The sequence below is a fragment of the Leuciscus leuciscus genome (assembly GCF_965113295.1).
Source record: "Leuciscus leuciscus genome assembly, chromosome: 8".
Lineage (NCBI taxonomy): Eukaryota > Metazoa > Chordata > Actinopteri > Cypriniformes > Leuciscidae > Leuciscus > Leuciscus leuciscus.
In genome coordinates this window covers 13,450,473-13,522,561 of record NC_138732.1, presented here as the reverse complement: position 1 = coordinate 13,522,561, position 72,089 = coordinate 13,450,473, and the positions used below count along the sequence as shown (strand labels likewise).

Genomic DNA, 72,089 nt, shown 5'->3' with positions numbered 1-72,089 from the left:
CACTGTTCTCGCTGCTGATAGTCTACCATAATTATACTTGCATTGATTAAAACTAATTGGACAGCAATTAGCATTTTCAGTTTTATTTATGCACTCAAAACGCCCAAACTAACAAATAGCACTTCACAACATGTTAGAAAGGGAATTACATTACAGACATTAGAGGTCACTCCTTGGGTTCCTTTAGTGGATAAGAACAATCTTGTTTACAGCAAATAAATGACAACCACATAAGTAAAAGTGGAGAGGAAATGACACTGTGTAATGCAGACACTGATCTGTGGCAGCAGAACTAATTTCAAATATGTCAAGCTTGAAATTACTACACAGACTCTGCCAAAAATATGGATGTTTGTTTACAATCCATATCAGTGGGGGATATCTAGGTTTAGTGAGTAAATACAGGGGTTGGGATGAGGCATGTTAATTAGTACTTGAGACTTGTGTGCCTTTGCAAATGACTCACAAGGCTTGATAAATAAGCTCTGGATAACAGCTGCAATGTGGAGAATTTCTAATGTGTCCAACCGCAAATCTGCAGGAATTGCTATCACAAGTTGTTCCCAACCCCACCTATCTACAGACTCATAACAGACTCCAAAATTGTTGATATTGTGATAAAATGCATGTGTTTTAAGAATAATCAAATGATGGTTTGCTGCTGCCAGGCTTCAACACATCCAACTCCTTCAACAGTAGTTCATCAGCTTCAGAACCAACCGTATCTCTGACACACTGTGATATATAGAGCGAGTACTTAACCTTTGACCCAGAAGTCAAAATTATGTAAACTTTTAGCTAGAATCAAGTTGCAATAGCAAGTTTATAGAGCAAAGAGGTTTTAAATTCCAACATACTTTGCATATAATTTGAGAAGATCTCTTGTTAAATGTCAATGCATGCAGACACTCCAGAGGTGACCCCTCATGGTCAAGTAGATATTTTCAAACTCCTTTGATGCAAAGTTTCTCTAGCTGATAAATACTTGGCAAATGTAACAAATATAGAGATAAATAACAAAATCCAAATATAACAGACTATTGGAAATGTACATAAAATAGATCAATGAATTATCATATACTATATGGTGTGTAAAATGTTCACTGATTAAACCTGCATTCTAAACTATTCTACATATAAGCAAACAATGTATATGGTGTTTGTTTCAAGAACGGTCAAAATGAGCTAATTTATACCATTCTCTGAGAACGAAAGAACACACACACACTAACAAAACAAAACCAACGAAACACTCATGACTTTGTGAAGTCCTGGGACTAATTGGATCATTGACCTACAGACATCCTCCTGGTTTATTCCTCTCCATACTTCTCACATGGTTATTTACAAAGCTTTTTCTTTATTTTATCAGTTGGTATTTTGCTCTTGTATCCTTCAAAGCGAGCTTGCCGTCAGAAATGAAAGTTGAGAATGAGTCCTGTTAGCCAAAGATTGCGTCTTGTTTACTTGGAGGTGTTGACCCCCGTTGGCCGACAGACCGTGCGTTGAGATCCGATGGTGTGTGTTCGCGGATGCGCAGCGTGTGCGTGGGTGCAGGATTGAAAGGCCAGGGCGGTTGGAGGTGTGGGTAGTCTTGTCTCAGCACTTTCCAGGTAAACTTCTGACTCCAACACCCTACAGCCGAGAGAAAGAACGCCCGGAAAGAACATCAACCCCCCCTCCTCCCTCCTCCCCCTCCCCCTCCCAGCTGCATTATCTTTGAAAAGCACCTCCAAAACACTGGGAAACAAAGAGAAAATGTGTGCAAAAGAGAAAAGTTTTGTACTCTGAGAGCACTGTTTCCTTTCTATTTTTCTTCCTTCCTCTTGTTTCTTTTTTTGTCACTTCGTGCTTTTTTTGGTGCCAAGGACTGAAGGATTGGTGGCAGGAACGCTGCAGGTGCAAGGGGCCCCCGGGGACTCTTCCCTAATCGCCAGCCAGACAAACAGGGGGACATGTTCCCCCGCACAGCGCCTCGACGGGATTGGAGCATTTGCGCTGCGTTCAATCACAGCTCATTCCGGAGCGATTTTACCGTTTTTCAACGCATCCCTGAAGTAATGGGAACAAAACCCTGGAGACTCTGTCAGCATGGACCCAGAAGACTCGCAGTCTTTTAAAATGCAGACACCAGCACAGCAATAAGAGAATTGCACAATTAAAGTCTGCACACCTTCCCAATGCTATTGCCAACTTTTTTGATAGAGCGAGCCAGTGAACATTATGCTAAACAACTCTCAGATGTATGGAATTCTGAAACGTGGTGATATACGCCGCATTAAGCCATTTTATACAGAGTGGACACGTTTTAGCATAATTCTGTTATTCACTTGTAGCCGCAAGCTCACAGCGGCACTCGATCCAAGAGGAAAAGCTTGGGTATTGCACTTGAGAGAATAATTCATCCAGAATATTTATTCATACTGAAATGGCTGCGATGATTACTTGTGTTTTATACTCTAATGATTAGTGTGTTTATATGGAGGAACCCCCACCTCTCTTCCTTTGAGCTCACACTGTTCCTCCTTCCTCTTTTTGTCTTCTGAGCTGCATTCCAGGGGTGTGAGTTTACCCCTGTAAATTATAGTGAGTCTGGTGCAGTGATCTAAAGGCTGACGTTCACAAATTCACATTAAACCATTGCCAAGAGCAGATTAAGTATTGCATATCTGTCCTAATGTTCCAACTGACACACAATGCCCCCAAGATCACGACCCTTCCACTCAGGCTCAGGGCATGCATAGGGGATAGGAGGCTTCAGCGTTATAGCCTCTTTTTGCACTACTGAATGCTAAGTTAGAATTACAGTTTTTCTCAGTCGCTTTGGTACATTTCTCACATCACTATTTACATTTGCACAACAGTTAGTTCAACCTCCACAACATTTAGTCATTTGTGAACATCATAGTAGAAGTTTATCATTCCTTCCAACAAATTGCAAATGCTTTTGGACATGCATCAATTGCTTTCATACAACTCTCTGCTGTTTTATAACATTATCATTTGCTTATGTCATGTCAGTCAAAATTAACTATACTTGTGAATGCTGAATAGTCATTCCATATAAAACTAATAGTCCTCATTTCATTGCTTGAGTCATTACATACAAAAATGTTGAACTTGTCAAAATCTGTCAAGCAAATTTGACCAATTTTTGTAAATCTTTTTTTTCCTGAAAATGTCTCCTAAACTGAACAATTTCTTTCAGGTGAATCTCAGCTTTCACTGATGAGAAGGGGTGTGTGAAGCATTAGTTGCAACCAATGTTCAGTTCCAATATGTACTGCAATGTTGTTTCCAGTTGTGCACAGCTCTACCCAAAGGGAGTTTATGTTTGTTGTAAATAAGGGTGTATTTTTTCTTTTGCACAATGCTGTGAACAAATTAGAATTGCAATGCAGTAAAAATGTGAAACATACATATTCAGTGTCTTGTACTCAGTTACCTCACTAAATACAGTAATGTGTAACTTTACTGTATTTTTCAAATGGCTGTGCAAATAGTATATAGTGCTGTCTTGAGCATGTTCAGGTAGTGTCACCAAGATCTGACTTTTTTGCATTGGAAAACATTTACAGAGTAAACTGTCATAATGAAAACATGACAAAGCCATTTGACTATCTTGTTCATAAACAATGGTGTCAGGACTTTTCATCTTGATGACACTGACACTTTCATTGACATGAATACTTGCTTTTGAGGAATGAGCTCTCCATTTTGAGCAACTGACACGCTTTTGCAGGTTATCAACTAGGTTTTGCAGTTTGTACTAATTGTTTTGAGAACTGCATTAACTGTTGTGCAAATGTAAATAGTGATGTGAGAAATGCACCAAAGTGACTGAGAAAAACTGTAAATACCATAAAGACAATATTTTCCTTCAGGCTCACTTTTCAATCACACTGATGTGTGTAAATATAATGGTTTAATATTACTAAGTAATCCGTTTCTAGACTGTTTGACCCGAAATGTGTAAACCGTGGAGAGCAATCAAAACAAAAACATAGATAGATAGATAGATAGATAGATAGATAGATAGATAGATAGATAGATAGATAGATAGATAGATAGATAGATAGATAGATAGATAGATGAAAATATTAATTGAACTAACTGGAAGTCTGTTTTCAAGCATATATATATAGCATATGATAGCATTTATAGCATTTTAAAATGACTCTAGCAAATCTTTTCACACTTGTCCCTGCATATAGTGTCTCTTTCAGGGCCAGTGATATTAGAATAGCCAGAATAGTTTTTTTGGGAGTCCTAATTCACAGATTTGAGTTTCATTCCAAAAGCAGGAATCTGATCTAGTGCATATTGTGACAGGCAAGGTCCCATTCTGTCTTTCCCTGTTAGGGGCTCCCCCTCCCTGGCACACCATTTTGGCACGAGTACCACCTCTGCCAGCTGGGCAGCAACTCTGTGAAGCCAACCTTTAGCTAAGGGACAGGTGGCCAGTCAGAGCCCCTGGGCTGTCTTCATAACCCAGAATCCTGTCAAACTCACTGCAGACTCGAGATTGGCTATAGGAACGTTTTTTTTTTAAATGCATACAGACTCAAATCCCATTCACTCTCGAAGTACCTATTGTCTTAAAGTATTTATGTATCATAAGCAGTTCAGCTGAGAACTAGGTGTATGTGTGTGTGTGTGTGTGTGTGTGTGTGTGTGTGTGTGTGTGTGTGTGTGTGTGTGTGTGTGTGTGTGTGTGTGTGTGTGTGTGTGTGTGTGTGTGTGTGTGTGTGTGTGTGTGTGTGTGTGTGTGTGTGTGTGTGTGTGTGTGTGTGTGTGTGTTCTCTGTTCTGTATCACCTGTTCTGTGTCTCATCTCTGTCCAAGCTGGCACAGATTCAGGTGCCTGGCATGGGTCCATGTGCCAGTGTGTGCACTCAGCCCTCTGACCTAGCTTCAGAACATCTACTACATCAGAGAGAGACGGAGAGCGGAGGTGAGGGGAGATGACAGAAAGAGAGGAAGAGACAAATGTACAGACTCTGAGAAGGTTGTCTCTACCTAACTTGTAACTTTGAACATGCAGTTAAATGCTTTTTGCTCTCAAAACAGTGGGAAACTTCAAGGCTGCAAGTCTTTATCACAGAGATGAACATTATACTAGAGTTTTCTACCCCTACATTTAATAAGACTTAGGGCCCTATAGATCCAGCATAATGCGACGCAAGGCGTGACGCAAGTGTTTTTCACTAATTTCAGCCTGACGCAGTTATCATTTTCACGTCCTGCGCCACGTTGTTTAAATAGCAAATGCATTTGCGCCCATTTGTGCACCCATGGGCATGCTGGTCTGAAAACGAGGTGTGTTCTGGCGCATTGTTGGCGCATTGCTACTTTGAAGCAACAGAAATAGACTGCGCCATTGACCAACTGAAACCTGGTCTGAAGTCAATGGTGCAATATTTTTTTGTTATTTAAAGAGTGCGTTAGTAATACTGTAAGTAATAGGCGGGTCCACAACGCACGTACACCTTGCCTATTACACACACAGGGATGCACAGCAGCACACAAACATGCCAAATATAAAAAAATAAAAGGATTACAATGTAAAAGATTATTATAGTGTACATAAAGATATGATGGAATCCGGCTTGTCCCGTAGATGGTCTGCTCACGCACTTTAACCTTGCGTACGAGCAGATCCGTTTCCCCTCTGGAGACGCGTTCAGTCTTTCCGCATGCAAATTCCAGCATGTAAATAGCGAATCCGCCATGGCGTGAGCGCAACTGGCTTTTAAAGGGAATGGGAGATGAGACTCTGATTGGTTTATTGCACGTTACGCCCAAAACACACCCATTACTCATTATGAGAATAGGGACAACCCTTTTAGACCATGCACCGGGCACGCAGATCATTTTTCCCGTCTTTGAACTAGCATAAGTGGATTCGGACACGCCCTGAGTGCGCTTGCGCCGTGTGCTTTAGATAATGCGCTTAGATCGTTAAAATTGGGCCCTTAAGGTCCTTGCACACTGAGTCAGAAATTTTTTTATGCATTTTTTCGTATTCATCATCCTAAAAATTTGTCACGCACAGCAACATTGCACACTGAGTCCAATGCGTATTAATTAATCAGTTGCGAAAAAACGTGCAAAACAATATAAATCCTGAGATTGCGTGGAGAGGAAGGAGAGTTTCACCTCCTTATCAAGGAGCTGCGGGATTATCCAGAGCGATTCAAAGTTTACTTCAGGATGTCAGTGGCTCAGTTTGATGAATTGCTAGCGATACTGGAGCCACTTATTAAAAAGAAGACCACAAATTTCCATGAACCAACTGATCCTGAACAGAGACTGGCAGTATGTCTAAGCTATGAAGACACACACACACACACAACACACCAAACTGTGGCATCGTAAAGGTGCCCACCAGGCATTCTGGATTTTTGCGTTCTCTTGTACGGTGGATTCGAATTGTCAAAAACACCTTTAAAAATGCTTGTTACGAATGCGAAAATCCGAATCCGATCCGAATTTTTTTTGACGGACGAAAGTTTCGGAGGCAGTGTGTAAATGTGATTGACACAACGTGATGCCTCCCTGTTCTCTCTGTCTGTCTCGCTCTCTTGAACGTTCAGTGATTTCACACTTCAGCAACACTACCGTGACCACAATTACTTGAGCGCCAGCCCCTGCACAACCTAGTGATATGGCTCTCTGACACGTGAAGAGCGCCTGCCCTCGAGGCCCGTTTTTTTGGCTTCTGCAATTCCGGCATGGCACGTGACACGTTCATTACCCAGTGTCCTCTGAGAACTGGTTTTGCAGGCTAAACTTTATGGCTAATTCAGGCTCAGGAGCAAAGACATGATTTGCACAAGAAAAAAAAAGAAAAACATGGACAATGACTTAGACATTTTTACAGTAATTTTGCATTAAAGTGCATGGGGGTCAATTATAGATTAACTTTATTAAGTCATTAACTTCAGTGCTATCCACACTGAAAATTGATTGGACTTATCCATCCAAAATATGTAAATAAGAATGAGTCAGCATAAAATTTGAGTAAAATTATAAGGGATTTAAAACATTAATTAAGGCTTGTATCCCTCCAATTAAGATTAGGATTATTTATAATACAATCTATAATTAAGATTATTTCTTATTGTTTTGAAAATTGTTTGATAAAAAATAAAGTAAACAGTATTATGTAACATTATTACAATTTTTAAAAGTGGTTTTCTATTTTAATATACTTTAAAATGTTAAAATGTCTATTCCTGTGATAGGAAAGCTTAAACTCAATTATTATCAATCATTTTTGGTGCTCAGTTATTAATAATGATTCTTATTATTATCAATGTTGAAAAAAAATTGGTGGAAACTGTGATATATGTCAACATTTGATGAATTTAATGCATCCTTGCTGAATAAAAGTATGATTCTCTTTTTTTTTTTTTTTTTTGCTTTCAACAGTATAATAAACAAACAAATAAATAAATGTTTCCTGAGCACCAAATCAGCATATTATAATGATTTTTGAAGGATCATGTGACACTGAAGACTGAAGTAATAGCTGCTGAGAATTCAGATTTGTCATCACAGTAACTTTTTCAAATTTATTAAAATAGAAAACAGGTTTCTTATATCATAAAAAATATACATCATTAAGATATAGTTGATAGTTATTTCAGGTTTGTAAAGGCACCAAAGTATAAATTTAGTTTGGGCAAGACACATTTCATCAGAAAAAATTCAATTGTCCAAAATGGACAAATAGTTAAGATTTCTTTCCTTAGATTCTGTTTTTCTGCAATAAACAATTCAGCAGTTATTCAGTACACACAAGAGCATAACAACAAGTCATCCATCATCTACTCATGTCATTCCAAACCTGTATGATTTTCTTTCTTCTGTGGAACTCAAAAGGAGATGTCTAGGAAAAGTTTGCTTGTTTATACAACAAAAGTGGATTTCTGTGGAGACTGTTAAGCTCTGTAAAAAAAAAAAAAGAAAAAGCCACCATAAAAGTGATCTATATAGATCGTTCACAACATATTATATCTTCTGTCGTGTGAACCATCGATTTAATCCAGCGCCAATGAATACCATAAAGGACCACAGTGGGCTGATGAAGGGGACGATGAAGGCACTGACCTCAGCTTACTGTCCCTCTTCATTAAATAGAATAGAGCAACAGAAAGGAAATTAATTTTGCTATGTTTTGTTGGTGTTTTTGTTGGTGTTCAACAGAAGAGTCATACAAGTTTATAATGAAATGAGGTTGAGTAAATGGCCATTTTCATTTTTGGCAGAAAATTATGCATTAAGAACCATAGCAATAATTAAGAAGACAATAATTGCATATGCCAGCACTCTACAGCATGTTATAGTAGATGCTTCTTAGAGAATAAACGATTATAACGGAAATGTTATCTGCTCATGGAGGCTGTTCTGTTTTGTTTTGTTTTGTTTTTTTTCTCAAAGCAAAGGCTTCAAAGGTGACCTGCTGCTGAACAAAGAAATGGATAAAAATGGAGGCAGGGGAAGGGGAGTGAGCGGCGCTGTTTTTTATGTGGCCATGGGCCAGCTTTGCCTCGCCTCCTTAGAGTTCTGTCCTGACCCATGATCACCTTGAGTGGGACGGGGTCATACAAGGGGGCTTGGTGAAGTGCTGCTTAGCGCTTCTCTGTTTTTCCCTCTCCCTTTCTACCTATTTTTTTTTTCCCAGCCCTTTTATTCTCTTTTCTAAAGTGTCTTTTTCTCCTTGAAGGATCTTTCATGGCTACACTTACCTTTGGTTATGGACAGTTGTGTTGGTGTGAGAACACACACAAACTTTCTCCTCAGACACACTATCACACATATTTAGCACATATACACCTTAATCCCGCTTATGATAATAAGATCATTATGCATCACAAAAAATCAGCTAAAATTCACTTAAAAATATACAAGGGGATTCACCAATGACTAATGCAATACACATTACTTTATTTCATTGATGTATGCATGCGATTTCTGAGACATTAGTGGCACCTAGAGTAATTACAAAAACAAAGCATATTTTTAAACAACCTTGCAAACGGGCCTAATATTCATCAAACCCTTTTGTGCATCGCGCCACCCCTAACTCAAACATCACAAACACAGCTCTTACGGGTGCTTGTGAAGAAATGTCTCGGAAGTTAAAAGTAGGTTACTTCCAATAAAAAGTCCAGCATATTAGGAATACTTTTAGCTGTGTTGCTATGTATCATCTCGCTTATAATAAACCCATTCAATGCTACAATGGCTGCATTTTTTGACATGATGCACAACTGTTTGTGGTTGTCTACACTGAACATCTCAAAGTAAATATTATGGTACATTTGTCTTTCTGAACTGGTGCATGATGATGCTGTATGGTAGTGAAGCCAGGGATGTGCAATATATCGTCTACGATAGTATTGTAATTCTTGTTTTAATGATGTGCAATCTGACATTATCGAGTAGCTACGTACCTCACTTTGCAAAGACCAAACAAAAATATGCATAGGGAGTGCATAAATTTGCCTTTTTTGCTAGATTTTGCCAATGGAAATTGTTCCAAAAGAAAATCACAGCAGAACTGTTTTGTGTCTCTGAGCAACACAAAGTAATGCTTCGTTACTGAATGAATCAGTCTATTTGAACGAATCGGTTGAATTAATGACTCAAAGATTCACTCATTAACAGTGACTTGCCGCCACCTACTGGCGGTTTTAGCTTCATATTTAAAGTATCTTTTCAATTTTTAAACTATTTAATATCATCAATGTTTTATTTTTAAAACATCAAAACATAATTAATTTGTAACTGCAGGATAAATGCATTTATGTCCCCTCTGAGTTGCATTAAACAGTCTGTGTAAATACATCTAAATGCCACTTCAGATGCAGCTTCTGTATTTCCTCTGCATTGCAAAGAAGGATTTTGTTGATACTGATTTAATTTGATTGGTAACAGCTCTATAGTGTATTATTATTCTAATAGAATTTGATTACACATAATAATTTGACATAATAAATTATGCATAGGCTAAGGCTACATTAAATTAGGTAAGAAAAAATTGCCCTTTAAGGCATATTAAAGGTAAAAATCTTTCTGCCACTGCTGTGAACAAACCCCCGCACAAAATATGACGAATAACAAAAACTTTAGGAGTCAACTGTCCACAGCAGTCCTAAACCTGCAAGGTACCAGCACAATAACACACTCAGCAAAATATCATTTGATCATCATTATCGACAAAATCCCAGAAAATACTGAGATATAATTTTTTGTCAATATCGCACACCCCTAATTGAAGCGCCCATTGTAGTTTGTAGCATTGCAATGCTTTGACGTATTCATGATCTGTTTAATCTTTCAAAGTCTAAAAGCTGAATGCCATGCAATGTGTCAGTCATGGTCCCACACCTGTTAAACACCCTCTGCTACAGTCCCCATGCCAAAAACTCACACAGGAAAGAGATCAATGGTTCTGAGTGGACCACTCTCAATGTTTTGATACTTCCTGGGAAACTCAATGTTTACATTTTGGGGGAGATAAATCCATTTCTCCGTTTCACATTTTTATAGATGGGCCTATATGTCATATAGTGTGGCTACATTAAATTCTTTAAATTTAACAGTGAATAAGCAAATAGGCCTAAAATATGCATGTACAGAATTTATAATCAGACTGCTTTACAGACTGGAAATGTTTAGATTCGAGAGTTTAGATTGCAGCTACTTTTTATATCTGTTTATCTGAAAATGCTAATAGCCACTCTCTGAGACTTCCCCAAAAACAAGTCCAAAGTGGATGACCCGTTAACTCGAATTGCTGTTAATCACAGGCACTCAAACGAGAACACAAACAATTCACAAACTCAACATTACTCGGCAGGCGGTAACACCTCTTCGCTCGCGCCTCATTGGTTTTTTCAGCGGTACAATCGCACGTCAACCTTACACAACTGCTCCATTATACAACTATCTTGTCAGACTAAGCTTTGTTCTTGGTATATTGATTCAGAATGTGTAACCGGTTGAAATAATGATTCCCAAAATTCCCATCACTCTTCAATTGAAAGGTTGAGTAAGATGTGAAGTTAAATATGCCCTTTCATGTAGGATGGAAGGAGCTTAAACAACAAAGATGCCGCTCAGCGAGAGACTTATTAATGCATGAAGCACACTTTCGACGGTTGCAGACTCGCAGCGCACATTTCAATATTAACAACTGAAGAAATTAAGCCGTATTGAGGGACAGAGATGCCGTAGACGGATTAAAAATAATTGTAGGTTTTGCACAAAGACTGGAAGACGACCTTGACCTCTTTTTGTGATCCAACGATTATGCGTTTGTGAAAATTGTGTGCGGTGAAAACAAGCACTGCCAGCGTGTTCATTGCATGTATTGTTATTAAGATTTACTCACTTTCAAAGAAATGTCAAATGAAATGTCTAAAAAACAAATTCACAAGAATGAAGGGTGAGGACACAAATCACCATAAAAGCATAATAAAATTAGGCTATAGAATACTGTCTGCTAATATTCCAGCTAATAGTCATATGATAGCTTTATGTGAAGAACAATTGACAGAACACATTTTCTTTAGTACCCACTTCCAGATACTGGAATGATTGATTGATTGATTGATTGATTGATTGATTGATTGATTGATTGATTGATTGATTGATTGATTGATTGATTGATTGATTGATTGATTGATTGATTGATTGATTGATTGATTGATTTTTCCTCCTCAGTATCGACTTCCAGATAAAAGACATTTGGACATTTAAATGTATTCATAGAATCAGCTAAACCTTTTAATATGGTTGACATTTTCTGTCTGGTGGTCCTTTTACTTTCCTTTGGAAAGATCCCTCAAACGTCATGTGTTTATGGCATGTATAGGTACACACATAGACACACACACAAAACATATATATATAATTATATATATATATACTGTAAAAAAATTCTAACCCTCCCAAATCAAAAATTTCAAGTGACCGATAACATCAAAATTTTTCAATTGGCCCAAGTGAAATTCTTGTTGCAATAGTCTGTTAACATTGGAAATAATACGTCATACTAATTGAAAAACTAATTGAGAAATTTTTGACTTGGGGATGTATTTTTTTTTTACAGTATATATATATGTTAACAGACTATTGCAACAAGAATTTCACTTGGGCCAATTGAAAAATGTTGATGTTATCGGTCACTTGAAATTTTTGATTTGGGAGGGTTAGAAATTTTTTACAGTGTATATATATATATATATATGAAGAGTTCAGATGCAAAAGCCTCTAAGTGCCATCTGAAATTTTCTTCTAGAATGATCATTTTTATAAAGCTTGTATATTTAGGTTAAGTGATTTCACTTAAATGACAATTAATAGGTAATTTGCATTGCCATTTAAGTGAAATTATTGAACTTAAATATACGAGCCTGATAAAAAATCATTCTAGAAGAAAATTTCAGATGGCACTTAGAGGCTTTTGCATCTGAACTCTTCATATATATATATATGTATATGTATGTATGTATATGTATATGCATATGTATATATATGTATATGTATATGTATATATATATATATATATATATATATATATATATATATATATATATATATATATATATATATATATATATATATAACAATACACATTTCCCCCCCAACAATGTTCCTTACCCATCATGCATTATCTCAGTACCATCATCGGCACCCTGAGTTCAAAATCATTTTCAGCTGATAGGGCTGATAAGCTCATATTGGCTTTCTCTGTGGCATTTTCTTTTTCAGCACAGCGGGAGCAGCAGGAAAAAAGAAGAGAATGGCAGAGTCCCTATATTCAGCTCAGGGAGACATTTCAAATTTAGAGAATAACCTGCGGCCTGGAGCTGATATGAGCATAGCCCTGGGAAAAATAGAATGAACTTGAGACCTTAACCAACATCTCTTAATGGACATTAGATAGAGGGTCTGCTCTCTGGACAGTGCACATGTCTGTGTGTCTGTGTCTGTCTGTGTGTGTCTGTGTCTCTGTGGGTGTGTGTGTGTGTGTGTGTGTGTGTGTGTGTGTGTGTGTGTGTGTGTGTGTGTGTGTGTGTGTGTGTGTGTGTGTGTGTGTGTGTGTGTGTGTGTGTGTGTGTGTGTGTGTGTGTGTGTGTGTGTCATGCCTCTCAGGCCCATCATGTTTCCACGTGTCCGCGTTTTGATCCACACATGTACGCATTTGTACGCACTTGTGTCTTTGCATTTGCAGCTCATTGAGCTTTCGACTCTATTAAAGCAGCAGTATGTTCGACTCTCATCGCCTCCGACTGCTAGAGTCTTTCCTGCCATCTCCCATCAGCCGCTGGTGTGAGGAGCTTTCACGCACCCGGCTGCACATTTGCCACGCTCTGCTCTAGAAACATGACATTTGACTGCGCTTTGCTACAATAGAACAAATAGCACCGCCGAGTCAACACCACGCTTCCACCCCCTGAAGCGCTGAGTAGTTGATTAAATTTGTTCTTGACTTATCACAGCCTTTACTTGCTTCTATAGAGACAGAGAAAGAAAGAGAGAGACAGATAGAGTGTGAGAGAGAACATATTTATTTAGATTTATTCTGCCTTTTACACCTCAAAGCACAGCTAATACTGCATGTGCTAAAGGGAGGAAAGGTTATAGACATAATGTGATAAGTGTGCATATGTTTTGTTGGCTTGACTCAAAAAAAGCCAGTTGCACTTTTTTTGTATCCTTAACGAATGTTGCTTGCCAGATGATATCTTGGGTAAACGCCAAGACAGGCTGCATATCATTCGCCTTTATGTCAGACTGTACGATATACACCTCAGCTAAGACTTTGGTCATGACTGACAGTGTTGACTGGCCGTTAACCATCATCACATGATTTTCACATCTTTTTTGACATATGTATGAAACTGAAATGGTGCCACACAAACCCAAGCAAGCACTAGCATTAGCAATGTTTGGCCTGGAAAGCAGGAGAAACAAATTTGTGGAAGTTGTGAACATTATGTGACAGGAATGTTATTAACAAAATCTTTATTTTGCAAATAGACAAGCTAGTATCAACATTTCAACGTTTCAAATGAATATGTAAGCTGCATGAAACACGCATTTTCAACCACCTCTGAATGTTGTCTCAAGTCTCAACATGGTCAATTGCATGATATTGTCACAAATATAGTGGGATTATATCAACCCAATTAAAAGAGTTAGCAATACAATTAAAAGATCATTATTCAACATGAAAAATAGACTAGTAAGTGACTTAGTTAGAAGTTATGTCACCTTTTAAAAGCAACCTACTTATTACCTCCCTTTCTTTAAAAACTAAGTAACGTCTCGGTTACGTATGTAACCCTTGTTCCCTGAGTAGAGAACGGAGACGTTACGTCGGATGACGATGAATGGGGTTTCGCTTAGAAAGCCTATCACCTTCGAGTATATAAAACGAGCCAATGGCAATGAAAACTGAGGCCTATCACCTTCGAGTATATAAAACGAGCCAATGGCAATGAAAACTGAGGTTCGACCACGGGGTGAAGGTCTGACGGCAGGCCGGAGTCACTGGAACTCGGAGCATGCCGTGATGCCATGCCCACCTCGGGACTCGATCGCGAAGCCAAAGCTGAAGCGGTCTCATATGAAGCAATCCGAGCGGCGTTACTGCGGCTGCGGATGCCATATGCCCCAGGTAGTTTCAGTGGAACCGCACTCTTGCCCTCGAACTGGCGAAGACAAGTCAGCAGTGACTGCGCGCGCTCGCTCGTAAGCTGCGCGCACATGGCGAACGAGTCGATCTCCATACCGAGAAAAGAGATCCTCTGCACGGGGCAGAGTTTGCTCTTCTCCCAGTTGACCCGAAGGCCCAGACGAGCTAGGTGCCGGAGCACTAGGTCCCTGTGTTCGCAAACCTGGTCTCGAGAGTGAGCTAGGGCTAAAGGGTGGTGGATAGCCTATGTATACTGCTGAATGCTCCAACTATATGAAATGCACAACGTCACATCAAAAGTCGCTCAAGCACACACACGCAAACTCTACACACACGAGACGCGCGGAACTCTCCGCGCACATACTCATCTGAGACGCGAGCACACACACACACAAACTCTCCGCGCACATACTCATCTGAGACGCGAGCACACACACACACACAAAAACACAAACTCGCGCACTCATCTGAGACGCGAGCACGCACACACAAACTCTCCGCGCACAGACGGCGCCTCATAAATAGATCGATTTCTGCAACGTATTGAAGCGCGCGTCCGAGTGAAGAAAGTGCGGTGTGCGCGAGCCACAAGAGAAAACACTGGGATACAGTGTTTTCTCTTGTGTGTCTGTGTGTGTGCGTGAGCGACTTTAGATGTGACGTTGTGCATTTCATATAGCGCCACTGATCGCAGCGGCAACGAGCACTTTGATCACTTGATTTAAAAAAAAAACAGTTCAGCGCAAGATCGTCTCTTATTTAACAAACGAAATGAATGCTCTGCTGGTTAACTGGATATGTTTTGTTATTGGATCATTCGTGCCGCGAGATGTTTTATAGGGGGCGGTGAAAAAAGTCAGGCACCGAAAGTTGCGTTCTTATTCGGTCTCAATACTACCGTTTACGTCGGAACCGGTTCCCTATTGGAACCGGGTTTCGGTACCCAACCCTACTAGATTTTTACAATTAAGTTTAGACATTAAGTAGGCCTACACTTAACTAAAAAGTGTTAGTTAGAACAACTGTTGGATTTTACAGTGTACTTGTGAAATTTACCAACCATTTCTGAGTGAAAATTGTTTCAAAGTAAATCATACACTTCAGTGTAAACTTCATACGCAATGATCTGATCAACCAAAAATGAATTTTAATACCAGGAACAAACACATTAAGTAGTTAAAACCTGCTGAATTTGCCCTACAACCAAGAAATGCTTTACAATTCCCCAAAAATATTTTCTTTAGTCACATCTCCCTCAAGTGAAAGGTCATGCTTGATGGAGATGGAAGCTACTTAACTTTAATCAAACCTCTCTGAGTGTGCGTTTGCCTGATAATGTTATCTACATGTGGTAAAGAGACAGATTCATCAATAGCATTTGGGAGTAGGGCTTGATAAAACACATGCTATACCACTGTGAAAAAATACTTGTTTTGATAGAATTGCCAGCAAAATGGGATGATTAAATGAAGTAGCTTTAATCAGGGAGTTATGAGAGCTCAGCATGGAGTCTCAGTGCCACGGTAGGAATTAATTGGCACAACTGAGCTGTACCTCATATTACAGTTGCTCTTTCTCTCTCGCACACACAAAGTTGTGTTTTAAGACTACAAACCTTTACTGATTCTGGACAGGACATCAAACAAATCTGTATGTATGTGAACATATTTCAAAGACTGAACACAGTAAATGCGTAAAATTTGTCTGCCCCATGAGCTCGTGTGTGTTCCCAGCACAGTTTGCCGTCATTTGTGTGTGAGCTTTCCTGAGCATTTGGTAACGAACAATCTGAACAGAAAACAGTTGGATCCTCTAAATGAGTTTATGTGCCACGAATTGTTTGGATATGCCAGATGTCAGTGTTTCTCACATAAGCCATACTCTAAGATATGCTTGTGTGGTAATGAATCTAGCAACGGCTCCCTCACTGTGTGTGCTGGAATAGACAGAATAGGAAGTCAAAAGTGGCACAGCATGTGTGTGTAAAATAACAACACATCTTTCTACCTACTGGTATACTTAACATCTGTCACTTAATATTTCATTAAGTTACATTCTGTGATCCTTAAACTTGAATAAACTGTGCATGTTTGGCAAGAATTCATAAGTATGATTATAAATAACAACACAATTGGCACTTTCCAGGAATGCAGTAAAATGTGGTGTCCCATTACTTTATTTTCATGCATAAATAAGTACATGCATAAATAAACAGTCCCCAGTTACTGTATGATTTACCCCAACATTCCTTACAAATGTCAAATAATTTGGACCCTTTCTAGCATCATGACAGGACAAGTAAATAGTCTCATCATTTTTAAACAATAAAATGATCACGTAAAAAAAATCTCAATAAATGACCTTTAAGTTATTGTAAAAAAAGAAAGATATTTTGCTTTCTTTTCTATAAAAAAAGAAAGAAAGAAATTGTGAATATATATATATATATACGTATGTATATATATATATATATATATATATATATATATATATATATATATATATATATATATATATATATATATATATATATATATATATATATATATATATATATATACTACGCCTGACTACGCCTTAGGCCTTGATTTATACCCTATTCATGAAATGGGCCACACACACTCTGAAAAGCATGTTTCCTTGACTTACTGTGGCACAATAGCGTCATTCATTCTAGCATCACTGGAAGTTTTGTGCTTCAAGTTCATACTGACAACAATAACAAGCCTCAAGCATTGCAGGTCACTTAGAGCCTCTTCTGTTTCAATTAGCGCAGCTCCTTTCAAACTCACTCAATCTCTCTGCTCTTCATCTCACTCAAGGCTAACAAATCTATCCATTTTAACCTTATAGCATCTGTGACTTGCAACCTTATAGCTGTAAAATTCTTCCCAAAATACACATTTCTTAATTCTAGCAGGGGAAAGGAATCTGTCAAAGCATTCTGTAAAATAATGCGTTTCACATGCCCAAAGATATTCTGCTGCTTAGAAAGGTGAGGATTTTAATTTCTTCACTGAAGTAGGCCAGCAGTCTATCATTAGCATAATGGTATATCATACCAGTGATTACTCTGAATGTAGCCTCTGATGAAAAGCCTTTTCTGTCCAGATAATGGCCCAGGACATTTAAGAAGAAACATGAAATATGAACCTAAAAACCACAGCTGTGAGCAAGTGTGCAAACTTTTGAGAAACAACGACTTGGCTAAGACTTCATCTTAGTAGCTGTTTGACCTGTTTTATAAGCTGTGAAAGAGTCTCTCTTCTGAAAGAAATGAATCTAATGGAGTTTTATCTGACTCTAAAAAGGACAGAAAATGAATGGCATGCTGTTATAGCGAAGTCCTGACATTAAAGACATATTAAACTACCAGTATCCAGTACAGTTTTCAAATTGGAAAGTGATTTATGCTCATTTTTTTACAAATTTGAGTACTTTTAAAGTAATCATATTACTCTGTATTAATTCATAACCTGGCCAACAATTCCTCAAATGTACGGTCAGCCCTTGAACCGTCAAATTATAAATGCTTTTAAACTTATGACTTTCCAATCACTTTTTCCAACTGGAATGCTTAATTTTCACACAGATGGCTACTTCAAAAAAACATTCCTATGCAGATTAGGTTTTTCCTAATTACCATACATTAAATATGCCAGCCATTATGTCAGTAAGCAAGGTGTGTTTATCAGACTTTTACGATTCTTCAATGTCAAGGTTTATTATAATTATAATTATTTATTTTTTTGATGGCTAATCTCTCTCTATTGCTCTCTCCCATTTTCTCCTTCCCTGTCGTTTTGCGTGAGGGTCAGTACTGTCACTGTAATCAGATCATCTTCATTTATCCAGCTCTAATTGTGAGACTCACACCCTGTGGCTAAATTAAATTATTTCTCCCTTTCTAAACCTGCAGTAATTATGCACCTATGAATTATTTATAGGACAAGTATAGATATAATAATTTTTAATCAACTTTCAGCTGGTGAGGGATGGACAGCAGAGAGAGAGAGAGAGAGAGAGAGAGAGAGTGTGTGTGTGTGTGTGTGTGTGTGTGTGTGTGTGTGTGTGTGTGTGTGTGTGTGTGTGTGTGTGTGTGTGTGTGTGTGTGTGTGTGTGTGTGTGTGTGTGTGTGTGTGTGTGTGTGTGTGTTTATATGTGTGTCACCGTATGTTCATCTGTGCGCTGAAACCTGATGCTCCTGCTTTCTCTCTACTTCCTGTGTGCCGTTGTCATGGAAATGTGTGTGTGTCAACACAGAGCTTGATTTCCTCTGACTAATTTGGCTAATTAACGGTGTGACTGTTGCACTGTGGGATGTGCAGCCTTGCGCATGCATCTCTCCGAGGACATAAAATCTCAGGGCTAGCTGCTGTTTCATTAGTGGAAGTTGTGCTTCTACCTCTCAAATGTGGGAAAAACAGCCTATTTTAGAAGTTATGAACAGTTTACCCAGTTAGATGCATTAATACTGTCAGAGGATTTAATTCAATAAACTGAGCTTTCACATTAGAATATATGCCCTTGCCAGATAATTTAATTCACAGCAATTTATTGCAGTCAAGGTTTCAGAAATCAGAATTTAATAATTGGCTCCCCTGTCAATTCATGAGCTGGAATTTAAATTGAACTGACCAAGGAATGTTTATTTTGATCTGGATGACAAGAATAGAAATTTTACAAAGTTGGACAGGAATTTCATTAGTCTAACTCATTTAGTGATGAAACATAATCATATCAGAAACTTTGATTAATGTGACTATTTCAATAAAAATATCAAAATGTGATTTTTTTCTTTTTAAATATCATTTTAATAACAAATATATTGAAAAAAAAGATTTTCATATATTTCAAAATATTATTTTATATACTTTTATATACTGTATATAATATTTTTTAAAGAAATACTTTTATTCAGCAAGAATGAACGTATGTTCAAAAGTGACAGTAAAGACATTGTTATTAAAAGATTTCTATTTCGAAAAAACTATGTTCTTAATTTTCTATTCAAAGATATAGAAAGATATTTCTTGAGCATCAAATCGGCATATTAATATGATTTCTGAACGATCGTGTGACACTAAAGACTGGATAATGGATTAATATATACCTAGTCATACATGCTCACAGCAATGTCTGTGAATGTATTGGCAGTAGCAAGTCTCTGTACATTAACATTGCCCTATCCATACCATGCCAGTCTCTACTAACATTCCAATCTCCCAAGAGTTGTCATGAGATTATATATATATATATATATATATATATATATACATACATACATACATACATACATACATACATATATATATATGTATGTATACAGTATATATACACACACTGTATACACACCAGGGATGGAAATTAGCACCCGCCACCAGCCAAATGCGGGTGATTTTGTGTTGTGGCGGGTAAACTCGCTTCACCTACCGGCCACCGTGGCGGGTAAATAAAAATAGCATACTGTTTCACATGGACGGCGGACACTTTTAGAGAAGGCACACCTTCAAAAAAAATGTGGCGTTACAGCGAAGGTCAAAAAACGTTTTGTTTTTTAAAGAACGATGGAGAAAAGCAGACAATGGGGAGTCCCGAGATTGGTTAGTTTACGACGAGACAAGGTGGGCCTTAAATTAAAAACGTTAAATTAAAACCATTATTCAATCACTGTTTAACCTAATAAAAATGACTGATAAAATAACAGATTAAAATATAAAATAAAATATAGATTTTAATAGCTTGATGCTCTTTAAATATTTTGTTGCATTGTAAAAAGTGTCGGTGCGGACGGACCTATCCGCGATCGCTCTCCATGGTTCTGACCAAAGAAGAGCGCTTTGGAATCTCCATTACGCATCATAACGTTGTCTCTTAGTGCGCTACGAAGACTCTTGAGGTATAACTTAACTAAAGGTACCTATACTACCACTAAAGGTATAGCCTACCATTGCTAGGCGTCTTCAGGGCTATCATCCACTCGCGAGGCAGAGGCGCTGGCGCCCTCCAGCAACGACGCTGTTCGCCGAGAAAGATATGATACATCATGAGATGCGCAAATATGTCTGGAGACATGACATGTAAGACATGATTTTGACCACTTCATTGAGTTTTGTTTTGTAGAAAGACTCTTTTAATTTTTTTTTCGTTTTGTATAAATTGAATCTTAATTTTGATCAATGTTTTATCAACGAATTGCCTGTATTTAATAAATAAGAAGAAAATATATAGCAGACAATGTAATAAGGCGCCGGCATGGTCACTTGCATTGCATGTGAACTGGAGGGCGCCGAAACTCAGCTTGTGCCTCACAGATTTGAGAAATATAGGCTATATATTACAGAAAGCTTGAAATGTCTACTTTTAAACGAAAATATTCAAAACCAAAAGAAATAGGCTCTCTGTTTGTGAAATCCGAAATGTGCATTTCTCTCTGGCGTTCATGGCGAATCCGCAAAACACCAGTTTATTAATAAATAATTAAATGTCTCCTTGCTATTTTAGACACATTCATTTTCATTACTTTTACCGGTTCTTTGTGGCAAGCTTTATGCGTGCGGTCGTGCGCTTGAGTGCGGCTATATTATGTAAACGCGCATTATCCTGTAGGCTATAGCCTATTTAAGCATAATTAAAATAATATACAGGGACGATTTGTCCACGAATGGCTTAAATGAACAACAACTATAGTCGACTAGAATTTTTTTAAGTCGGAGGCAGCCCTTATTCCACATATTTTCGAACCAGGATCAGGCCATTCTGGGTTGAGCGAGCGACCTTGCGGAATGAGCGAGCGGAGCGGAATATTCAGAAATGCGCTCTCCACTCACGAGCTCTGATCGGAACAAACCCGTCTGCTGAATTTGCGCAGGAACATCAAGATAGACATAACCAGCTTTTTACATTTTTTTAAACTAAACATTTAGACTATTTTAGCACAAATTATGATCTTATTGACAATTTTTTATAGTTCTTGACAAAATTAGAATATATTAAACGTTTTTTTGTTTGTTTGTTTTTGAAGACAAGTTTTGGGTGGGCCTGTTGAAAAGTGAAGTGGGTGGGCCTACTAACGCACCCATAATGCCTTGCCTGGTGTGCGTATAAGAACGAAAGAGAAAATGACAGTATTTAATTGAGACTTGAGATTAAATAAACTGCTTAAGTATTGTAGATCTTGTAGTATTAATTTTCACATGCAGTTACACATTGTAGGTTAAAAACAAGAAAGTGGCTGGTAAAAACATTGAGTGGCTGGTAGATTTTTAAATCCACCAGCCACAGTGGCCTGTGGACAAAAAAGTTAATTTCCATCCCTGATACACACACACACACACTCAGACTCTGATTCTTAATTCTGAATGGTGCACAATCCTGCAAAACACACATTTCTGTTGAGCTTCAGAAATATTATTAACTACTTTGCCTATAATGGGTTATCATACAGTACTGACAATGTATAAATCGTGAACTGCTGTATTATTAAATAAATGACCAAAAGTCACACAATATGTTTGTTCTACTTAAATCTCTTACACGCGCTCAAATCTTAGAACATCTACTACATCTCCCCTACTCTAGGGAACAATCTCAAATGTTAAACATGGTAGTTTCTGTTAAACACACTGTCTGAAACAACAGCCACATAATCTCCTGCTAAAGTTAATTTCATTGTATGTAGTATGCATGTATTTATTTCTTTATTTAGCTACAATACTCTCTTGCTGGGCCACTGTGGCTAAAGTTGTGTTGTCGCCTATGGTACTGCAGATCTCAGTTTTACGACCATTAACATTTCAGCTGGTGAAGGACCATGTAATAGCTGTAGGCCATGAGTGCCCAGTAAGCATCATGACTCTTAAGCGGGCCTTGATAGTTTTCACAACCCTCATTACTTTGGACAAGGTATGGGCTACTTGGTAACAGTCTGTAGAAAAAGGCTGAATCTCAGCTGAAAAGAATCCTGGACCATTATCAATTATTACAATCTCTAGAGAAAATATCCTTCAGTGGCCTGGATTACACCTTCATCTGGGGTACCTAAAGGAATAGTCAATGACTGAACCACCTTTTAAGGTCAACAGTTTTACCCAAAGCTGCATAGATAATATGGATATTATTGGTTCTGAGTAATGGAACTCAATTCAAACTTCATACACAAGGTCATGCCTGCCTAGAAATCTTCTTATATCCAAAACATTTACTATCCCGCAGAACACATTGTGGCCTACAAACAGATCTTCAGACAGAGCAACTAAACACGTCTGATTTAGAGTTCGATTTGTTTTCCAAAGTCGTGACAGGACCAGTGTAAGCCGCTCATCGTGTTGGGCTTTATCTTTTCACACACACTAACAAATCATCCGTATGGCAAGTCTACCCCTGTTAGTCCATCTATGAGTTGAGACATCCATCTCTGGACTAGAGCTGATGCCAAAGGGTAAGAGCAAAGCCAAATGCTGTGATAAATGTTCTCTCCCCATTCTCATGCCAGAAGAATGCCAGAAGCAGGACTGTGCATCAAACTTGGTAAAAAAAATATTAAAAAAATTGCTTAATTCCACTGAGCAAGTAATTGTGCTACTGATGATAATATATGCAGCTTTCTGTACACTGTATTTTTTTCATTAGGCTCTACCTGCACAAAACTCTGTTGGTCATTCTATCATTTAAATCATTCTCTTTTATTCTATATGCTCTAGTTCCTCCTTACATTTTCACCCATTGAAATTTGCATTTTGAACGTGGTTGTGGCTGCGTGACACAGTGTCAGCAAATTCTGTAGTCTCACTCCAACTTTGTTTGTCCAGTATAGGCTATGCTGTATATGTAAGCGTTCCATCGATCATTATACTGGGGACATTAAAACATTTTGATTTCCAGACATAAAAAGTCCATGGAAATGTCAGATATATAATTATGAATATAAATGTAAAATACATTTACGCAGGGTTAGCTCTGATGTAAATGTAACCCACCCAAAGTACCAAGAAAGGGTTAACGTAAGGGGTGGGCTTGGTTTTGGATGCGGCATGTAGGTACGCAGATGGGCAGTCTCAAGAGAAACAGATTGCTGCTTCGAATTCTCCTGTGGAAAAGGTTATTTCTGTTGAGTATTTCAAAAAATATTGTGTTTTTCTGCTGAATTCATAAAAAAAATTCTAGAGTCATCTAGAGTTCTTAATTTTTCCCTTCTTAGTCACAAACTCTGGTGAGTTACAGTTTAAGGCATTTCTATATTATTTTAGTGTTGATGGGATCATCATTAGTAGATTTACTCTTAAAACCAACCAGAGTGATTTTCAATTATGTTGTGATTGTTATTTTATTGAATGTGTGTTGTAAATGCCTATATATACTGTGTGTATATATATATATATATATATATATATATATATATATATATATATATATATATATATATATATATATGATGTGGAATTGCATCATTCAATTATTTTACTAAGTGCTTCCTGGACAAAATATCACGAAATTCATGTTTAAACTGCTTTATTCATTAGTATTTCTGCAAGAAACTGAGTTTATGAGACATTGCGTATAGTCAGCTGCAAATATGGCTTGACCCCAAAATTTGCTAATTATAATTTGCTAATTATAATGCTAATTTAGCTAATTCTAACAAAAGGTTTCTCAGTGGTTTACAGTAGTATCAGATGTACTTAAAAAAACATACTAAAAGTTTACCAAAGTTTGACTCAAAGAAAGGCCCCATTTTCAAAATGGCGGCCGTCAGGTCCTTAAAATGACCATTACTCCTTTGTATTCCTCCTAGACCAGGAATACTGGTGCCTGATACATGTTTGGGCCATGTACTATTCTAATTAGCATATTTGCATGATGGATAAGTGATTACAAGTACAATTATATATTAAAGCAATTGGTTACAAGCATATTTATACGAAAATTAAGTACAATTTCCCTTAAGTAATTGCATATTATTTTCTCCTTTCTCTTATCGTTTTGCCTTGTGTTGGTGGTTTCTGTGGTTCATAACTAGTCTTTTGATTCCAATAAAGAATAAATTCATTAGAACATGTGTGCTACTGTAAAATTAGTCAAAACAGCAACGTGAAGCCATGTGCTGATTGTCTGAACCCGTATAGAATCACGCCAATTAATAGGCTGATGGCGTGGGCGCCTCGTCAGCGGGGCTACGTCACTCACTCTTATACAGTGAACGCGCCTTCTGCTCCACAGTTTTTCCATCGATGAAGAAGAAGCTCCTTCGGCAGCAAGAGGAGCTTGGCAGCGAACGCAGCGTCTCGTTCCCTATTCAGAGAACATGGGTTACGTGAGTAACCCGAGACGTTCTCTTTCATAGGTTCACTCGACACTGCGTAGCGATGATGCGATGGGAACAATATACCACACACGCCAAGCTAAGCGCTGCCGGATCTGGCCGAACAAGGAACTTTCCTTTTCCTTTTTCCTTTTTTTTTGCCAGACCAGACTCAACTAGGACCTAGGCGACCAGTTCATACAGAAAGAACCCGGGAACCAGGGGCCGCATCTTAATCCAAGTTGTAAAACCTAATAAAGTGTGTGGAGAGGACCAACCTGCCGCCACACAAATATCCTCTAAAGGAACTCTCTTCAAAAGAGCCTGGGAGGACGCGATACTCCTAGTAGAGCGAGCTTTAACGCCCAGAGGTGAAGGAAGCTTCTGCACCTCATAAGCCAGAGAGATCCTGTGCTTAGAGGCGGCCAGCCCTAGGCGGCCAGCCCCAAAGCATATGAACAACTGAGACAACATGCGCCACAGCGATAGCCGCAACATAATCTCTCAAGGTGGTAGCAGCTGCTCCAGCCAATTTATCCTGCAGGAATTCCAGCAGTGAACCGACCGGGCAGCTGACTGGGTCCACTGCATGAGCCGAACACCAAAGAATCAAAAACCTTCCACTTAGAGTAATAGAGCCGTCTAGTAGAAGGTGCACAAGCGTTATCAATGGTCTCCCGAACATCAGCGGGAAGACCAGACGCCACTGTCACTAGCGATTGCCTCTTATCGGCCATACCCGTAGCCTCCATATACAAATCCTGCCCTGGAGCTGACACAGCAGATCTCTCCTGATAGGAATCTGCCAAGGGGACCCCTCCACCAGGGAACTCAGTTCCAAGAATCACGTCTGGGATGGCCAGAATGGGGCTACCAGAAGGAGGTGGATTCTACACTCCCTCACTCTGCAAAGGACTGCAGGGATTAGCTTGACCGGAAGGAATACATACAGTCTCAACTCCGGCCACGGATGAGTGAGGGTATCTATCCCCAGAGGCGTCGGATGAGACAGGGAAAACCACAGGGGGCACTGTGTTGAGCTCTGCGACGCAAAGAGATCCACCTCCGCCTCGCCAAACATGCTCCAAATTTGAGCCACTGTTTGGCAGTGCAACATCCATTCCCCGGACTTGAGCTTCTGTCTCGACAGAAAGTCCGCTGCGACGTTCAGGTCCCCTGGAACATGAACTGCTCTCAGCGAAAGAAACCTGTCTTGAGCCCAAAGGAGGAGGCGGTGCGCATGCCTGTCGAGGGTGCGCGACCGCGAGCCTCCCTGGCGATTTACATGGGACACCACTGCCATGTTGTCCGTCCTGACAATGACATGACAGCCCATCAGGGCCAGTAGAAAATGATCCAGGGCCAGAGAGACGGCTTGCAACTCTAGGCAATTGATGTGCCACGAGAGAAGCTCGCCCATCCAAACACCGCACACCGCTCTGCCCTCGAAGACCACACCCCAACCAGTCAAAGAGGTGTCCGTCGTGACAACCTGGCGACGACAAACTACACCCATCTTTCCACCTCCAAAGTGTGCAAAGGCAACTGCACGACACTCTCAGCAGGCGGAAGGCAGACCAAGAATGGCGGATGCCCCTGAGTTTCATCCACCACAGGGATGGTCTCATATGAAACTCGAGCAGGGGCCAGACGGGCCTGCATCGAGAGAGAATCGAGTTAGACACCCAGGAAAGTGGTCTGCTGAGAAGGAGTTAAGACATTCTTCTGAGCATTCAACCTGAGACCAAGAGACCGGAGGTGGTGGAGAAGGACGTCCCTGTGACGACACACCAACTCTCTGGAATGAGCCAGAATGAGCCAGTCGTCTAGATAATTTAGCACATGGATGCCCTGGAGCCTCAAGGGGGCCAGAGCTGCATCCATGCACTTGGAGAACGTCCACGGAGCCAGGGCTAGACCAAATGGAAGGACCCGATACTGATACGTCTTTCCCCCAAAGGCGAAGCGGAGGAGCTTCCTGTGCCACGGAATGACCTGGATGTGGTAATTGGCGTCCTTCAGGTCCACGGTGACTAACCAGTCCCCTGTTCGAATCTGCGCCATGATAGTTTTCAACATCAGCATCTTGAACTTCACCCATCCAAAATGGGGCGCAGACCCCATCCTTCTTTGGGACAAGGAAGTAGCTGCTGAAGAAACCGCGGTTCAAATCTGATGGTTTACCAGAATTTTACTAAACCTGAGGTTTAGTATAATGCCACCTTTATACTCAAAAACATCTATAGAGGATGCATTACATATGTATTACCTTATTCAAATTGAAATAAGTGACCATTTTAGAGGGTTCACACACAGGCCTCTGTTCGGGCTAATTCAGAGTTGTTTATGATCAAAGTTATACAACTCCAATTTAAGTTACTTTTGGGTGCAATAACTTTTACATTGAAAAAGTCTGTGTTTTAGCAAAAAAAGGGTATGTGTCCAAAAACACGTACTGAGTAGGAGTTACATGACATAGGCTAAATCATTTACATCTCTGATTCACCCCAAACAAAGATAAAACCTTACAGTAATCTCACAAAATCATGTATTCCATAAGTATGTAATCATGTCAGTGCAATTTAGACAAGTCCAATGGATTCACAGACCCAGAAAACATGGAGTTAGGCACCAAGATTACTTGGCGAGGTCAAATAATGAAGGAGTTAGGACATTTTAAGGGCTTTCTGCCCATCTAGGACGCCATCTTGAAAATTACACCTTTCTAGTGGTCAAACTTTGGTAAACTTTTAGTATGTTATTAAGGACACCTAATACTACAAAACACAGCAGAGAAACCTTTTCTTAGAATTTTTTTAGGGTTAGGTGTTTTTTTTTCTTCATATATGCAGCCACCTAGTATGTAAAACTCAAGTTTTACGTTACACTGACTTGTTATATGTTAATACGAGGAGAAAATAATTTCCTATGAACATTATTCATAACAGAGTGAAAATAATTTTAATAGATTCAAATCTGTTAAAATGAAGTCTCATAATGTTGTAAGAGTTTATTGCTTGAAACTGATTACAATATGTATGTCCAGATTGTTGTTGTTTTTTCTTTCCCGTTCCCTGTGGTTTTCGACGCCACAAGGTTATTGGATCAAAGATGGCGAGCCAGTAAAACTCCGGAGAAGAAATATCGCGAGCCAGTGATGTTTTCTACGTTCTATCACTTCAGTGAATTCAAGGATCTTCAGTCATTTAACTTTTCCCTGAGTGAACTTGCAAAAGGATCAGGTAAGAACTTTGGATCATTTATACTACCCGGGAAGATACTAAAGGAAAGACAGTTTTCTTTTCCTGGTTTTCTTTTATGGCCCCAAGGTTTATTTTGTTTATTTACTATTATTGAATTGTAATTTCCTTTTACTTAACAAAATTGCACTTTCATATTCTATAAGAAATTGTGCAATAAAGCTGTGCAGTTGTTTAAATCTGATTTACATTTTGTTGTTGTGTGTTGTGTGTATTTGTGTGACTCACAAATACTGCCTCCTAGAGCCTAGGTCTTGAATTTCAGTGGTTTTAATATCTTTGAGCTAGAATTTAGTAGAATCGCTACATAAAGCATTTAACTGTCTGGAAGCTCTGTTTCTGAACACAAAGCCGCCGTGAAACAGTGTCTCTTTTGTGGCTTAATCGCTTTTAATAACATTGTTTAATATCAAACACGTCCCTCAGTTTAGCAACAGTAAACTGCATTTTACAATATTTACGTATTTGGCTGATTTGGATGTTAAATTTGGGCTTTTTGGGAAGAACGAAATTCCCTGTGAGGGAAAGGAAAGTGTGCTGGACGGAATGTGGGTAGCGACACAATAATCGTTTTGCCAACAATTATCTTGTTTTCATAATTGTTAGAAGCCAAAATCAAAATCAATTATATGGCCAGCCCAAGGAGGAGCAAATAAGAATAGACGAGTCACTACAATGGCATTATTGCGTTATTACTCACACATAGTCATCATGTTGCCACCCACAACCTAAGCACAGGCTTCACTCTTCAACACAATGAGAACCGCAAAAACTCCAACATAACAGAACATTAAACTGTTTCCCTTTACTCAAAAAAAATGACAGTTTTAACATTTACTCTTCCAATTCAGGCACATGCAAAGAATGCAACTTCCATTTTACAAATTTAGGTGGAATGAACATAATATGTTCAATAACCATGTTGCTTTAGCTCGTTTGAATTCAATTTTTCAATTCAATAATTAGCCTGGACATTTTTACTAAACTTTTCTTCAACAAGTTTTCTGTATTGTCACTACACAAGCTGTAAGGCCCAATAGGGGCTTAAGAACTGAATCTTTTATGAAGACTGGTTGACTGATTGTGTTTTTTGCTTTACTTGTCCTTCCAGTAATCTTTTATGAAGAATGGTTGACTGATTGTGTGTTTTGCTTTACTTGTCCTTCCAGTAGAAAAGTATTACTGGACCAATAAAGTTTTTATGTTGCTATCAAAGGCTCATCCCTTACATTCAAGTGGCCTTGTGAGAATAGCTGTGACTGCAGCGCTTGTATCTGTTTTGAATAAGATAATGTCACATTTAGTGTTATATAAGTGTGCCATCCTGAGTTTATGTATTATGTTGTTGTTGTTTTTTTCTTCACTGGTGTTTGAAACTGGAACTTAGACCCTTAAAAAGGATAATGCATAATGTTGTGCAATTTTTTTTTGCAATGTTGTTGTTTTGCTTAAAGGGTTAGTTTAAAATTATGTCATTAAATGCCCTCATGTCATTCCAAACCCAGGCATTCGTTCATCTCTGGAACACAAATGAAGATCTTTTTTAATGAAATCTTGACAGCTATGCAACTACCACTTTCAAGCCCCAGAAAAGTAGTAAAGACATCATAAAAGTAATCCAGGCGACTCCAGTGGTTCAACCTCAATTTTATGAAGCGAAGTGAGTGCTTTATTTGCAAAAACAATTTACCACTTTACTTACAAAATATTAATCTCCACACCGTTCATGCAAAAATGTCTGCTTTCGCATCAACACAACAAGCATTAGTTGTGGTGCTCTTGCGAACGCGCATTGGTAACTGTGTCCAAAATCGCCCCCTATACCCTTAAATAAGGCACTATTTAAGTGAACAGCCATTTGTCGTGGTGTCTGAATGAAACCATAGTGGACGTTATCAAGTGCACTCATTCAATCCCACAAAAAATCCCACAAAATGCACAGAAATAACAAGTGTTAAACCGATGTACAATCACGGCTGAAGAGAATACCCATAATGCACTGTTAGGGTCACGCCAAATGAATTTCCACATCTGACCAGAAGATGGCGCCCGCAGTTGAATCATCCATCCATCCATTTTCCAAATCGCTGGTCCAATCTTGCTACAGCGCAATATCATACAAGTATAAATTCCTTTTTAATTATTAAATTCTTTAATTAAGGTTTAAACATGCTAGTTTCCATGACAGAGTTCAAGATAAATCTTTTCATTAATACTGGAGCTGCCAGTTTGCCAAGTTTCAAATGATTATTAAACAGCAAGCATAAACTATGCAAAAGTGGCAGCCCCTCCAGCGCACTCAGTGTCCAAATTCACTCACTCGTTTTCATTCACTCCCTCAAGTGAACTATATTAGTGGACTAATGTAGGAAGAGTAAATGAGGGTATAGTGGGCAATTTCGGACACAGCATCACTTCATAAAACTGATGTTAAACCACTGGAGTCACATTGATTACTTTTACGTCTTTACTACCTTTCGGGGGCTTGAAAGTGGTAGTTGCGTAGGGACTGAAAGCTCTCAGATTTCATAAAATTATCTTAATTTGTGTTCCGAAGATGAACGAATGTCTTATGTGTTTGGAACGATCAATGGCGCCACCACCCCTGGCCGACTCCTGGCCACCCCGCTGGCCAGTATAAATTTTAGTAGCATCAGTTATGCATTTCATCCCTAATGCACAGCCAGGCAGACCTTCGATCGCACACAGTAGCCAGTACTCCCCCGCCCCTCCGTCCATGCCGCTGTTGCGCGCTCAGACAGCAACAGCTTAGCGCGTGCCCGTCGGTCAACAATTTCAAAAGAAGTTAAGAAAGAAGACGAAGAAGACTACCGCGTCAGTTTGGGTGACAAAGTCATCTGAAGTCATTCCATAGCTTAATGTGACGGACAGAAGTCTATTTACATCATTAAAGTTTACGGAAACTCGTATTCCCTCCTCTGTGGCTGTCAATCATTCTCCATTCAATACTCAAACAGCGCGCGCGCCTCTTCTGGTTGGATGCACGGTAAAACTCTCTCCAATATGATATATTCACATTATAATGCATTATCTGTATATAAAAGGCTGTGGATTTGCATAAAATGACTTTATTTTGTTGGAGTTTGTTGCTGTTTTTAAACGACTCACTACCGTGTGCTTGTTAGATCACACACATCACAAGGACTATGAATCGGCATCAAACGCACAATAACTGGAATTTAAAACTGTGAAACAAATGATCAATAAACTGTTGGACAGATAGACACTAGGATTTGTGCGCTCGACATTTCTTCGCTTTGTGCCGTGAACTTTTAAATGCGCACTTGTTCAGTGCAGCGCTGCACACTGTGACTCCATGTTGCTTTGAGCACATCATTCTGCACCCGCGATGCGCATATGCGCTTTGTGCGCTCTGTTTTGAAGCGTCTCATATTATCATGGTTTTGCGCACTGAAAGATTATTAAAAGCCTATTTTTTATACCTAGCCTGCTCAATACATTTAAAATAAGCATAATTTAATTGTATATTATTTATTTGTAGTGTAGGCTATATAAATATATACACTTCTGAATTCTTGACATTAATATATAAATATAATATATTTGTATCTGCCAGTATCTGCTTTTGAGGGTGAGTATTTAATGGCAAAACAAATGTGCATGCCACTATTACGAATTTACACATTTGTGCAGTGATTGTCAAAACCTAGTTACTTTTCATCAATGGCAATAAATGGCATTCAGTTAAAAAAAAATCCTTTTTTTTTTCTCATGTGCTGTTTTCATTATTTCCCTCCCACCCCATGCTCTTTACACTTCAGTTATTTCATTCTATTAATATGAGGATTCTTCATACATAAAAAAACCATGTCAAACCTTTTTATCCTTGTTAAGAAGTCCATCGCACAGAGCGGAATCCATGTGTTTAATTCCCTGCGGGCTATAAGATAAATAATATCTCTATAAGATAGAAAGAGAATTCTTCACTCAAGTAAAAATACAGAGAGAGTGTAACAAGTTGGTATAAGAGAAACAGAATAACAGAGAAAGAGATACAAGGTAGAGAATGAATACGGTGTGTTAATTGGAATGGATACATCGGGGAGGAAAATGAAATAAGACAAGAAAAATTTAAATGAGAATGAGAGGGGGAGCGAGAGAGAGAAAGGAGAAATGTTGAGCATTTAGATTTTAAATGAGGCCAGCAGCCCTGACCCAGCACAGCCACCGCTACTTAATGAGGACATACTAAAATTACACACACACACACAGAGAGAGAGAGAGAGAGAGAGAGAGAGAGAGAGAGAGAGAGAGAGAGAGAGAGAGAGAGATTATGGGCAAACGCACGTTCTGATTTTCTTAAATGGCGAAGGGTGCAAGGACAGTAATAAACTATATTCCAATAAAGTATTCAAATGAAATATTTGTTGAAAATATTTTTATCAGAATATCCGCACTAAATTAATTTAATAATTTACTAACTATTTAACAGCCAAAAGCTGAACAGGATATTGATGAGATCATCAGTGTATAAACGGTATAAAATTTGAAATAGTTTGTTAAAGCTGCAGTCCGTAACTTTTATTGGATAACTAAAAATTATCCAGAAATAAAAGTACATAACCAGCCAGTGTTCAAAACTATCTGCTTGCCTTAGCTCGATTCAAAACGGTGAGCTTGTAATAATGTTTTTAATTCCAGTGGTACTGGTGGATTTCCACGGGAAATTCGAGCATGTCTTTGCGTCATTACATCACATCTGTACACATAAAGAAGGAGTCTCAGCTAGTAGGCTATATTGCGTGTGAGGATGTTGTTGGTGGTGGAGATTTATTGCCTTTTCTCACAGCAATTGATATAATTAAACGTATCAATTTGATGGCGGATCCAGAAAGGTTCAAACGACAATCACCAGTGACAACTGGAGATTCACCCGTTGTAAAATTTCAGTGTGGCAAGAGAAAAAAAGAGACTGCAACCGGGCCCATGCGAAAACAAGGATAAATATCGGTAGGGCTTTTGAAAGGTGGCGTGAGCTCCATGTTTTGAAGGGGTTCAAAATGTTCGCAGAGATTGTTCGTCAACATTAACAATTTGAGAAAAAAGTATTTGCACGTTTCGACGTGATATGATAAGCGATCGTTAGATTTAATCAGCGCGATTTATTGCAATGATTTTTTTTCCTTAGTTGGTCAGAACAAAAGCGGATGTTACTTATTTGATCAGATTACATTATCCGGTGAAAATTCTTATGTTGGTCATACTTCCAAAAAGTAGAATCTGTGATTCTGAATGACAGTATCCACACCGGCGCGGTGACTGACAGCCGCACAGTCTCCTCAAAACATTGGATTCATCCGCACTGTGCCGAGGCACAACGCACGTTAAGTTGATAATTCCGCGAATAACTGCAATTGCAGATTTCAAACAGAGATGGCAACAAAGAAGAAAAACTATGGACTGCAGCTTTAAGCCAAGTTGAACTTGCTTTAAATAAATAAACACGAGTAAAAAATTCATAAAAGGGAGGAACTTTGACCCCACTTTATCTTGAAGCATATCTTATTAGACCTGTAAATTTAGAAGAGATCTTTTCCTTCTTCATTCTTCATTAATGACAGCTTCGGCTGCCCCTTGACTAAATGAAAGCATCGGAGGCCCTCTGGGTTTTAGCAGTGGCACTCTTTTATCATTTGGTTCAAGAAGATGCCATGCCATGCTTTCATATCCGAGCTGCGCACGCTCCTCAAAAAAGAGAATATTTAGAAGCAAGACCATGCACCAGTCACTCGCATGAGACTTCAGAGGAACACAGCCAGGCGTAAGACTATTTTAAACGTGGACCTAATGCCACATGTGGGCAGTTTCCTTGATACATCTATTGTTAACCCTTCATCTTAACAATTAAGAACAACTGCTGTGCGAAAATTAAAAGTTGAATCCATTAGTTCAGTCTTAAAATGACATCACCTGATATATAATGCCTTGTTGGATTGTTATTCTTAACTACATTTAGAGAAAGGAGGAAATAAATCTGTGCATCCCTAATATATTTGATTATATAAAATGACACTGTGATCAGACTTTTTGGCGGGCAAGTAATGTGTTAGACAGAGTGCTGTGTTGAAGCGAGGTTTGTTTAATACCCGCAGCAGCTTTTTCCATTAAAAGGGTATTTCACAACATTTTAACACAAGGTTCATTATGCTCAGCATTAAAGTAATGCTAGTGAATGCAACAGGGCATGTTTCTGTAGTCTTTGTAGAAAATTGGTTTGTGTATAATGGAAAGGCCCTTTCAAAGTACCAAGTCCCGTAACTAATATAACAGAAAACTAAATAAAAAAGTAGCACATGTAATTATTATTCTTATAATTATTTACTATAAAAGACAGCTTTGACTCAGAAACTACTGTTCCATTAAATTAAATTTTGAAATTACCAAATTGTGATCCTCAAATTTAGTGATTCATTGGCTCCTTCTGCTAGTTCATATTTATGCCAACTGGTGGCAACAAGTGAATGAATCGATTATGCTACTCAAACAATTCAAATCACTGATTCATCAGTCTCAAATCACATTCTATGAGTAGGTACTTCTTTTGAAAAAGTAATTACTTTGTAGCCGGTGAAAAAAGTTTGTTTTATATATTATGAATATTATGCAGTATAGCCTATGAATGTAATACGGCCGGCTACATCCGTTATGTTGCCGTTGTCATGTGACCTACACCAGTGTCAGTTGTGTCACTTCACCGCCATTCACAAATCATCTCCTGGTCTAGTAAAATGTCTATTTGATGCGCACTTAAGAATAGTAGGTCATCCGTGTAATTTTTGCCTTCTGTTTTATGAATACTGTGAATTTGGACATACTACACTGTTCACATACTGTTTTTCTCCCACTATATAATAGGGAAAGATGTGGCTTCAGATGCAGCCAGTCTTTATAAGTGAGTCCCTGAATCATTCATCATTCAATGATTCATTCAGGAAAAAATACAATTGACTATCCTTATGAGCAAGTCCCTGAATAATTCACCCAATCGATTTGTTCAAAACAATGATTCAATCAGAAACAATACAAATGACTGTCCTTAGAATGAGTCACTAAATCATTTCATCAATCGATTCGTTCAAAACACTGGCGTTGGTCTGAATATCAACAGGTGTGATTACCTGTGGTCAGGCCAGCTGACAGTCTTGCCTGGGTCCGGGACGAGATAATCTTAGATGGGGCCCCCCGCGCCGAGATCTCTCCTTTCCCCTTGCTCTTCCTCTATATGTTAACAAATAGAACTTTTGATTTCAATAATGTAGGCTATTAGTAGCCTGAAAATTTAAATTAAAATTGATATTAACAATGCCAAGTGCAGTTTATTAATAGTATGTTAACTAATGTAGTTAACTAAAGTTTAATAAATGGAAGATTATTGTAAAGTGTTACCGATATTTATTTATTTATTTGTTTTATTTTATTTTTTTATTCACCAATTCAGTGTTGGACAGATCAGTTGTTTTAACCCTTCATTAAAGTGAATGGTTCAAAGGAATCATTCATATTATGCGTATCGGACTGTCATTAGTGGACGTGTAGCCTACAGCACGCATTGTGTTATTATCTCGGCAGTTTAGGACTTCGCACAAGATTTGCGTCAACACAGAAAACATTTCATCACTGGATAGGTTTTTTTGTTTCCTGAAATTTGGTTTATGTCAGCTGAATGGGCGGCATGCTTTTTAGAGAAGATTCTTGACCACTATTTCAAGGACAATTAGGAAGAAAACAAATATAAAGCTTTTATGTAACTCAAATATTACATGTTTTTTTCCACAAATAGGCCTATTTTTTATATTTTTCTTTTTAATTATTCCATAATTTAATGAGGGCCCAGTTCTGACATGTTTTTTTTTTATGTCGCTAAAAGAGCAATATATCCGCTTCACGTCTTGCCTAAGAAAGCCTCCTACTCATGGTAAAACTGTAACACATGGCCTCTTGTGACTGTTTGCTTTCATCAAATCTAAAAATGTATTATGTTTACACAGAGCACATAAGGGAAAAGAAATCAAGTCAATTAAGTCGATTTTTCTCTTGAACTCACTTTTACCTTTTGATCATTATCAGTGATTTCATGCAAGTCTAATAATTGATTTAAGTAACTGTCATTGCTCAATGAGGAATAGTATGTCTATTTGTTATTGTTGCTGTTGATGGATGACGTTGTTGCAGTTTCTTATTTTATAATGCCTCACAGACCAATTGCAGAAATTCTATGCAGTATTTTCAAAACAGAAATCAATAACTACTGTGAGAAAATGGCCTAACCTATGCAGTAGGGCCAGCAAAATCCCTTTGTGGGTCCAACTGCCATTGTGAATCTTTAAGGGGATTCGACTGGACCTTGGAACAGTGTCTTTTCCATTTGCTTAAATCCAACATTTGAATATCAAGCCTTATCCCTGCTTCAGGGCAGAGTTCTCCTAAAACAGAACTGACCGTTTCTGGGGATGTTTATAAAATGTGGGCAAACTGTTCCCATGGAAATAGGATGCTTGCAAGTTGTCAGATTTACAATTCTCTTTCATCAACCATTTGGTTGTATTCCATACCACATTTGACATAGAAATTAACACCATTTTGTAATAATTAACACTACAGGAAACTACTTTGTCTCCAACTTTCTTGAACAGAGCAGAAAGAAAAAGACAGACTCTCTCTAACTGTTCTGTTTGCTTTCATGGTTGTCTCTCTTTCTAAAGGTTATTCAAGACATTACTACAATGAATGTCCTGTTCCTAGGTTGTACTTTGAAAAACTGTAAAGGAAATTACTATGAAATTTGTTACTATATTACTCAAAGGGGAAAAAAAGAAAAAAGAGGGATCCTTAAGATCCTCTTAAGAGGACAGGTGCGGAGGGATCATTTGTTCTCTTTTCCTGGGAGAGAAGAAAGAGACAAGAAAAAAAAAGACCAATTATTCTCAATAAGCCCTTTTGCTTCTTTGGCAAGACAATTGTGTGTATTTCACAACCAGTACCCACACATACACACACACAAAGAAAGATAAACGATTACACATTTACGTTAAACAATTATTGTTGCTCTTACAGATTGTGCAGATGCCATCTGAAGAGATTGGCATGGGACTGAAGAGGAGAAGGCCAGAGGCTAACGGGAAAAAAAAAGAAAAGGAAAAAGAGATGTGCAAGAAAACCCGAAAAGTACAAACAGAGGAAGAGAAAAAAAGAAAAAAAATATCTTTGCTTCACTATATAATACACTACCTTGAACAGTTTGTTTCCACGTGATGAGATCATTAGATAAAACAAATCAGAAAAAAACATTTAATACAATGTTGAAAACAGTGTGTTTACATATTTGCAAACCAATAATTAATCTGAAATATAAACTAGATTTTTATATTTCTAGTTTATATTTAACTAGAAACAATAATTTTTTTAGGAAATTATTTATTTTATCATGTTTCAAAGGTTGTAGTTCCTATTAACCAGACTGACTTACAACAGGTAAAATTGTGCCAATACCTTCCTGTAATTCTGCAATTCACCAAATGGTTTTTATTTTTATTGATCAAAATAAATTATAATAAATTATACGTTTTAAACAACTTGGTGGAATTGCCAGACGTTCCCTTACTGTACGTTCACACCGCCGCCGACTTGAGCTGCAAAGAAGCTCTGGCCGCCCTGTCAAGGACGCTTGTCAAAGAGTACGGGGAAGCTTGTTGACGCTTTGGCCGCTCTTAAGTCTGTGTCACACCATGAAATGTTATAATGAAAGCATTTTTATCACATTTGGTCGGGGAAAAAGAATAATTAGCTATTATTATTATTATTATTATTATTATTATTAATAGTGAGTGCGCGCGCGCGGCCGGGGCTCTCTCTCTCTGCTCGTTCTTATATATGCCCTGTCAAGCGCCTGTTAAACTGACAGGACTTAAAAACACATGCAAATGATAAACTTTCACTCTATGGTTAAACTGTGCAATTAATCCGATAATGATAAGAAACCCAGCAATGGCGATGATCAGCTTCTCCTCCATTTTCTCTGAACTATTTTGGTATGGTTTTGGTAGGAACAAAAGTTTACATCGTATGTTTCTCCGGAATCAGCCAGCGCGAAGGACGTCTATATTCTGATTGGTTTCTGGCGTTTTGCCGCTGCTTGCCAGTAGCACCTCAATGCAGTACACGAGATCCGGGGGGCGGAGTTGGCCGGGGTGGAGATTGGTAGGTTTAGGGGTGGGTTTAGGGATTAAGGGGTGGAGATGGGTAGGTTTAGGGGTAGGTTTAGGGATCAGGGGGTGGAGATGGGTAGGTTTAGGTATATGTAAGGTGGGAGGAGTTGGATCTAGATCCGACTCCTCCCCGTGGATTTCATGTACTGCAGTGAGGACCATCTCCTGCTTGCCGCTGAACCGCGTCATCCCACATGGAAAGAACCTATATGAGGATATATGTGCATATATGAAACCTATATGCAGTTTATATGCACATATATGCTGCATACAGCATGCACATATATGATGATATATATGCTGCATATATGCGTATATATGCCACATATAGGCAAAATTGAGGTGCATATATGTGCATATACAGGCCATATAGGTCTCCTGTATTGCTTCTTTATATCCACATATAAGCCCTATATGTACATACAAGATATGTCTCCTATATAGCTCATGGCAGGATGGTCATTTTGTAGCTCATATCTCACTTTGGCAACCGTCATACATACCTGATGCCTAGCTCAGATGGGCACATCTATCAATTCGAAGCTCACGGAGCTGAGAAGATCAAAAAGATATATTTTTATTTTTTTTCTGTTCAGTTTTTTGTCTTATTTTTGTTCTTGTACTATTTGATTGTTCTTAAGTAAATAAATAATGTAAATTTCTACATTTTGGGGTTTTATTTATCCTACACTGTAAAAAAAGTGTAATTTTACAGGTAAAGGTCTGTATTTTTTTACAGAATTTTACCGTTTTGTCATTATACAGTGAATGCATGTTTGCTGTAATTTAAAGGTCCACTATTAAATTTTCAGGTAATTGCTTGTATTTTGGTTTTACATAAATTTTACGTTTTTTAAAAGGAACTTGTCTGTATTTTTACAAAGTAATATTTTACAGATTTTTTCTGTGAAATTAGAAAACAAAGAAAAGAATGTATAACTGCAGAAATCTGCATCTATTCAATATGTTGTCCTTACAGATTATTAAGCATGTGGGGGTTAAAGTGAGTTTTTTAAGGCTAAATAATAGTATTTGTACATACAGTAGCCTACCCTACATAGGCTACAGTAGACCTGTATTGAATTCTTTTTTATTGCATAGGCTATAGTCTTTTAATCTTGTCTTGCAAATAGATGCTCATTTGGATCGTTATTTCATGGTCTTATTCTCCCATAATTTCATGTATATTTTATTAATATTTTTCCAAATCTCCGTTGCTGCACATTCAGGGCTTTGTGTGTGTGTGTGTGTGTGTGTGTGTGTGTGTGTGTGTGTGTGTGTGTGTGTGTGTGTGTGTGTGTGTGTGTGTGTGCGCGTGTGAGGACGCAGATTCAAATTCGCCGCCATTACGTTTCCGCTGTTTAGTCCCGCCCACAACGGTTAGCTGATCAGTCGACTTTGGATCTGTATCAAGGGCAAGCGAGAGATTTGAATTCAGTCTACTCTCGTGAAGTGGATTGTGAGATTAACAGGGGTTCAAATCAGTCGTATTCGTCGAGAGCAGCCGTGAGCAGGAGCCCTGTTGTCAGTCAGTCCGTTTGGATCACTGATCTATATAATGTCATTGGTTTGGATTCTTCGGAAATAACGCCCTTTTCAGTGAGCCTGGTTCGTCACAGCGGACATCATGCCAACCGATCACCGGCTGAGGTAAGAGTCTGCATGTGAACGATATTTTATATTACATTTGTGTTAAGTTTACGTTACAGTTTTCAAGCTAACGTTAGCATTTTAACCCTTTGAGATACGCAACATGAAAAAAGCGAAGGAAAAATAATTTCTTTGCATTTTTTATTCAATTATGATAACAATAACAACAATTTTTTTTTTTAAATTAGACCCTACAGTATTTTAGATACAGTCCTCTACCAAACGGTTGAGACGTCTGTTCATAATAAAAGAACAACATTCAGAACAAGTCATATTAAGTGCAATTTCTTGCTATTGATGGCTCCAAACACATCAAGTGTGTGTGTGTGTGTGTGTGTGTGTGTGTGTGTGTGTGTGTGTGTGTGTGTGTGTGTGTGTGTGTGTGTGTGTGTGTGTGTGTGTGTGTGTGTGTGTGTGTGTGTGTGTGTGTGCGCGTGCTGGTGCAAAACTTCACCCAAGATTTGATTAGTACGGAGCCCCCCAGTCCCAATTTGTCAAAAAAATAAATAATTATAACTATCTCGTGGCCTCAAGATAGTAACTCGTGGCCTCAAGATAGTAACTCGTGGCCTCAAGATAGTAACTCGTGGCCTCATGATACTATCTCGTGGCCTCATGATAGTAACTCGTGGCCTCAAGATAGTAACTCGTGGCTAGGGGTGTAAATCGGAGCCTACATGACGATTCGATACGATACCGATTTCTTAAGCCAACGATTCGATTATTTTCGATACTTCAGAATTCCCCGCGATACGATTCGATTCGATTCGATTCAATACTCGATTTTTACATGATATCTATTAAGTTTCAAATAAATCAACAAAAATAATATATAATTTGCCTTTTATTGAGTATACAGAATACAATTGCATGTCACAAAGAAATTGTTTTTCCACCTCCACAAATGAATGTTGTTCATTATGTCGCCTTGTTGAGGTAAATTGTAGTTTTCCTTGCTTTACCCCGGTCTTAAAGTAAAAAAGATGACTGTGAAAAATAGTAGAAATAAATTAAATACATTTATGGTGAGATTACTACAATTTATTAAATTAAACTCATTTATGGTGAAATTACTACATTTTCATGTCAATCTGTGTTCATTTTGACCACAAAACATGCGCTGTCACTTTAATTCAGCGTGTGCAGCACAGCATAAATAGACTCGGTGTGGAAACGATCTCTGCACTGCTGTATACGCACCGCAACTGGAACGGATAAACGGACCGCAACCGCGTGCAGTGTGAAAGCTCTGACCTGTTAACATGGGTACTGAAAACAATACGCACCGCATACGCACTGCAAACGGAGTATGTGTGAAACGGGCGCAATCAGACAAACGGCAACATCTCTTACCACTGCTCCATCTGTTTTCCTGAAGCCAAAATACATCCACACCCATGACTTGACGCCGACTGGAGTGTGTAACATTTCACTGTCATTGCCAGCTCGCTCTGAAGGATCCATCGCTCTTGAAAGTCAGACTCAACAATGTGTGTGAACATTGATAGACTGTGAAACGTAAGTAACGCGTGTGAAGCGTGTGAAGTAGAAGACAATAATGAGGTTAGCGCCACCCGCAGCTTATAGGTTGTACGCATTTTTCGGAGCAGATCGCTGAAAATAGACAGGCGGCAAAATAAACACATGAATCGATACTCTTGCGGACGCATCGATGCATCGAATCGTCGGCTGTATAATCGATGCATCGATACGAATCGATTAATATTTACACCCCTACTCGTGGCCTCATGATAGTAACTCGTGGCCTCATGATAGTATCTCGTGGCCTCAAGATAGTATCTCGTGGCCTCATGATAGTAACTCGTGGCCTCAAGATAGTAACTCGTGGCCTCAAGATAGTGGCCTCAAGATAGTAACTCGTGGCCTCAAGATAGTAACTCGTGGCCTCATGATACTATCTCGTGGCCTCAAGATAGTAACTCGTGGGCTCAAGATAGTAACTCGTGGCCTCATGATAGTAACTCGTGGCCTCATGATAGTATCTCGTGGCCTCAAGATAGTATCTCGTGGCCTCATGATAGTAACTCGTGGCCTCAAGATAGTAACTCGTGGCCTCAAGATAGTAACTCGTGGCCTCAAGATAGTAACTCGTGGCCTCAAGATAGTAACTCGTGGCCTCAAGATAGTATCTCGTGGCCTCATGATAGTAACTCGTGGCCTCAAGATAGTAACTCGTGGCCTCAAGATAGTAACTCGTGGCCTCAAGATAGTAACTCGTGGCCTCAAGATAGTAACTCGTGGCCTCAAGATAGTAACTCGTGGCCTCAAGATACTAACTCGTGGCCTCAAGATACTAACTCGTGGCCTCAAGATACTAACTCGTGGCCTCAAGATAGTAACTCGTGGCCTCATGATAGTAACTCGTGGCCTCAAGATAGTAACTCGTGGCCTCAAGATAGTAACTCGTGGCCTCAAGATACTATCTCGTGGCCTCAAGATAGTAACTCGTGGCCTCTTAGTATCTTGAGGCCACGAGTTACTATCTTGAGACCACAAGATAGTATATTGAGCCCACGGACTAGGGGGGCTCCGTAAAAAATGCCATTATTTTATATGAAAAAGTTAATAATTGTATTTTATTTAGAAAATATTTTAGTTTGTTTTGTATTTTTTTTTATTAGATCAGATAACATTTTAAGCTGTTTTATGGTCATGTTACAATGTACCCCACCTATGGGACATGTTGTCACATTTCACTTCCATTCTTTCGGGGTATATCAAGAAAAAATTATATACTGTATTAATAAAACAAAACCACATAATTGTACTAGACATGTGGGAAATTAATGTGGGAAAAAATAAATACTCTGAACCATAAGTAGATTTACACAAACTGAGAAAGTCAAAAAGTGTTACTTTGTGCCCCGCTCTCCCAGAAATAGTGAAAGAATTATATTGATCAAACATTTTTAATCAAATATGTAATTGAATAATATAAAATTAATCATTTTAACAACACTAACCCTTTTGTTAATTGTAAATAGCTAATTTTACCAACATTAGCTAATTTTACCAACATTAGCTAGCTTCTCTACCATAAAATGACAACTCAACCGTTTGGTAGAGCATGTTTTGAAAAAATTATTTGACCCTTATAAGACTTATTTTTGTTTAATAAAGTTACATAATTCTGTTTAACAACTCCTCTGAAACAATAATATGTCAACAAAATAGTATTACCTTTAAAAGTCCCGCCGATATGCGTCATCAAAGGATGAGTAAATTTTCGCTGTGTCACGTGCTGTTTGAAGGAACACTTAAAAAGCATGCTGCTCACAGACACAGTGCCATCTAGTGGATTTTTTTTAGCATTGCACAACTACACCAAACGATAGAGATGGCTCATTCAGGTTGAGTTAAGCTTGATGCATTTTTCAATTAAATATAGTGACTGAAAGTGTGGTCTACCAAATGGTTGAGTAGTACCTTAAAGGGTTAAATGATGTTCAGTTAACTGGCGAGAGCTGGAGGCAAAACACTGAACAGTTGCATGCATCTTTACATTTTCCATCTGTTTTAAGAAAGATATCCCACACCTCAAAAGACCTAAAACAAGCTTTCGTAGACTTGTTATACATAAAGTCCGTTTAATTGTGTATAAAATCTTTGTTAATACGCGATAGTATCTGTCAGTAAATCAATCTCTTAAATGGCGGGACATTTTGAAACACTGTCTGGAAGATGAAAACTCTTCTCTTAAAAAATAGTAACCACGTTTTTGGCAGATTTTTATTACCATTTTTAATAACCACAGTTATACTACAAATAGGCCTAACATTACCAAGGTTTTTTTTTTTTTGGTTAAACCATAGTTAATTTTCATAAGGGTTAACGTGGGTATCAAGACCGTTAAGAAAACTAATTCAGTAAATACTGCAGGGGCGGCTGGCCAATAGAGGGCGCTGGGGCGGCTGGCCAATAGAGGGCGCTAGGGCGGTATTGCCAGTCGCCATGAAGTGTTTAGAAAAACTGGTTCTTACACACATTAATCACATGGTTCCGGGCACGATCGACCCCCTTCAGTTCGCCTATCGCCCCAACCGCTCAGTGGACGACGCAGTGGCCGTTGCGCTACACCACATCCTGCAACATCTGGACAGCAGAGGAACATATGTTAGAACGCTGTTCTTGGATTATAGTTCGGCTTTTAATACCATCCGCCCAGGCAGGCTGACTGAGAAGCTGACAGACCTCGGCGTCCCGACTCCCACCTGTAACTGGATCTTGGATTTCCTGACTGAAAGACCACAGGTGGTGAGGATGGGAAGGAGGGTGTCTGCAGAGCTCATCGTCAACACAGGATCACCACAAGGCTGCTGTCTCAGTCCTAAACTATTCACCCTGTACACACATGACTGTGTCTCCACCCAGGATAATACCATCATCATTAAGTATGCGGATGATACCACCATTCTGGGCCTCATCAAGGGGGGGGGACGAGTCGGGCTACAGGAGTTTGGTGAATGACATTCTTGCCTATGGTGAAGTGAACGACCTATGCCTTAATACAGATAAGACAAGAGAAGTAATCATGGACTTCAGGAAAAATTCACCCCCCCTGCAGCCCCTCTTCATCAAGGGGACTGAGGTGTAGAGGGCTGACAGTTACAGATTCCTGGGACTACAAGTAACATCAGATCTGAACTGGACCTTGAACACTGCTGCCACAGTGAAAAAAGCCCAGCAGAGACTGTATTTCATCAGGCTGCTCAGAAAAGCTGGTCTGCACTGTCGCCCTCTCACCCAGGTCTACAAAGGACTGATAGAGAGCATCCTCACTACAGGCATCACTGTATGGTATGGAAACACCACACATTACATCCAGCTCACTCCCTGCTCACATACAAAAACTGTACATATAATCTCAGGCACAAACGAGCGGACAGCATTATCACAAATGGAACACGCTTTTATAACAGCTTTTTCCCAGCCACAGTGAGACTCTTGGCAAAAACAAAATGAACTACTGTTTCTAGGGCTTGTGCAATATACTTATGCATTATATTTTATTTATTTATTTATTTATTACGCAACTTTGCACTATAATATATCATATTATATTATGTTGTCTCTGGGGCCTGTGCAATATGCTACATACTTGTGCAATTTACAATGCAAATTTACACTTTTAATGGGTTTTGTGCAATTTTTTATTTTAATGTATATGTTTTATAGATAGATTTATGTCTTTTCTGTGTGTCTTTTTAAATCTGACTTGACTTTTTGAGCAATAACCGCACAAGAGTTCCTATGTGTGTAAGCACAAATGGCAAATAAAGTTCTTGAATCTTGAATCTTGATTCATTATTTAAAGCATTATTTATTTTATAAAGGTATTTGTAAAGGTAAAAATGCACTGGAAAAATCGATTTAAGGGGGCAAATATTGTCCCTTACTGAAAAAGGTGCGACTGAAGAGTGGGTAACTTGCGCAGAAGGATGTTAAAGCCTCATGGGGTACAACTCTAAAAAGTTTGAGAACCACTGGGACTGGGTTAAGGAATAGAACAAAATAAACATCAACATCAAAGCACAATACACATATCAAGGGCAGAAAGTAGGCCTAATATTCAGAGCTCACTTACAAAGTTAGGTTAAAGACACAAACAAAGAGGGATTCAAACAAATAGCATATCAATAACAATGTAGAATTTACAGACTGTGAGCAGAATATTAAGATAAAAAAATTGTTTTTGAAGGAGAGAAGAGTGGATGTTTGACGGATGTCTTGAGGAAGAGCATTCCACAACCTCGGAGCCACTACGCTAAAAGACTCCCATGGTTACCAGACTATTGAAACCGACTGAATATGACACAGCCCCCCCGAAGATATTTTTCACCAGCCGCCACTGAAATACTGTACTTGTTGATGATACAGGAAAGCACATGAGGCTAGAATATGAACACCATATGATAAATTGCATATTCTGGCTGCATGCTTGCCAACACCTAGCTATAGAATGCATATATGTGCATATATTAGGCTTATAAAGTCAGTTGAGGTTTTGCATTGTCCCAGTGGAACATATTCTGACATGTGTAAATGTAATACTGAGTTGTAAATAATTTGTTTACGATTTTTTTTGTGATTTCAGGTCAAGTGGAAAGCAGAATGATCATGGCAAACAAGGTATGGGAATAAGTAATTTAAAATATTGTAATGGCCGAGTCTTCTGATTCCATATGATTGCACTAAAAGTGGCAGAAAATTTAATTTGTTTTATACTATATTTTCCCATGTGAATATTCATTTGATCCTTGTGAGGCCACTGTAGCTGCACAAGGTTTGGTTTTGCTACAGTAAGACCACGATTGTGTTAGATTCCTCCCATCTTTTTTTTATTTATTTTGTATTTATTTATTTTTTATTGTAACTAGGCTCTGTCACTTAGAAACATGGGTTTTCCTATCACTTAATGACATATATCTCTACCTTTCATTCCAGCCAGAGGATCTGACGGTTGCTGCTCGCATCTCAGCCTACCTGATGGAAAATTCTTGCTGGATGAATGACCTTCACCTTCAATTCAACCTTGCCAAGACAGAACTGCTTATGGTTTCACTTTCAGCCAAACCATGTGATCCTGCTGATTTGCCTTATACAATATCAGAAAGATCCGGCCCTTCCTATCGGAGCCACACAACTCCTTGTCTAAGCTCTTGTTCTATCCAGACTGGACTATTGTAATGCTCTCCTGGCAGGCCTTCCAGCATCAGTCAAACCTCTGCAACTGATCCAGATGCTGCAGCAAGACCTAAACTCACTGCTTCAGATCTATGTGTCTCCAGAAGCTTGTGTTCTGCAAGTGAACGGCGCCTTGTGGTGCCATCATCCCAAAGAGACACAAAATCACTTTCACTGACCTTTACCTGCACTGTTCCCTGCTGGTGGGATGACCTGCCCAACTCAACACATTTTCAAGAAAATGCTAAAGATCCATCTTTTCATAAACCCAATAATACTAAATCTTTGTTTTAATAATAAATAAATAAACTTGTGTACTGTGCTACACTAACTGGGACTTGTCACTGCACTTGTTACTTCTATTGTTCTCTTAATTTTTAAGTCACTTTGGATAAAATGTAATTGTAAATGTGTAAAATAAGTTATATTAGAGTATAAAGGCATACAGCAATTGACTTTTAATGTAGATATTTTTAAATGTTCTAAATTATATACTAAGATTGTATTTCCTATCATTCACATATATTGATGTTCAGTGTTTGTTTAATGAGTAATACTGTAAATGTGCAGGTATTCTGTACTTATACGTTTAATTAATTTAACAGAAATTGACTGTACATTTGCTATTATTAAGTACTTAATTAGAGATTGGTTAAAGTTGTGAAATTGGAAATGCAAAAATTAAAACTGTAAATATACAAACTTTGTATTTGAATTTATGTATTTTAATGTATTTTTATACATAACTTCATAGTTATTATACACAGGAAAAACTATATATTAAAAGATAATTACTGTAGATAGACAGCATTATTATAAAATAACTTTATAAAACCCTAAATTTACAGTTTAACTTGAAAGTTAAATGTTTTTTTTTAATGTAATTTGACATAATTTACCGGTATCCGTTTTTCCACGGTTTAATAAGCCATTATCAACAGTAATGTACTGTAATTTAATAAATTTTGACTGTAAAGTGAAATGGTTATTTGCTGTAATTTAACGGAATCCTTCTGGAAACTTTGCTGCCAGAGATTTACCGTTTGTATACGGGATTTTTTTTTTTACAGTGTAGGCCTAGTAGCTATGGATTTTAATAATTGTACTAATATATAGGTAAACATATAGGTTCATATAGGTGCATGTATAGGTGAACATATAGGTGCATATAGGTGAACATATAGGTGCACATATAGGTGAACATATAGGTGCATATAGGTGAACATATAGGTGAACATATAGGTACATATATAGGTGAACATATAGGTGCATATATAGGTGAACATATAGGTGCATATATAGGTGAACATATAGGTGAACATATAGGTGCATATATAGGTGAACATATATGTGCATATATAGGTGAACATATAGGTGCATATATGTACATATAATATAGGAAAACGGCCAATTTTATATATGTCACATATATTAAAAACCTATATCAAAACCTATATTAAAACATATATGTTTATATAGGTTATTTCCATGTGGGATAGCTCATTACCATAAAGTTGAGCTACTTTCAACTTTCTGATTGACGCTCAAAACGCCCAAAACGCGACGCCGATGGATTTGACGCTCCTTGCAGCTGAGAGAAGCCAGCTTCCATTGAAAATGAATGACTTCCGGTAACTTTGGAAGCTCAAGTCGGCGGCGGTGTGAACGTACAGTTATTGATCATGCGCGTCAAAGCATTCTCAAGTATAAATATGCAGCTATAATTCATGTAGGTGATTTAGAAGTATATTTTATGTCGCTATACAATGGTTACATACTGTTAAAACTAATTGTGGTTTTGATATTTTAATACTGCCGACTCTATAGAACAATGGCAAGGAAAACCCAGAGTTCTTTTCAGTCTCCTCTTTGTGATTCTAAATTAAGGGCATTTTACTTCAAATAAGTACAATTATCTGCCAGTGGGGTAAGAAAAATAATCTTAATGCAAACCGAAACAAGGTTTTTTTTTTTACTTCATTGAAAGATAATTTGCAAAGTAGTTTTCTATATAACATCAGGGATGCAGAGCACATTAGAAAGGCTGCTGTATGCAGAGCAGTAAGGAAAGTGTGCCTTGCTCTCACGCTCTTTCTGAGAATTTTTGTATTGTTTCCTGGGCAAAAACCTGTAAGATCCATCAATGAGGAGTTTCACAGGACTGCAGGTCAGTGGTGTAGATATCGGTTTAAATGAGGCTAATATGATAAATGACGTTCACTTGATAACATCTTGCTGCGACTTCTGGAAGTAACCTAATAATTAGAATTTTCATTTAGGATTTCCAGTGTGGTTGGATGCATTGATGACACGCATATTCCCATCATTGCACCTTCCGAAAATGAAACAGATTTCTGTATGGAATGGAAGGATGTCAGATGGAAGGTTAGTCTGAAATATATGCCGTAACCACCACAGCTGTTAAATACACACAAATTATTCACAATTTATTTGGTCATCTTTATTTTTTTCCTGTTGGATTTTAATAATCTTCCAATACTTGGTATTGTGGCAAACTCTTCATGTCAGTGGTGGTGATGTTACGAGCCTGAGTGGCTAAGTAGAAGACAAATGTTAATTGCATTACCCTAATTAAGAAATGTTACAGGTTAGATTAGAGAACATTTAAATGTGGAAAAATGCTGCTGCACATTGAAATAGACACTGAGGGCCCTATCTTGCACCCAGCGCAAGTGACTTTGAACACCGACGCATGTATCATTCCTATTTTTCACCCGCGCAAAGCGCGCTTTTCCCTCCACAGACGCACGTCGGTAAGTTAGGAAATACACTTGCGCTCCCGGGGGCGGTTCAGCGCAAAGAGGAGGCGTGTTCCGGCGCAAACGTTCCTTCATGCTATTTTGCAGGTTTAGAAAACAATTGCGCCACTAACCAGGAAAAAATTGTTTAAAGTCAGTGGCGCGTTGCGCATGTTATTCATATGCTATTTTAAGGGCGCATGCTTGGCCATAATCAATGTAGCGTGTGCACAACGCGCATACACTTTGATTCTCTCATCTACACAGAAGCAGCAGTTTTCATTTTTGCAAATCATACATTATTACGATAGATAGATAGATAGATAGATAGATAGATAGATAGATAGATAGATAGATAGATAGATAGATAGATAGATAGATAGATAGATAGATAGATAGATAGATAGAAAAAGCGTGTCTTCTCTTAAAGGGAATGTGAGATGACGCTCTGATTGGTTTATTTCACGTTACGCCCAAACCACACCTATGAATAATGAAGCTACTTCAGACCAACCCATTTTAGATTTGCGCCTGGCGCAAGAGTCATTTATCCCGCCGGGAAAATAGCAACAGCGCCGAGACCCGCCCACAAAGTTACTTGCGCTTTGCGCTTGACACTTGCGTGTCAGATCGTTAAAATAGGGCCCTAAATGATATTTATTTAATATGTCAAATGTTTGTAAAGTCAGATAGCCTACACCCATGAACCTTTTATGCATAAAGCCTTACCTGATTGTATTATGTTTTTACCTCCACTTTTCTTTTCTTTTTTTTTTTTTTTGGCCTGTGGGATACCATGGAAATGAATATTAGTTCAATAACTAACCATTCTGCCAGTTTTCACCTTTGATATCATATCAGTGATTAAGAATTAAACTTAAGTATTGATGAAGTAAGCGAATGTCTTTTTGTCGAGTGCTGTTGCCATGGTGAATCGTAATTTCAGAGCTCCATTGATCATGGCTTTTTATAGTCGTGGTACACGTGTTTAACTCAAGAGTCAACCTACTCTCAGTTGATTGAACTTACTCAATTCAGCTGTTCTGAAACCAAAAACTCAAGTGTTTCACATCTCAGGGTAAGTCAACTCAGAGTTCAAGTTTTAACTCAGAGTTGGTTAAACCTCCTTATTGAAACAGGCCCCTGTTCCCAACCCTACTGAAAAGTGCAGACCATGCAACTTGTTTTTGCTCTCTCTCTCTCTCTCTCTCTCTCTCTCTCTCTCTCTCTCTCTCTCCTCATTCAGTCACTCTTTCATTCTCCTCTTTCTTCCCATTAATCATATTTGTTCACATTACCGAGGAGAAGGCAGAGTAACACTGTTGATAGGAGTCTTAATTAGCAGGAACGATCTAACACACACCAGAACCTGTGTGAAGATCAAACAGCCTGTATCTGCTTACCGTTCAAATATCCCTGTCATTTAGCACGGAGAGCAAATTTGATTTTTCCAGCATTTTGTACCTTTCCCAGTAATTGAATTGTGCACCTCATAACTAAACGTTATCTCCGCAAATAGGGCGGCACTAACACGTTAAACCACTTAATATCATCTGTTGTGGCTTGTGACCAAGAGTGTTCAAAGCAGTCATGCATGTTTAGAGGTGTGGACGGCATGGCGACTTACAGAATATAATGAACTTAGTATAAATGATTAGCGGGGGCCAATTAATGCTTAACAGTGTATGTGTGTGTGCGAGGAGGCCCGTATTCACAGCCAAGAGAAGTCAGAATGAATTAGAGTTACTAAAAGAAACACAAATAACTCGGCAATCATGGCAGGCGTTTCAGCTAGCTTAGATTAGGTCAGCTAATTGGCACACTAACATGATTTAAATAGCTCAAATTAATGTTGGACAAAATTAGTGAGGTCTATTTAAATGAATCCCATTTCAAGCTTATTTCATTCAGATCCCCCTCTTTTTTTTAAGCCTAGATCTCATTCTCCAACTCTATCTCTCTCTCCCTCACACATACTCACTTTCACGACCCCTTATAATAATTTGAGAAAATAAAGCCTCCGGTATTCAGTTGATTTAAATATTTCAATGATTAAGTATATATGTCAAAGCCGACTTCTTGAGCCAGGAGAAAGGCATGATTTATTTATAGGTGGTGAAAGAAAAGGCACAGTGTACATGCATTTACATTCTCTAAAAACAGTCTGATGCACTTGTCCGCGTTCACCGGTCTCGTATGACCAACATGTGAGGCTAATCTGCATATGCCGCATCCAAACATAAACGTAAAACTTAATGAAAGCCAGAATCAATCATGCCATTTTCTAAATATATCCCACTGTCTCATGCATCGAGAGCAGGTGACCCGAACTCATACACATCCCGCGAGACTAATTTGCCTTCCTTTAAATCAATCACTCAGGCCATCAAATCAGCCTATCGCATTGTTTGTTTCTCATAGATGCTCATACGTGGAACGAGTTTTCATTCCGCTCTGTTTATGAGGCATAATAAAATGTAAAATGAACTGCCAGAGGGAGTAAAGACAGGGAGACGACTCACAGCGAGGTTTATTCAGCGATGTTCACAAGATTACGTTTACTACTGAGCAATATCGCAGGAATAGGACCCCCTGGCCACATATCAAGTGAGCGTTTGCAGTAAGTGCAAGTGTATTCTAGCATGTTAGTGCTGCTGAACTCTTATTTCTATGTTAAACCTATTGTTCTATATAAAGTGAGGGAACACATTCAAAGTATACAAATAGAGGTGTTGAAAGAAATTGGCACCTTAAGGCGAATCTTCCATATTAAGCCAGATGATTTCTCAACATTTGGCTGCTAGGATACATGCAACATTTCTCTGCTTTGAACAGATTTTCTTTACTCCAAAGCAAGTTCCATTTCTGGTACTAATTGTTAAATTACAAAGGAGATACAAAAATAGTCAGAAATCAGTTCAGGTCTCAGGACTCTAAAACAGGCTGATTTAAACCTAAGTGCTTATTATATGTTTCCCAAAACTACACTGCTGTAAATTAGAATTTAAATGAAAAAAGTATATATTATATATATATATATATATATATATATATATATATATACACACTTTTTTCATATAAATTCTAATTTACAGCAGTGTACTTTATATATATATATATATATATATATATATATATGAAGAGTTCAGATGCAAAAGCCTCTTAGTGCAATCTGTAATTTTCTTCTAGAATGATCATTTTTATCAAGCTTGTATATTTAAGTTCAGTAATTTCACTTAAATGACAATTAATAGGTAATTTCCATTGCCATTTAAGTGAAATTACTGAACTTAAATATACGAGCTTCATAAAAATTATCATTCTAGTAGAACATTTCAGATGGCACTTAGAGGCTTTTGAATCTGAACTCTTCATATACACACACACACACACACACACACACACACACACACACACATACGGTATATATATTGGATACATAATAACTTTGTATTTACATGTGATGCACAATTGTAAGTCTGTGTAACATTAAAGGAATAACTTTTAAATAAATTTTGCAGCATGACAGCCTCTAGTCACATTTTTTATCTATAAAAAAAGGGGGCAGCGTGAACATTGTCTTACACAACTCCTTTTATGTTCCACAGTGGGGAGAAAAATCCCACTGGTACAAATGAGTAGACAACAGAATTTTCATTTTAGGGTGAACTATTTCTTTAAAGGTCACACAATCCAATCTAATACAAATTCAATACCCATAGTGAGGAAGAAAAAAAAACAACTAATACCAGCAATACAGCTTTGGATGCTCTTTAATCAAGTCCAAGTAATTTATTTTAATACAAATCTAGCATTAGCCCTGTTTATTCATTTGTACATCTCCTATGCAAGAACATCTGTAATCTTCCCATCTTTCATATATTAGTTGTGGATACTGCTGTGAAACACAAGCAAGCATGTGTTTTTATTCTCATCCCATTGACAGTCTCCAATAGCAGATTTACCTCGGATAATAAAAGCGCTCCTCAGATAACCTTGCCATTCATCAAGCCCTGAGAGCTTTTTACCTGCGTCTTCTGCATGTGGCTAGACAGCCCATAAAACATCACTAATTAAATGCTGCTTTGGAGCTTCACCCGACCAGGTTCCAGCATTTTCAACAACAAAAAACGTCATTGACTTTTGCGTTAGCAGTACAATAACACAACGATGCGATGAAAAAGAGAGTGGAGCTCGAGAGAAGTGTTTATAGTGTAAATTAGCTCACGCCGCTCCTTAGCAGCCCGTAAACAGTCGGAGTTCTCTTCCTTTGCATTCCTCTTTATGATTATCTTGATTATTATTTCTCTTTATTCTCTTTCCATCCCCTCAGGCTTTGGCACTTAAACAGGAAAGCAGCAATTAAACTCACTCAGGGGTTAGAGGCCGAGAAGGCCAGCGGGAGCACAAAAGGAAGAAAGTGTGACACAGAACGAGCATGTGTTTTGCAGTAGCTCTATTACACGAGGCTTGCCATCTCAGGGACTCATCTCGTCAGCAGGGTCACCATCCTTAGAGAATAAAAAGCTCATTTTCTCTTAATGAAGAGATGGAGGAACATTTGCTCTAGGACTCTCTACCCGCTGGAGTAACGACTGTTCAGTCTGAGAGAAAAAGCGAGGCCAGGGCAGGTGAGATGCTACTTTATCCCCACTTACAGCAGGGCCAAACCCAGAGAACATGTTAGGTTGGCCACCTCTAGTCCATGACAGATGCTTTGTACCATGTACAGCCCCACGGACCTACAGCGCAAAGGCCAGAAAGACAAGGGAAAAGAGGCTGGAGAGAAATGTCGAGAAGAGCCAAGGAAAGAAAGAATCAACCGGTGGATTTGAAGGGATAAATTCAGACAGGTGACATAAGGGTGCAATTTGAAGCAAAGCTCTGTGGTTGGGTGGTGAATTCAAAGAGGTTTACAGCTAGTTGTTTTTGGCAGTTTGTCAAATGTTGTGGAATATATTCAGAAGCGATTATATAGTCTGTAATCATTTGGAACTGTTTTACGTGTTGACTTTCATCTATTGTCGTGCATTGTGTTGAAATGTCACACATTGTGAATTGTGAGTTGCGTGAGATGATCAAGCTGTATGAAAAGATGCCAAGCTGTGTAGCTGAACAAAGAGAGATTCAAAGCAAAACTAGACTATTTTCTCCCTCATTCTCTGACATATGCTCAAAACTGACATAAGCACTCACACATACGGTCAGAAACGCTCTTTTTGTGTGTACATCGGTCTCATAGTTATGCCACCATTTCAACCGTTCAGTCTGGTAAAACATGTCCAGAATAACTCATCATTTACCTCACTATCTAAATGGAGACTTCCTATAGACTTCTGCTGTTCTTCAATCAAGCATAATATAATTAGTATTGGGGGTACCGACTGTGGCTCAGTGGGTAGAACTGTTGCTTCAGCAAGAAGCTCCCCGGTTCAAGTCCCCACTGAGCCAGGAGGGCTTTTTCTGTGTGGAGCTTGCACATTGTCCCCATGTGTGTGTGGGTTTCCTTCAGGTGCACCGGTTTCTCCTACTATCCAAAGACATGCAATGTAGGTGAACAGGAGACACTGAATTGTCCGTAGGTGTGAGTGAGACAGCGAATGTGTGTGTGAGCCCTGTGATGAACTAGCCATCTGTCCAGAGTTTTCCTCACCTGTGGTCCGAGACACTGGACTCCAGCAACCCTGCAGAGGATAAGCAGTTTGGAGAATGGATGGATAATTACTATTGACTAACCCTAAAAAACTACCTTAAAATAAAACATTTAACAAGTGATTAATACATTTGTAGATGATCAATTTGCACTATTAAATTCGAGCTGACAAATTATTTATATATTAATCGCAGATAGCTAATTAATGGCCAATCCTTAAATTCTATAAAAATGCTATAAAAAAAAAACCACTAGAATTTTTTTTTATTATTATTAAATAATTCGTTTTTAAAGATTAACCATCATAATTACATCAAAGTTACACATTATGTAAAAAATAGACAGAAATGCTTAAATCCAATATCGAATGATACATTTCCAATATGGACCCAAACTAATACGTTAATATGTGTAGATAATTTATATGGTAACAATATATTATGTTTTTTCTACAAACAGAAGAAAAAAAAACATAGATTAGAATGTTTCTCTTTGACAGCATTTTTTTTTTTTTTTTTTTACAACATTTAGATTAAATAGAGATGAAATGTAAATCTTTGCTAAAGCCTCTTCTAAGATTATTCTCAAGATGCAAGAAAAAGACCTTGATAATGTCACTTATGTTTCCTCTGGAGTTTCAAAGAAACCAACGTCTGCAATAAAATGATAGAAATATCAGTGTCTTCCTTAGAAGAAACACCTTAGACAAACTGAAACAAAACTTCAGAACAACAAAACTGAAAACTCCAACACAGCTTCTGATCACCCTTTGAAGAACCATTGAGCTAATTCTAGGGACCTTTTTCAGCCATTTCCTTTCCAGAAGTACAGCTAAATCATTCATACATAGTGCCCATCATACTGGCTGAGAGGCATGCAGTGAGCATCATGAATGGGTAAATGAGGGCTGGACTATCTCCTATCTGTGTCCAGCATGCCATCCACTGGCTCCCCAAACACTGGAATTGGACAGTGCTTTGGAATCCCACCCAAAAGAGAAATTTAGTTTAGGAATGGAATGGCATTTAACGCCAGGCCGCCCTCACACATAGACATGTTCACCCCTATACGCACTTAACCAGAACTCACTCAATTCCTCTATTCAGCTCAATCATGTCCTTTCCTCTTCTCACATACACCTTTTAGACAGCATCTATTCTGTCATGGCGGCTGGCACTGTTTGAGTTATCATTTGGTTTCATCAGCACATAGCCATTTATCAAGAGATTCAAATACAAAATATGCTATAGACCCACAATGCCCCCTTCTGGTCACTTATGAAACTTTTTCCTTCGTTTCTCAGGAGAATGGCCCATTGTGAAAATAGTGTCCCTCACTGCTGTAGTCAAACTGCATTATTCAGATAGGCCTACCTACCTCTATATACACAGTGATGGCAGTTTTATATTCCATATTGACCCCAATATTATGGCCATAAGGAATTATGGTATCTGACACAACCTAAACAATATTGGAGCTTTGAATTTGCCATCAGTAGATAACATTGTTAAAGTGTCAGTTTAAAACTAGAACTTTCTATATTCTACAGACAATTACCACCCATTCCACAAAACAAACTGCTTCACTCTCAAGGTTTTGAGCTCCCAGGGGGCCTTTTCATTTCCAGTTATAACTCTGTCTATAGTCTGTGGAGTAGCATTCAAGTAAGTTGTTCATTGTACATGGTAACTTGCACACATGACAGTAAATTACTTTGACTTGAATGGCTCCAGATATAGATTTTAAATGTAGCTCTACAGGAGACACAACAGTGTTTGAATATGGGATAGATTTAACCACAGAGTGTTGGCCTTCCAGTGTAAAAACCTGTTATACGAGGTCTGTGCGATGCTATGCGTCCTTGTCCACAATACTCGATTTGTGGTGCCTTTCAAAGTCTTAGTCTAAACTGCTCTGTTGACCAGAGAGAAAAAGCTAGAGAGGTATCAGTGTCCTATCATGCTCTCTCAATCTCCTTTGTTACAATTTTTTTTTTTACTATTTGCAAAAAAAGTCACAGCAATAAAATAATATTTGCCAAAGTCTGTGAGAGAGGGGAAATGAAGGTGTGTGTGTGTGTGTGTGTGTGTGTGTGTGTGTGTGTGTGTGTGTGTGTGTGTGTGTGTGTGTGTGTGTGTGTGTGTGTGTGTGTGTGTGTGTGTGTGTGTGTGTGTGCAGAATCTTTGATGTTTCACACCTTCTGAAGTGGGCCTTCTTCAGGTGTCTAAAGTGGAGAGGTCCTGGAACTAGAGGCGTACTTGTTCAAAGACTCGCTCTCTCACTTTTTCTATCACTCCCTCTCTCTTTCTCTGAAAAAAAAAGTATAATTTTGACTATTCACTGTAGCCTGTGGCACACATTCACAGCAGCAGTTTTATTCTGTCAAAATAACACCAGAATTGTTATAGAATATACTTTCCTTTCACAGTAATTTAAGGTACAGCATATCATTTTTTTTTCATGTTAAAATACATTCTCCTATTCCAGATTATTATGCAGACTAAAACAATGTCGTACCAACATAAAAAAAAATATATATATAATTAAATAACCCTGTATTCTGACAGAAGCAAATATTTTATATTTATTTTATATATAGCAATAGCTAATATATAGTTCATATAGTATTATACGAACACAACTGTTTTCAACATTCATCATAATAAGATATATATATATATATATATATATATATATATATATATATATATATATATATATATATGTTTTTAGCACCAAATCAGATAATGATTTCTGAAGGATTATGTGACATTGAAGACTGGAGTAATGGCTGCTGAAAAGTCAACCTTGGCATCACAGGAATAAATATATTAAAATAGAGAGCAGTTATTTTAGTAATAATAGTCAAATATAATTTACAACATTATTTATTATATTAGTTTTCTAAAATAAAATAAAATAAAAAGGTTTATGGTCGTAATGCCATTATGTTTTACTGAAGATTCTAGGCACACTTTGTGAGGAAGGCGTCGTCTTAATGAAAAGATTCTCGTGATTTCTCTCTGTCCTTTCATCACAGAGGTTCTCATATTCACTGAGTTATAAGCACAATGATTCTTTTGGAACAGCATGAACCAGACAGCTGCTCGTTTAAACTTTTTCTGCACCATCTTTGGACACAGACAACTTCCCATCGAATAATGTGTTTCCAATCCCTTCACATCACTCACAAAACATGCACCCATTAAATGTGATGCATGTGATTAAGAGATAGATTTGCTTTGTAGAGACCTGTCTGATAGAAATGAGAGCAGAGATGCTAGCTCATAAACAGGCTGGCAGTTTTTATGCTCTTGAATAATTCATTTCATTTCATGTGTTGCCTGTATATTAACTATAACAAGCCCAAACCTGTCACAGTCAGAATATATCAAAGACATCACAATGAGCTGTTGAGAGACGGCAACCCTGTCTAAATGACTCATCTGTGTGTGTCTGTGTGAGAGAGAGAGAGAACAAAGAGAGGGGGAGAGAGAGAGAGAGAGATCAGATGCAGGTCTCTGTATGTGACCTACAGCACAGCAGGTCTCTAATTCTATGCCTGAGTGACTTAGACTTTTGCCACCTGTGCACACATACAAGACACAACCATACATGCTTACATGCCAGCTCTTCTATCATGGTGAAGACTTCCCATTGACTTCTATTATTTTTATACTGAGCCAATCTGAGCCACTCCTATGGTTAAACTGGACTGGAAAGCACCTTTGAGTAAAAATAGGAACAAATAAATAATAATAATTATTGAATATATAATAATAATGATAATGATAATGTTACTCTTTTGTAATTCTAGAATTTTTTTGAAACGCAGATGCATATATTCTACAAATATCACTAAAATACTACTGAACCTACACATGCCATGTGTAAAAATAATTAAAAAATCATCATAAAATTTGACCTTTATTTAATTTTCATACCATCTGAACAATTCAAGCTTGAATTAACACCTAAATGTGAGTTCACAGTCAGCTCATCTCCAGCTGCTATCATTGTCATGAAGATGTTATTCAGTATGTTTAGTAAGCTGTTTTCCTTCCAGCATTCCCCACACTGCAAAACCTGACCACCACACACACAAACACACTACTTCCATCATGAGTCAATATATTTTCTAGTAAATGCAGTTACATTTGCAGACATATATCTGACAATGATGCAGTGAACCTAAATTTAGGCCTATATGTGCATGTTTATACATGCAAGAAAAGTGTGTATATTACAGACTTGAGAGAGGAGATATCAACCATTTCAATCTGCCAAGATCCATGGCAAACCTGCCAGGCTTGATTAAGTTTCCATATATAATCAGAGGACAACAGTATCAGCATGCTTTGAAGGATGAAGACAGAGATAAAGACCGATGCACAGTGTGTAAAAGACAAATACACACAGACTTTGTTTACACATGGTATTAACATGCATCAGATTATGATGAGGAGTGGATCTCTGACTATGCATCATTACTACATCATTGCTGTTCACCAAGTACAATCTGTTCACATGCATTTCTGACTACCTCTGAACGTGTTTGAGTGATCAGACCCTTAAACTTACACGTATTTAGTATACTGTACATTTATGATCTGATCATCTGACCAAAAATAATAATAAAAAAAAAGAGCTTTATCATTGGGACACGAAATGGGCATGAATGTCCAAGTTGCTTCCATTCAATGATAGTAAATGGTGCTCTCTGAAAGTTCATCACATAAACCAATTGTATGGCTTCAAAAGATGCCAAAAATGGATTGCTTGAGTCATATAGACCAATTCTATGGTCTGTTTTAAAGCTTAGTCCCCATCAACTTTCATTGCATAGATGAGAGCAGCTCAAACATTCAGCTACAACTCTCCTTTTTTGTTGTATGAAAAAGAATATGACTTTGAAACGACTTGAGGGTGAATAAATATTGAACGAATGTACATTTTTTGGGTGAAATATGCCTTAAATACCAGGTATAAACAGGGTCACATGTTGTCCATCTGTAGCAACACTGCAGTCAAACAGTATATATACAGTGGTCATCTCAAAAGAGAGAGAGAGAGAGCGAGAGGGAGCGGATAAAAGAGTGAAAACCAAATACAGCATCATATTCAGAGGAAGAGGCAGAAGGGATGAGAAATGGGAGGATAGATTACATGGACAGAGAGATGGAGAACTTTTATCTCTACCTTAAGGGAACTGACATGGTTGGGGCCCCGATGAGACAGCTCCTCCACTGTAGTCCATTTGTCTCCCTGTTCCAGTCTGTCTCTTAGGAACAAAATCAATATATCTAACCTTTTCAGCAGCCGGAGGCTTAACGCACACGCTCGCGCACACACTGACACACACTCTTCACCTCACCTTGCCTCTGCTGACTAAGATTTAGTAAATCACCCATCACCTGCTGCTGTTCATCCAGAGACATGGAGCTAGATGGCACGTATATGGCTCAACACACACACACAAACAGACGAACAATAAATGAAAGATATACATATGGACAAAGACACACTGAAAACTCAGAGGCACAGTGCCATCTGTAGGTCAATAAGAGAACGACAGCTTCAGTATGAGTAGCGATAGCAGGCTATCGAGTTTTGCAGAGGAGGAAGTCAAGTTCTTTGAATCACAAAAAAAATAAAAAAGTCTCAGAGCAATAATTGATTCTTTTATCCAATTCAACAGTGATGAAGCTGCAGCTTAATCTGAGAATGTCCAGATTTGAGATAAAATTCACAGTGTGAGTGTGTATCTGATAGCCTACAAGTGGGAAGGAAACGTTCTCTGTTAGAAGCACAGACTGCTATTAGCAATCTTCATGGTGTCATTCTGCTCATCAATATGAGAGCTCTGATATCTGCATTGTAGGCTGTGAATGACGTGCATTAATCACTGTTTTATGATACACTCTCCACAGCAGCCCTCACAAAAATCAGCACAATCCTTCATTATGATTCATTGAGGAGAGAATACTTGAGACCTCTCAGACAGTCTGTCTGTATGTAAAGTACACTAAAAGACCAAAGAGTTCAGAGTTGCGTCAATCATGGGTACGTCTGCATTGCATAGGTACGACCTCAACTCATTCGTTTTCAATGAGAGCTGTTAACTTACAGTGACATGAGTGACAGCGAAAAAAGTTAAGAAAAGTTCAACTTTACGCAAATATAAAGCGGCTACCAATAGAAGTGAAGACATTGGAGCTCATGTGATCATTATCCTTCAACTACAAATAATCTTTTCAGCAAACAATTTTGAAATTTTGTCTGATAACGTACTGGGACAATATGAAAAAACAAAAAAATTTGATATGTAATGTTAAAATCTTCTTTGTCTCTGAATGTCTGTTGTGGATTTACAAAAAACATTGTGTTTGTGCAACAGAGTATTAAATTATCTAAGAGATGTTTATATATATATATATTTCCATACAACTTCCATACAACAAACATTTCTAAGAATTATGTGGTTTAAAAATGTTAAACCCCTCAACTGCTTTTTCAACCACTAGACCGGCTGATAGCAGACTATGAATCAGGGTCAGCTCCGCTTAGCTTGTTTTCTGACCTATGATAATCAAATCTCCATCAGTGCAATTAAGAAGCAAGTCATCTTATTTTGGTCTTTTGAACTCGATCACATTAAAGATAGAGAGCAGAAGTTAAAAAGCATGCTTAACACATTGATGTTGATGTTAGGAAAAGGTTAGTTAAGAATGTCAGCTGCACTGCTTCTCTTTAGAGACCCTAGAGGAGAAGGAGTTTACAGTGACAACATATTTCAATCTGAAATATAATAGAAACAGCGGATTCAATCAGCTCATCCACCTCCCACTGATGGAGATGTGAGATAAATGTAAATGTATATTTCATATCGCCACTGGAAATATAATTTGACACACTGATTATATTAAAGGGGAACTTGGCAACTATTTCAACTTAATAAAACCATTTAGAAATCATTTGGATGGTTAAATAACCTGTTTAAAGAAAATGGTGACTTTCCCTGCACCCCCCAGCGTTCCCAGACGGAAAACCAACCTTGCAACATGGGGACTAACATCCTGGTAAGTTGGAAATAGGAAGTCTCGTGAGAAGTGAGAACTAGCGAGGAACACAAACTGCTTTACGGCAATTCGACATAAACACAATGTTCTATGATACTGTGTGTGATGTATTACCCACCTCGGTAGACATAGCTCCACATGATAAAATTGGCCAGCTCCGATAATAACAACGTAACATGAGCAGCGGTAGAGCAGGGTGCCGCAAGTGAGTTTTTTTACGACAGTGTTGTGAAATATACGCCCCACAGCTGTAGGGGGAGCTTGTTGAGAGAACATGCGACAACAAAAGTGAAAATCAGCGAAGAAATGACTAGAGTTGCCAAGTTCCCCTTTAAGGCACTTAGATGCAATTAGCCTATTTCATTAAATATGTTTAATTCAAGAGGTCAAGAATTTTCATAAAAGATGAGAATGAAAAAGTATAAAGAATATTTTATTTCACTCACTTAAAAAAGAAAAGAAACATCTTGTAGTGGAATGACAAGTGTGTGTGTGTGTGTGTGTGTGTGTGTGTGTGTGTGTGTGTGTGTGTGTGTGTGTGTGTGTGTGTGTGTGTTCCAGCCAATAACGAAAGCTCTGCTATGTTGTCGTGTCGCTATTGCCTTGTTTACGTTTTTATGATGACACGTAATAATTAGTGAACTACACTAAAGATGGCTAAACTCGCTAGTAAATTATAACCAGTCATCTAACTATCGACATAACTGTTCTTTCATATACACAAAAAATGTATTTATGCATGATAAACACAATATTTTTAAAACAGCTCATCACTCATCTTCCCGCAGCTTCTGAGGTGCGTGTGCAACTGATATCATGTCAACTGATATCATGTCAAACAACTGGCGGTGTTCCGCACACAAGACAAGGCCAGGTTTGAATAGTGTGTTTACAAACAGTCACTGAAAATCCTGTAGCATATAATTTACTGCAAACCTAAATTACTTGATTTCTTCTGTGGAAAACAAAAGAACATATTTGAAAGAACGTTGGGATCCAAACAACACTGGAACCCTTTGACTTTCATTGAATAATAAAAAAAAAATTTTTAAATTAATTGTTCACAGAAGAAAAAAAGTGATACAGGTTTAAAATGAAAATAATTTTAAATCAGCACAATCTCTTTAAGCATTCAGTGTCATGTCATGCATTTTTGGTGGCTTTCGTGTCTACTTCGGGAGGTTTTTTAAAATGGCAATAGACTTAATACTAAAAATGGTCTGTGACATAAAACACTGTGATGTACGATTTCTATAGGGTGTCTTAATCATTGAGACAAGGTGTTCCCTCAACAGCATTAATCGCAATGATGGTCCTTGCTTAAAATGCAAATGCATGGGGTGCCAATGACTTGTACACCAAGAACATGAAGCAAAATACTCTCATGCACGAGTGTTTTTCCTTGTTTTACTCTGAATATTGTGTGCTGCTTTGGCTTGGCTGTCACTGAGGTACTAGATTTTTCAATATTGGTTTAGTGATACCTCCCTGTAGCTATCCATTTTCATTCAATTCAGAAAAAAAAAAAAACACCTCCAGAGACATTAGCTACGGCTGAGTGAAGTAATTCATCACTGCAAGCTCTTCAAATACACAGGCGTTGCGTAAAGCAACATTAATGTATTGTTCACCAAACATGATGCTCTCATTTCTCAAATGCGTAACTATGCTGCTCTGGGGTAAACCTTTGTGGCTTAAAAAGACATTTTGGGCATTATTAAAGAAACGGTTCTGCTGAACTAGGATCAGTAGTGAGAGAGAGAGTGAAATAACAGCATCCGTTTTGCCTGGGTGAAGAGACACATTTGAAGGAGTGTGTGGGTCGAAGATGACAGTGGGGCTTTTTCATTTGACTTTTAAGTGCTGTAAAAAGGCTGACAGGTCATGTAAGTTATGAGAGGGTGAAAAACATCTCAGAATGTGACTGCACCAACACACATGCAAACTACCCTGAGAAAAACAAACACTCTGGGCACACAAATATTAGCATGCACAAACAATTCCCGCCCTTTGGTGTACCTCTCCAGCGATGGAGAATTGATGAGCGAAATCATGGTTCCGTCACCATAACATCTGGCCGCATCTGGCTTCAAATCAGTGTTTTTGAACCAAAACCGTCTTACCTATGCCTCAAGGTGTCATTGAAAGAGGCAGGGTGTTAGTATATCCTGCACGTTTGGCTCACAGCACTCCACTAAAGAGCCGTCAGTGCGGAACATTCTGAATAAAGAAAATCATTTAGTTGCGTTTTGCTGCCGGACAGAGAATAAGTGATTGCCCTGGGCTCCCTCTCTACTCGCTCTCAAAAACAAAGTCATAATTGAGGTCTTTGTAGGGGAGAACATTAGACTGTGAAACATTTATGCGCGCGTTCGCCTGCCGAATAATAATAATGCCGGCAGTGTTGTCTCTTTAATATTAAAAAAACACAAACATTTGCACGGGTTCAACTTTCTTTATTACCAAATGCAATAATGAGATTGTTTGCGCTACCAGATGATTGTAAGGGAGTTTCATCTACTGCTAACAAAGTCAGCTTTGCAGAGGTAAATAGGTGACTATGATTTTCGCAATGCTGAAAACACAAACTGAATAATGAAATCCTGCAGTTCTGGCAGGTTCAATTCGTAATGCAGGTCACGTTAGTCAAGCTCGCAAGCTGACACTATGGGCCCTATCTTGCACACACCGCAATTGACTTTTTACACCGACGCATGTATCATTCCTATTTTGCACCCACGCACAGCGGACTTTTCCCTCCACAGACGCACGTCGGTTAACTAAGAAATACACTTGCGCTCCCGGGGGCGGTTCAGCGCAAAGAGGAGGCGTGTTCCGGCACAAACGTTCCCTCAAGCTATTTTACAGGTTTAGAAAACAATTCCGCCACTAACCGAAAAAAACTAGTTTAAAGGCAGTGGCGCGTTGCGCATGTTATTCAGATGATATTTTAAGGGTGCATGCTTGGCCATAATCAATGTGCACAACGTGCATACACTTTGATTCTCTCATCTACACAGAAGCAGCAGTTTTAATTTTTGCAAATCATACATTATTACGATAGATAGATAGATAGATAGATAGATAGATAGATAGATAGATAGATAGATAGATAGATTATTATAAAAGCATGCATCTAGCTTACACATTTACCCAAATGATCATATGCCTGTTTAACCGAAGTAAATTTTGGTGTGTTTCTCCATCCCCAACGTCACTTCTCTGTGTTTTACGGCCCTGACGAGAACGTCGGTCTCCTCGGCTGTGAACCGCTCCTGGCGCGCGCCTGGCAAATCTACATCGACGATCACATTGCGACAAAGCGATTTTTTCCCCCATCGCCCCGCGATGAAACGAGCCATCCAATTAGATTTGAGCTTACCTGAGCTTTCTGTTGCACAAAAGTATGAGTGGTGGTGCTGTTTTGAAAACCTTTGTAGAAGAAAAGTATTTCAGAAGAGAGAAGAGAATGGATGTTGAGTGTTATCATTGGTGTCTGATAACAGATTTATTATTGCATGTTCTTTATACAGATAATAATTTTTATTCATTTTCCACTAAACTATGCGATCTGAAGAGCTTGAAACAGTGTATGGAGCACTATTTTTTTCCGTGGTGTCTGAGTCAGTGAGCTCATTCACTCTAGAGCTGTCAATCATATAATCGTATTTGGCCTTCATTATTTAGTTGATACAAATGTGGGCAGAAACTAAATTCAAGCAACTAATCTTTAAAGCTTTAGTGAAGAGATCCACGTTGATAGTCTGTAGGATGGCAGCTGAATCTTAATCTCAGTTCCCTTTCAAGGGAACTCCCGTTGCGTCGAAAGCTGACGCTATGGGAACGCTTTGCGTGATGACGTCTTGAAGCACATGTAAAATCAGTCCAATGGTGTGGCGGAACGTCAGAGGCGGGTGACGTCACGTACCAGGAAGCTATAAAAGCCGGCCCGAAACAGAAAACGAAAGCTTTCTGAGTCTTCAGTTGCGCTCTGTGTTGAATCTGTCCTTGTTATTTGGTGTTGTCTGTCTATATTATATATATATATTCAGTATGGCGAGCAAGCAGCAGTTTAGAGTGTGTGTCCATCCCTGCCCGCGTTATTTAACGGGAGGTGATACTCACACTCTTTGTGTTGTTTGTTTGGGTGAGGAGCATGCCCAGTCAGCACTCGAGGGTGGTGACTGTGTGCATTGCGACGCGCTTCCATTGCGCACGCTCCGATCCCGCTTGGCTCGGTTCAATCCCGATCGCGTTCCCCAGGGCTCGGGTCCCGCCGCGGCTGAGGCTCGGCGGCGATCTCAGACCTGGGGTTCGCAAATGGATCTGTCAGTGGATGTTGAGACGGGCTCTGCCTTATCTCAGCATCAATCTGACAGATCCAGTGCCTCTCATCAGGGTGTGGAAGCACGCATTGCGGTTTCTTCCCCCCCGATAGAGGCACCAATACTGCAACTGTCCAGCTCTGAGGAGTTGGATGTTGTGAGTATTGAAGCTGAGTCTGAGGATTCGCCACCTCAGTCTCATGCGTTTGAGGAACTGCTCGATGTTATTACTAGAGCAGTTGACAGACTATCTATTGAGTGGCCAGAGGATAGGCAGGACGTTCGTTTGAAAAGTAAGCTCGACGAACGCTTCCTGCCATCTCGTACACAGCCTCAGCGAAGAAGCCTTCCGTTTTTCCCCGATCTCCACACCGAGGTGTCGAAATCGTGGGGAAAACCGGTTTCATACAGAGTGTATGCACCACAAACATCCCACTATTCTTCCATTCACAAATATAAAGAATATGGTTATGGGGAGATGCCGAAGGTGGAGGAGACGCTTGCGAGCTATCTCTCTCCAGCAACGGCATCTTCCCTGAAAGCTCCTTCACTTCCCTCTAAGCCAGTAAAATTCACATCATCTCTGGTTCATAAATCGTATGCAGCCGCTGGTCAAGCTGCAGCGTGTCTGCATACGATGTCTATTATGCAAGCCTATCAGGCAGAATTATTGGGGGATTTAGAGGAGGGCGGGGGAATTGGTCCTGACACAGTGGCTGAACTACGCAGAGCCACAGATCTGTCTCTCAGGGCCACCAAGGAGACCGCTAAATCAATCGGGCGGTCTATGGCAGCCCTGGTGGCCACTGAGAGGCATCTGTGGCTCAATTTGAGCGATATAAAAGAGAAAGAAAAGCACGTTCTCTTAGATGCTCCGGTTTCCACTGTTGGTTTATTTGGTGATGCAGTAAACAGTGCGGTAGCTAAATCTCAGGAAGCTGCTAAACAGGCAGCTGCATTACAAAAACTTCTCCCCCGCCGTTCTTTCATTGAGGCTGCTGAGCGGGAGCAGCCTCACTCCTCTAAAAAGAGCGCTGAACATCGTGCCACTCAAAAACAGAGTGTGTCCTCTCGTGCTCCCCCACAAAAATCTCGGGGACACGGAGGGCGCTCTCAAACCCAGCAGTCTTCGCGGGGTAAAACGGATCTGCGGACCGTTATTACCGCCAAGAAGGCTGCTGGGAAAAAGTCCTGATGTCTGAGGGCTCAGGACAAATGAGGGTAGTCCCCCCGAAGCAGAGCGGTTAACACCTCTTTTCACGGTGCCCGTCTCTCTTCGGTGCCCTCAGGGGACCGTTCTGCCAACCCTGCCACCTCTGGTGTTACAGGGCGCAGCGGTCTCCGGCGAGCACATATCTCAAGGTCCACCCGGAAACGTAGTGGCCTCGGGATGCCCGCCCCCTCTGAGGAGGGTGCTAGAGCAGTCTGTTTGGTCGTTCCCTGCCGGTGCGCCGTTACAGGGCGACGAACCGACTACTCAACAGCAGGAGAAAAATACGGTGCCGTCTCTCTTCGGTGCCCTCAGGGGACCGTTCTGCCAACCCTGCCGCCTCCGGTGTTACAGGGCGCAGCGGTCTCCGGCGAGCACATATCTCAAGGTCCACCCGGAAACGTAGTGGCCTCGGGATGCCCGCCCCCTCTGAGGAGGGTGCTGGAGCAGTCTGTTTGGTCGTTCCCTGCCGGTGCGCCGTTACAGGGCGACGAACCGACTACTCAACAGCAACAAAATCCAGAAACCAGTCTCGAGAGACTGGTACCTCTAGTAGAATCTTTGACAGCGTGGAAGCTACTGTCAAATGTTTCTCGTTGGGTCCTGCAGACCGTGGAAAAAGGGTATTAGATACAATTCTATTAACGCCCACCGCGGTTTATGGGGGTCCTGCCCACAGTGGTGGGCCCCGAGCAGGTTCTGGTTATGGAACAGGAAGTAAACACTCTGTTAGAGAAAGGGGCCATAGAATATGTACCCCCCTCCAACAGGGAAACCGGGTTTTACAACCGGTACTTCATAGTTCCAAAAAAGGACGGGGGATTGCGTCCCATTTTAGATCTTCGAGTTTTGTACGAGTACATGCAGCTCAAGTTCAAAATGTTAACCTTGAGACAAATCGTGCCACAGATCAGGTCCGAGGACTGGTTTGTCACGATAGACCTCAAGGACGCATATTTCCATCCGTCCGTGTCATTGGAAGTTCCTGAGGTTTGCTTTCGGGGGCAAAGCATACCAATATCGAGTTCTTCCATTCGGCCTGGCTTTATCACCCTGCACTTTCACCAAATGCGTGGATGCAGCTCTGGCGCCTCTGCGCCTCCGGGGTATTCGCATCACGAACTACATCGACGATTGGTTGATTTTAGCTCAGTCGCATTAGATGGCGGTTCAACATCGAGATGTTGTTCTCGCCCATATGAAAGAGTTGGGGTTACGGCTGAACGCCAAGAAGAGTGTGCTTTCTCCATTTTAGAGGACCACTTTTTTAGGCGTGGTTTGGGATTCAGTGTCGATGCAGGCGCGCCTGTCATCGCCACGCTTCGATTCCATCCTGGCAGCTGTGAGAAGTGTAAAGCTAGGCCAGCTACTCACTGTCAAACAGTTCCAGAGACTGTTGGGTCTCATGGCAGCAGCTTCCAACGGGATACCTTTTGGACTGCTGCACATGAGGCCCCTGCAGTGGTGGCTCAGGACCAGAGGGTTTTTCCCCGAGGGGCAACCCATTTCGCAATCAAGGTCACGCGGTGATGCCTACGTGCCTTGGTTATGTGGAAGGAACCTTGGTTCCTGTCCCAGGGCCCAGTGCTGGGAGCTCCTTGTCGTCGCAAACTGCTAACGACGGATGCTTCCCTCACGGGTTGGGGAGCGATCCTGAGGGTCGCTCATCTCAAGGTCTGTGGGAAGACCATCATCGTTCCTGGCATTCTATAGCCTAGAGATGTTAGCTGTCTTCCGGGCTCTGAGGAGCTTTATCACAGGTCTCAGGGGACACCATGTGTAGTACATACGGACAACACGTCGGTAGTCGCCTATATCAAGGGGGTTTGCGCTGGCATGCCATATCCTCTTGTGGTCCCAGGGGAAGTTGCTGTCACTCAAGGCAGCCTACATCCCCGGGGTCCAGAATATAGGAGCAGACACTCTGTCGAGACAGGGGCCGAGGCCCGGGGAATGGTGGCTCCACCCCCGAGGTGGTGGAGCTGATATGGAAATTATAAGTGGATCTGTTTGCGTCTCGAGAGACGTCTCACTGTCCACTTTGGTTCTCCTTCACGCATCCAGCTCCTCTGGGACTGGATGCTATGGTACAGACGTGGCCGAGGCTACGTCTGTACGCCTTTCCCCCAGTTGCTCTGCTCCCGGGAGTTCTGGAAAGAGTTCGCAGGGACCGGGTTTGCCTGCTTTTTATAGCCCCGCGCTGGCCGGGCAGAGTATGGTTTCCCGATCTTGTGTCCCTCCTCGACGGGCATCCTCTGGAGTTACCCGTCAGGAGGGACCTTCTGTCCCAGGCAGAGGGCTCGATATTTCACCCTCGGCCAGAACTGTGGAACCTGTGGGCTTGGCCTCTGAGGGGGCCCAGCTCATAGAGTCAGGTCTCTCAACCGAGGTTGTTGAGACCATTCTACAGTCCAGAGCTCCCTCCACGAGGAAACTTTATGCCCTGAAGTGGAGAGTATTCACTTCTTGGTGTAGTGACCGTCGGTTGGACCCAGTCCACTGCCCAATTGGTACAGTGCTGGAGTTCCTGCAGGAACGGTTCACTGCAGGTCTGACCCCGTCCACTTTAAAGGTCTATGTGGCGGCCATAGGTGCTTACCACAGTCCTTTGGGTGGAATGTCTGTGGGGAAAGACCCCTTGGTATCTCGTTTCCTTCGTGGCACTTGGAGGTCCTCCTCCCTTTCGAAATCGGACCAGGAGGCGAATAATTTGCTTTGCCCTGTTCGGGCGTTAGACGCGTATGTCCACAGAGCTGCCCTGTGGCGTAGAAGTGACTTTTGCTCCCCTAACAAGGGAGGTCCAGTGTCTAAGCAAAGGATGAGCAAGTGGGTGGTTGAGACTATCTCACTGGCTTATGAGGCGGCTGGACAGCCTTCTCCTTTGGCTGTCCGGTCGCTCTCTACTAGGAGTATGGCGGCCTCTAAGGCCCTTATATCAGGAGTATCGTTACAGGACGTCTGTGTTGCGGCAGGCTGGTCCTCACCGCACACCTTCGTCAGGTTCTACTCTCTGGATTTAGACTCTACTCTAGGGTCTCATGTTTTGTCTTCTTAGTGCTGCTCACATGATTACACACAGGACAGACATTTGTAGCTATGGAGGCGTTGGTATAGACGTTCCCATAGCGTCAGCTTTCGACGCAACGGGAGTTCCCTTGAAAGGGAACGCCTCGGTTACGACTGTAACCTCGGTTCCCTGAAGAGGGAACGAGCGTTGCGTCGCCTTGCCATATCTCCTTCATGCCTGTCAGCGCGACTTCAGACTTTACGAAGCTTTCGTTTTCTGTTTCGGGCCGGCTTTTATAGCTTCCTGGTACGTGACGTCACCCGCCTCTGACGTTCCGCCACACCATTGGACTGATTTTACATGTGCTTCAAGACGTCATCACGCAAAGCGTTCCCATAGCGTCAGCTTTCGACGCAACGCTCGTTCCCTCTTCAGGGAACCGAGGTTACAGTCGTAACCGAGGCGTTTTAATAGAAGTTGTCTTCAGCAGTGGGGAAAGGAATTAAGACATTATTACAAATTTCAGGGAAACCACACTTGCATAACAGTATTTTGGGCAGGCATTACGAATTTAACAATAGTATATACTTTTTTTAAATGTTCATCTTTAAAATGATATTATTCTGCTTTTTTACATTTTCAACTTTCTTGCATTGCAAAGTCCCCTCCAAAGAGAGTTATTCTATATCAGTAATCACTGTTTCTGAACTCCATGAAACGCCTCAATTGTAGTCTTGAGTTCTCTTCCGAGAACGTACACGTCACAATATCTGTCATTTAAAATAATTCTCGCCCATGGCATACACAAAAAAGGGGTGAGGCCTGGTTGAGTTGCGTTAGTTAGTAGTGTGTTGAAGCGCGCTTATGGTAAGGGGTGTGACATTTCCAAAACATGTTTGAAGCAGCTGACCAATCACAACACACTGGTCCAGCGACCATTCGGAGCACATTGCGCTTTTCAAAAGGAGGGGCTTCATAGAGATAGGAACTAAAATTGACAGACTGGGAAGAGAGGTGCTGCAACAATTAGCAAAAATATGCAAAATTAAGACTTTGAAAAAAGGCCATAGGTCCCTAAGGTGAAAAATGTCATTTCTGCACAACTAGCAGTTCTAAATTGAATTGAAATCAGTATGTTTTAGACGTTTCAGACAAGCGTCATGTCATGGGATGTAATTA

General features: G+C 39.4%; 1 long non-coding RNA gene across 2 annotated transcripts; it reads left to right on the top strand.

Annotated features, from left to right (window-relative positions):
• Positions 1-39,569: 39,569 nt before the first annotated feature.
• Positions 39,570-47,121, top strand: LOC309504284. Of its 2 annotated transcripts, XR_014208047.1 has the most exons (4): positions 39,570-39,801; positions 39,845-40,172; positions 46,288-46,322; positions 46,638-47,121. It is a non-coding gene; the product is annotated as an uncharacterized lncRNA (long non-coding RNA). The 2 variants fall into 2 exon arrangements; XR_014208048.1 differs by having other exon boundaries at positions 39,570-40,172.
• Positions 47,122-72,089: the final 24,968 nt, after the last annotated feature.